Below are 72,089 nucleotides of genomic sequence, written 5' to 3'. Positions count from 1 at the left end.
GTGGGGGGCTGAAGTCCTGCAGTCCTATAGCACAAGCCATCCCTGGTTGTCACATCAACAGTGACCATCATCGTCTGGAGTCAACACTAACACCGTTGAGTAAAAATGCAAATAGCAGCAGCTAAAGTTAGTGGCTGGGAAACCATGAAAGCCAAAATAACTGCAATACTTTCAGCTTTTACATTACCATAATGCAGTAGGAGGTAAACTTTGTGTTTCATTGTATAAATGCTGATTTGGCCAATATTTATTTACTGGTATTAAGATTAGCAAAGGCATTTGCTTCATAAATTTGAGGCTTGAGAAAACTGGCAAGTTTATTCATAAGATGGCAACATTAATAATATAGTTTAGGTATAAGACTAGAGAAGTTACACAAGTGACAGGAAATAGGTTCATAGGTGATACTAAACTAAAACAGCAAGAGCTTTTAAAAGCTTGGCCAATAATACCCAGGATATGACAATATTATATCTTAATTCTCTAAATATGGGATGGGGTAGTATCGGGTAGTGGGTCTTTGGGTGTTGGAGCCTTGACTCATTTTACAAACTGCCTCTGTCCATAAGGGACATGGGGCATACCTCAGGAATGAATTTACAGTTACCCATCCATTTATCCAAATTCTTTTTGAAGAAAGTGATGGATGGGCTTTGTTTCATGAAGATGGGAAGTTTATTCCATCGATATGGAATATGAATCTGTCTCTCCAGAAAGTTCTGTCAGAGTCACAAATAATGTTCAGTTCCATGGAATCCATAACCCTCATATAATTTTTCTTGCAAATATGTAACGTTTTCATCAGGACTAGATCAGGGAATACCTTGTAGGCCAGGCATAAGTCATCTCTCAATAAATGATAAGAGATGGAGTAAACGGATAAGGCCTTTAGTCGGTCCACACAAGATGCATGTCTTACGCTTTGTATTTTTTTAGTGACAAACTTCCTAAGCCACTAAAGTGGGAATACGTGCCTGGTTAAATCCATGCAGAAGAGAGCATTGTAGTTGATTATGGGCTGATGAGGGCTGAGTATAATATCAGTGTGAGTTCCTTTTGACCTTGATACTATGCCTGTACTTACAAGTTGAGCCACACAGAAGGATATCCTCACTATCGTGGCTACCTCATGGTCAAAGTTTAGGTTAGTATCCATTTGTTTTCCTAGGTCTCTCACCGCTGGGTCTACTTTTAGGGGTGTGCTATCAATATAATAATTTGCAGGGATGTCTGTTTGATTATCCCTACTCCAGGCCAGATATCAAGGAGACTCAATCCTCACTTTTTTAATTTCTTCAAAGCTTTTGGGTTTCTAATACCATGACGGGAATGGACCCCATTCCTAAGTCAAAGTATGATTAAAGTTCGTGAAATTAGTATCGTTTCACTCTTTGATGTCAGCCATAAGTGCTCTTTTCAGTACTCACAATGTGCCCAGTATTAACTCCTTCTGCAATTCGTATGGCATTACACGTATTGGTAGCGTATTTAAATAAGATTGTAGACACTTTTTTAAAAGACCCATTGCTCCTACTACTATTGGAAATATCTGGGTATATTTCTTCCACATTGCTCTCATTTCTGCTTGCAAATCCTGATATTTTATGACTTTGTCTCTCTGTACGCAGGACACTGTAGTCACTGGGTGTGGCAATTTCAATGATAAATGCTACTTTTGTCTTCTTTTCCTGAACCACTGTATCTGGTTTTCTAGCATCTATCTTTTGAACTGTTGGTAATGGGTGATCCCATGTGATGTAGACTTCAGCATTTTCTATGATGCTTTGTGGCTCATATTTCCAGTATTTTTCAGCCACTTCAATACCATAATGTTTGCACAATCCCCAGTGCAACAGTCTCAGCACATTACTATGCCTATCAGTATACAGTCCTTCTGCCATTAGTATGTGTCAACCAGCAACAAGGTGTGCAACTGTTTCCACTTCTGTTTTACAAAACCTACATTTGATTGTTTCTCCCACATGTTCAATGGACTTTGTAAACCAGTGTGTATGTAGGCCACTATCTTGTGCTGCCAATGTAAATCTTTCATCTCTTGGTTTAAATTCACCTCTCCTTAACCATTCCTACATTCGTTCCTGATTAACATGAGGTTCTTCCAGAAGTTTTCTATACTTACAACTCTATTTATGCTTTTTCCACATTTCTTGCCTTCTCCTCTGGTCCCTCACCTTATATTATTTCTTTTGTTTTTGGCACATTCAGTCGTTAACTTTTATCTGCTTGTGGTTTAATTCCCATTCCTGCTTGATGCCGATATGCTTCTGCTAGCCTAAGCAGGGAAGTCATCTTAGATTTATTCTCCTCATGTTTCAAAACCTTTACTATGTTTGGGTCTTGTGAGGTCAGCAGATATGTGTGGAGTCCCACGATTGCAGATCATACATGTAATCAATTTCAAGGAGGCACATCCCTCCTTCAGAATGGGTAATATATAATCTTGGTATGCACTGATTTTTATAAATCATTTGGTGAGCATGAAGCATCCTTCGTGTTTTCCTATCTAATCTATCCAGCACATTTTGGGACCAGTCAATTACTCCAAAACTGTAAGTTAGGACAGGAAGAGCAAATTGGTTTATAGCTTGGATTTTGTCCCTAGATCTCAAAGCTGTTTTCAGGATTAATTTAAGTCTTCTGAAGTACTCCTTACTAAGTCTTATTTGCATTTGTTCATGTTTTACTATTGATCCTTCATCATTTCCCAAATATTTATACACTCCCTCCTGCTCAAGTGCTTTTATATCGCATTCTTGTCCCAAACTGATGTATTCCTGGTGTTGCAGTTTTCCTACTTTAAAGGTTGCTGTTGCACATTTATCAAGACCAAAATGACATTCTTATATCATCTGAAAAAGTTTTGACATCTTGGAGTTGTGCTTTCAGTTCTTCATCTGATGAACTAAACAGTTTCAAATCATCGACAAAGAGAAGATGAGAAGTCTTTGCACTTTATTGCTTTCTAGAAGCCAAATTTTAGCCATTACCTAAGCTGTTAAGTAGACAGCTTATTGGATTAAGGACAAGGCAGAATAGCACCGCTGACAGAGAGTCACCCTGGAATATCCTCCTTTGGATTTTTATCACTGGAATAATAAGTTGTCCTTTATCATGGCTTAATTGCAGATTGGTCTGCTACTGTTTCATGGTCACTGTAATGTAATCGATCAATGTAGAGTGTATCTTATAGATTTTTAAACACTCTTTTATCCATGAATGTGGGTTACTATCTAATGCTTTTTTTGTAGTCAGTCCATGCAGCACTTAGATTCTTCCCCTTTTTACACTTCTCCACTATAACTTTATTTAACAACACATGATCCTTTGTTCCATATGTCTTTCTTTTATTGCCTTTTTGTTCTGTTGCCATAATTGAGTTTTCTTCTAAATGACTATAAACTTTGTTGGTATCAATTTCAGTATATAGTTTATACATTGTCGCAAGGCAAGTTATTGGTCTATAATTTTTAGGGTAGCTTGCAGGTTCACTCTTAAGTAGGAGCATTGTTTTTCCTGTTGTTAGGCAGGTTGTTGTCTGTTCGGGATGCACATATAAATAATTCTTACTCATGGCTAAATCTTCATGCAAAGATGTTAATACTTTTAAATAGAAATTAGGTACTGCATCTCGGCCTGGGTTTTTCCATTTAGAGGCTTTTCTTAACTTTGTTTCAATCTTTGGTTGTTACTTCATCCCCTTCCATATCCTGTACCTTTAAACTTCTTCATCTTTCTTTTACTTCTTCTATCCAATTAGCATCTTTGTTATGTTCCACAGGATTTTCATAGATACTTCTCCAAAATGTATCTATTTCTTCTTTTTTGGTGATCTTTCAATTCCTTTTACTTTATTTCCCAGTTCTCTATAAAAGTTTTTTGCGTCATCAATAAATTGCCTATTTTGTACTTTTCCTTTATATTTGTCTATGTTTTTGCCAGGCTGTGGAGTGGTGATTCATCACTGGGACAAAACAGAAATTCCCTAAGATTTCAAGAGCAGAATAAGTTATTTCTTACATTTATTTAATTAAACTGCTTTAATGCGTATAATTGTGTTATACAGCTAATCTACTACATTTTGCATTGTTATAAAGCTTTTTTTTCACAGTTTTGTTGCATTTGTGTACTGTTTTATACAGTTTAGCTATATTTTTTATTGCTGGTGTTTCATTACTGTAATTGCATTTTTACTGAATTACTTATCTGTAAACTGCTTGTTCATACTGAAAGTTGTATTTTCTGTTTGTGAATGCTCTATCTGTCCTTTTCTGTGCATTTTTGTGAGGCTTCTGTGCTCTAGTCAGGTAGCATAGTCTGGATAGAGGCCTGCTGTTAGTTTGTTCTGATTTCCTGCCAAGGAGTGTTTCATATACCTGATTTGTATGCAGTAAAAAGCATTCTCTAGAGTACCCTTTATTTGTTTAAAACTTTCATTTAGTTGCTCACTGCTGTTTTTTTCTGCTGAGATAAATATTTTTGTAGTGTTTTCTGTCTAATAATATAGCAAGTAGCTGTAATAGTGTTCATTACTGTAATTGCATTTTTACTGAATTGCTAAACTGTAAACTGCTTTTTCATACTGAGAGTTGTATTTTCTGTTTGTGAGTGCTCCATCTGTGATTTCTGTGCATTTATTGTGAGATTTATGTGTTCCAGTCAGGTAGCATAGTCTGTATAGTAGCCTGCTGTTATCCAGGCCTGGTCGTTTTGATTGTTGAGTTTCCTGTGTTTCTGGCAATTATCTCCTGCTGATAGTGTCTTGTATTCTCTGTTATTGAGATTAACAGTGTTTCTTGAACTTATCTAGCATGAGTGATTGGTTGAAACAGCAGAGGCTAGCAGGACTGTGTCATAATTCGAGCTTCTAGATTCTTCCATCCTTTCGAGTATTTAAACCCTGTGTCTGCAGGAGGCTGTGATTGTATTTACCAAGCTGTAGAGTGGTGATTCATCACTGGTACAAAGCCAAAATTCCCTAAGACTCCAAGAGCAGAATAAGTTATTTCTTACATTTATTTAATTGAATTGCACTTGTATAATGCTTATAATTGTGCTATCTAGATAATCTACTACATTTTGCACTGTTATAAAGCTTTTTTTTACTGTTTCACTGAATTTGTGTACTGTTTTATACTGGTCTAACTGTATTTTCCATTGCTCAATAAAGTTTCATTACTGTAATTTTTTTTCTAAATTACTTAACTGTAAACTGCTTTTTCTTACTGAGAGTTGTATTTTATGTTTGTGAGTGCTCTGCCTGTGCTTTTCTGTGCATTTCTGTGAGGCTTCTGTGTTCTAGTCAGGTAGCATACTCTGGATAGAGGCTTGCTGTTTGTTCTGATTTCCTGCCAAGGAGTGCATCATATAACTGATTTGTTTGCAGTTAAAAGCATTCTCTAGAGTCTATTTGCTCCTTTATCTGTTTAAAACTTTCATTTAGTGCTCACTGCTATTTTTCTGCTGTGATAAACAATTCTGTAGTGTTTTCTGCCTAATAGTGTAGCTAGTAGCTGTAATAGGTTCCCTCCCCCCTCCCTATTGGTGTCTTGTTCTTATACTTGGTGACTTTGCAGTTGCCCACCCCTACTGTAAATTTGATCAGGGACACTCCTCCCAGTCTAGTGTCATTAGCTAATTCTACATAATACAGAGAGAACATTTTAGAAGGCCAACCCACTTAGGTTCTTAACTTTGAATTATCTTCTGTTCCTGCCTTCTCCCTTTCCACTTCACTAAAAAAAAAAAAAAAAAAAAAAAACTTTGCTAGAATCTCCTTGTGTTCTGACTGAGTGTGCTTCGTGGTTGATGGGTATATTTTCTGGCACTTTTTAAGGGTTCAGAGTTGAATAAAAAAAAAATTGAATTCAGTTCAGAATACAGTTTGAATAAATTGCATTTATTCAAACTGTATTTGCTTTATTATTGCACACACTCGTGTGCTAGCTTGCACTGCACTTAAATTATTTTTAGTGCTGTTTTAGCTGCTTTTCAGTAAAAAAAATTATAAGCTTGTTTCCTGTCTTTCTTGTAACTAGTCTAGTCCAGATACAGGTTTGCTGTATGCAGGACTGTATGTAAGCTTCTGAGCCCCCCAAGGCTTTCTGTGTTGGAGGGAAGCCTTCTAGCTTATCAGTGGGAGTGGTAAGCACTAGGTAGCCTATCTACCACAAGAGGGGTGGTTTCTGGCCCAGAAATTGTAGTTTTTTGGCAGTGTGGACAGTTTTCCCATATTTTTCAAGTTTCTGGTTTAAAAGCCCACATTTGTGCTTGTTTCCCACTTTTCCTATAACTAGTCTAGTCCAGATACAGATTTCCTGTATCCAGGACTGTTTGTAAGCTTCTGAGCAGTGCCAAAGTCTGCTCTTCAAATTTTCCCTTAGAGCTGCTAGTTCTCAACTCTCCTGCACTTTTACTAGCTTATTAGCCTACCCCTTTACCAGACTTCTTGTAGCAATTATTGTAGCACACAAAAGTGGTACCAGCACCAAATGTTCTACAAGGAAACAGCTCCAGTACTTATTATTAATGCCCACCCCTTGCATGTCTAAAGGTCAGTTCCCTGAGCTTTCTCCTATTAACCTGGTGAACTCAGGCATCCTGAGACAATGTAGCAGCTGCCTCATGTAGCCCGACAACCCTCTCCTCTTACCTCCTAACACTCGGACTTGTGAGAGATGCACTTATATATCCAAATGGGAAGCCACGCACTCTCCAGCCAAGACCAGAATAGCTGGTCAAGAGGAGAAGGTAAATACTTGCACCATACCACAGGGAACACATAGCCCTCCAGAACACACACCAGCACTGCCTTCACAGAAAAAACACAAACCACACACCCACCTTCACGGAGGCTGTCAATAAAAATCTACCCAAACAGCAGAGACTTCCAAGGCAGAAACACACTTATGAGATGCACAACTCTCCTAAACAGTGTGCCACTCAACCAAAACCCATAAGACAAAACAGCATGCCCAACACACTAGTCAAAGGTTCCTCAATAATGAGGCATGCTGATGTCCCACTTACTAGGTTGAATAAGGAAAAAGTAACAGTCAGCTGCCTGTCAGGTGCCAGGATCTGCCACATAATGCACGCACTCAGGTCCCTCAACAACAGGTACAAATATGACAACCCTCTCCTCTTACCTCCCAACACTCGGACTTGTGAGAGATGCACTTATATATCCAAATGGGAAGCCATGCACTCTCCAGCCAAGACCAGAATAGCTGGTCAAGAGGAGAAGGTAAATACTTGCACCATACCACAGGGAACACATAGCCCTCCAGAACACACACCAGCACTGCCTTCACAGAAAAAACACAAACCACACACCCACCTTCACGGAGGCTGTCAATAAAAATCTACCCAAACAGCGGAGACTTCCAAGGCAGAAACACACTTATGAGATGCACAACTCTCCTAAACAGTGTGCCACTCAACCAAAACCCATAAGACAAAACAGCATGCCCAACACACTAGTCAAAGGTTACTCAATAATGAGGCATGCTGATGTCCCACTTACTAGGTTGAATAAGGAAAAAGTAACAGTCAGCTGCCTGTCAGGTGCCAGGATCTGCCACATAACGCACGCACTCGGGTCCCTCAACAACAGGTACAAATATGTCTCTGTCATTGTACATGTGGGTGTGAATGTCCTGAGACATACCTCCCTGGACTACATGAAAAGAGACATGGAGGAGCTCTTGGATTATGTAGCCCAGGGGGGTAAGACCCTAGCCCTGAGCAGCATCCTACCATCAGCCAGAATAATACCACAGTACAAGCAGAAAATGATTGATTTTAACAATTGGCTAAGTTTCTGGTGTCATTCTAAGGGGATCCAGCATCTGTCTGCCTGGGATAACATGATTGACAGACCTCGATGCTTTGCCAGAGATGGCCTGCATCTGTCACCCCTTAGCTTCTGGATACTGGCAAGGCTCTTGCCACCCCTATAGACCAAATTCCCATGTAACAGCTGCAAACAAATGCAATATGAGTGTCATGCTGCTCAACGCTAGAAGTCTAAATCTCAAAATGCACTCACTCTAAGCACTCCTTAAAATGGAGAACATCATCATTTGTGCTATAACAGAGACCAGGTTCAAGGCAACAGAAAGCACCCCTACACTATCAGGCTATAACTCATTCCACACCTTTCGTCCCCAGAACTTGGACCGAAGCTACAAAGGTGGTGATGTTTCCATATTCATAAAGGATGTGCACACCTCCAGAATGGTAGCCCAACATAATGCATCAGAGATACTTCAGGTGCAGCGAACATTGGGTAAGACAGCAATTCAGGTTGTAGCCTGCTATAGGTCCCCAACCATACCCCAAGACTCACACTCCATGTTCTTAAGCACCCTGGAATATATTATGGTCCAACCTAACACTCTCATACTGGGCAACTTCAACTACCCCTCCATTAACTGGGAAAACTACTCATGTACCAATACACTTGCCCAATGTTTCCTGGAATTAATTAATTCCAGTGCCCTGGACCAGCTCGTTCCTAGCCCCACTACAGGTAGCAACAACCTTGACCTGGTCATTACTAACATGGGCAACCATTGCTCTATACCAATAGTCAACTCGTCTCTGGTTAGGTCTGACCACAAATTAATCACCTTAGAAATCCAAACCCCCCCCTCACCCTGCAAAGGTAACCACCATGAAAAACTTCTCCAAAGCTAACCTTGGACTCCTAAAAACAGAGGTGGCTTACTTCACTGCAGCCATGCTAATGAAGAATATTTGCATGACTGCCGAATCATACACCAATGCACTGTACAAACACGTATACAAGTGCATGGATCTCACCATATCCAATTGAACCAAGACACTTTCCTCCAAGAAAAGGAAGCAGATCTGGTGGTCACCTGCGATAAACAAACTCTACAACAGAAGGAGGAAACTGATGCGAAATAAGGGGATGTCCCAATACTGGAAAAACTCCCTTATCTGTCTCAACAAAAAGTTGAGATCCCTCATCAAATCCTCTAAAGCTAGCTATGAAAACAGAATTGCAGAAGATAGTAAAGACAACCACAAGGCCTTCTATAGTTATGTAAAGAACCTTCATGGCAATACCCTGATTTGCTCTGAGCTACTGCACAAATAGACCTCCTAAACCGAGCCAACAGAGATGGCCAATATACTGGCCGACAGATTTAGTGCCGATGTTACCCTGCTCTCCAGCATCAAAGAACCAATCACAATACCAGTTGATTGCCAGGTACCCAGTATAACTGCTGCATAGGTTAAAACATCATTGTCCAAGGCCAAGAATACAGTTTCTATGGGATCTGATAATATCCCTGGGTGTGTCCTACATGAACTACAGAGTGAACTGGCACTTCACCTGTGTGCCCTATTATATCACAGCCTCAACTCAGGCTTTGTCCCTACCAATGGTGCACTGCTAAAGTCATCCCTCTCCACAAAGGAGGATTGACTACAGACCTTGGGAACTATCGCCCCATTAGTCTGATGAGTCTGATATGCAAAGCTATGGAACGCATCATCATGGACCTAATAAACAAGGCTATAGGGAATCTCCAAACTCTGGATCTCACAGATAGAACCCACAGTGTGAAAGTAGCTGACTCCAAGTCAGACTGCCGACCAGTCACTTGTGGAGTCCCACAGGGTTTGGTCCTGGATCCTCTCCTGTTTGGTATCTAATTCTCTGAAGTCCAGGCCAACATGAAGGGATTCTGGCTGACAAAGTTCACAGATGATTACAAGTTGGGTGCTATTATTAATTCATCAAGCAATGCTGACATCCTACAGAAAGGCCTCATGAAGACCAAACACTGGTGTCAGAACCATGGCCTTAAGCTCAATGCCAAAAAATATGTTGTCATCTCCTTTGGGAAAAACCTGGTTCCCATGAATTACCACATCAATAGTAGTCCACTGAACACAAAGTGTTATAAGAGATCTGGGAACAGAGGTTGACAGCAACTTCTCTTTTGACCACAACATTGCCACTGTGGTCAGAAGGTCCTCCTATGTGGCACATCTCATTACTAAGGGTTTTGCATCCAGGAAGAAAGAGGTTATTGTCTCCTTCTACTCTTCCCTCATTAAGCCAGTCATCGAGTACAGTGCCTCATTTGGCATGTACCTCATTAGACACCTGCAACAACTGGAAAGGCCACAAATGTATATCACAAAGAGGATCCTAGGCCTTTAAACACTTGTCCTATATGGACAGACTCAAAAAATTCCAACTATTCTCTGTCTCATATCACCTACTTAGAGGTGATCTCTGCTTGGCTTACAAAGTCATGTCTGAACCAGCTCTGTTAGAAATGCTACATTGAAAGAAATCCCAATCCCTCTGCACTATATGCTCCAGAGACCTTAACCTCATTACCACAATCAACAGAATGTGCTGGAGGGACAGGTTCATAACCCAGAGACTGCCCATGCTATGGAATAGACTTACCATGCATGTCAAACAGAGCACCTCACTGGCCCTTTTCAAGAGAAATCTTGATGAGTGGATGGGAAATAGAAAATTCACCCCAGGGATCACTCCAGTGGTTCTACTCAACAGAGACACTCGGAACTAAAGTCAGGTGGCATGATGCCAGGGTAATCCTATGGGCTAGGCTTGTAAAGGCTCCAGGGCCATTAGCCCAATACACACCTATGAACCTGTTTTTCCACCTGTGCTGAGATTTTTAGTTTACTTGTGATAGTGCATAATAGATCCTGATCTATTCTAATACTGCACATTGCTTTTATCAGGTCTATCTTTCTGAGTATTTTTGTTGATCTGTTCCCTCTTCTATACTCTTCTAATAGTGACAATTCTTGTCTTAGTTGCTTTATAGTTTTCTCTACTTGATTCTTCAATGATGGTATTTGATTTCTCCACTTTCTCTCTTTCACTACCCTGTGCTCTTGTGGTAGAGGTTTATCAGTTATTAATTTAGCTGCACAGTAATATATCCTGTTTACTTGTTATATTGCATGAATCTCTATGGGCAGTCCTAATTACTGTGTTTACTTGTTTTATCAAACTTCTAACTTTTTGGGTTTTATTGACCTTCTGCAGTCTATTTCTTTCATTGATCTTGATATGTCAATTTAGCTCTTTTGAGTGTGCACCTTTAACCCCTAGTGGGCATGGCTTAAGCCTTTAAAAGCTAAGTTATCACCTTACAGTTCTAGAAAACTCTCATTGAAAGAGGTCAAATATCAATAGAGTTGTGTTTGCCATCACATATGGTTCAAGACAAAATATCCTGGCACCTTGTAAGTAACATGGTTTTGGAATTATTAATGCAAATATGAACAATCAATATTTGATGCCTAGAGGAGCAGTAGGAGGTAACTGCAGAAGATGCCTGGAGGAGCACTCAGCTGTAATGAGTTAAGTCAATCAACTCTTCTCTTAGCTCGGTTTCTTCTAGACTGAGGGCACAGTTTTTGTTTTCCTTTCCGTGTGGGAATTCTATAGAAAGTTCTATTGCATCTTCCTGTGGCACATTCTCTTCAATTTCATCCTGTGCCATCCGATACTCTGTCATATGAGAACTCACTGACCTATCACTCCTCAACATTAACTGCGTCAGAGTTTCTACAGTTTCCTGGTTTATCCCTTGCTGTCCAGCTTCAAGTGGATGTTTATACTGGTTTTCTGTGGAATATTCAAAAATATCTTCATATGGCACCTGACCAATTGCTTCCCATTCCACTGGTTTCCCCATAATTTGGAGTGCCATTGTTCTGTCCTGTTGTGGTGCTTTCTGAATTAGATGTTCTACACTGAATGCTTCACTTTGGAGGTACTTCATGACCTCAGTTTTTATTTTTTAACTTCTCTATTACTGATCTTCTTTTCTACTTTTCCTCTTTGTCTTTTTATTTTTTGCATTGTAAAGTTTTCCATATCTGGATTCCTTTGCCTGTATTTCTTTTCAAATATCTTTGGTGCTACTCTTTTTGTATTGATTAGTTTTGCTTTCTCCTTTGCATAGATATTACAGCATAATGAATCTTTTTCTTACCCATGTCCATGTTTCTTCTTCAGGTGTCTCCTGATCTTCTTGTTTTTTTCCTTACTTTTGGGACTTATTCCATCCAGCTGTGATGTAACCTGTGTTAGACCTTCTACATCAAATCCTTCACTTTGCAGGCATTTCATAACTTCAACTTTTATTTTTTTAACTTCTACTTTACTAATCTTCGTTTCTACATTCCCTGTTTGTGATACTATTTTATTTACTGTGAAATTTTCCATATGTGGATGCCTTTCTCTGTATTTGTCTTCAAATATTTTTCGTACTGCCTTCTTTATGTTGATTAATTTGGCTTTGATCTTTGTATAAGTATTGCAACATATCAAATCGCTCTTTCTTTCCCATGTCTATATTTCTTTTTTATGCATATCAACAATATCTAGGTTTTGTTGTTTACATTTTTGTACTTCTTCAGATGCTTCTTTTTTCAAACAGATCAAAGTTTCTTGATCTATATACTGTTTTTCAAAAATCTGTTGTATTAATGACCCCATATTTTTATTTGAAGCTTCTGACAGTTATTTTTGCGGATGTATTTTTCTTTTTTCTAACTTCTCTCTTAATTTTTTTGTATATTTTGTGTCTGGAAATTCTGGGCTTTTGCATAATAGTAAAAATATGCAATTTCTTTCTTATCCTCAATAGTCCACTCTATCATCTTAATGGCTCTTCTTTAGTGATTTCTGTTGACTGCTACTTCTTTCTACAATAGGGGGGTGGCCATCCTGCCCCTGGGCCTGGCCCTATGTTTCTGTATTTTGAAGATTTTACACTGTCATTTTTTTCCAGTCCTGGCACCAATGCACCTACCAGGATAGGGCAATTTTTTTATCCTGTGTCTAGTGCACCCAGCTATCTTTTTTTAGCTTCTGATGTACTTCTGTCCATGATATATGGTATACAAAAACAGTCTATATCTCAGTGTCGCCTTGGTGAGATTTTGTGAAAAACAGGATTCATTTTGTGAAGGTACTCACATTGACTTGAGGATGAATTCCATTTCAGTACTACTACTCTCCTTTGCTTGCTGACATTTCATCTCTCCATTCAGATCCTCAATCTGCACTGGCGAGGGATGGCCACTAGGAACAAAAATGATACACACAATATTTTCAGATGAGCTCTCTACACCAAGCACAGTTTCCCTTGACAGCACACAGGGACCACACTCCAGACCTTGGGCTGGACTCTCTCTCTCTCTCTCGCTCTCTCCATGCCCCAAACAAGATTCCACACTGACCACTTTGGAGCATTGTGTCAATGTTCCAAGTTGCTGACACACACACTTGGCTATTTGATTTTTACACACACACATATGCACACACACGCACATGCACACACACACACACACACACACACACACACACACACACACACACACACACACACACACACACACCCTGGGAAAGGCTGGCACAGATTTACCAGCTGTGCCCACTCTGCCCAGACTATAAGGTAATTATGTTGCCACCAATCAGCTGCTCTTAAGCTCTTTGAGTAAAATTAATACAAATACAAATTGTACAGTTTGACCAATGCAGTAAGGCTTTCAGGAGTGGCCACAGTGTCACTAAAATAAACATAAATACTCTTAAGATGTTAAAAAGTATTCTATAAATGAACAGCCACAAGAAAAGGTATAACATATTTAATAATAAATAATAAAATAGAAAACATACGAATACTGAATATCTAGTTACAATAAACACCAGAGTTTCAAATTACCGGAGGTATAAAAAATAACAGGGTTGAATAGATTCACACAGATGCAAAAAAAAAAAAACAATACTCAACTAATCTCACTATATTTTCTTGACTGACTAAAAATGACTGTCCCCTAGTTAAGTTACTTACTACAGCAAGGCAAGATAGTGTACTACAGCAAGGCAAGATGGTGAGTGTTGAGTTGCTTAACACAGAAAGGCAAGATGATGTGTGAGGTTGCGTGAGATATCTGTGAGATATCTTTCCTGTCTGGTTCCAGAAAACAAAGTTCTGCTCTAAAAGTTCCATCATATCTCTCACTAATATCTAAAGAATCATTTCAGTACTTATTATAGAAGGACATCACATCTGGTCACCTGACTATGGTACAATATACACCCGGAGCTTTGCTAAGATCTGTTGCAGAATCTGCAAGCTATAAAACAATTTCAAAAACTTCTATGCTTCCACAGTAGCAACTAGTTCACCACTAAGGACAATACAGTAAGATTCATTGTCCAGATTTTCCCAGATATTTTTGTAACTGGCTGCAATCAGACCTGTAAGATAAAATCTTTATGGCCTGAACCAACCCATTTAATTTTCAACCTATTTTTCAAATGTAGGTGGACTAAGATTAACCTCTTCCTTTCTAGAATTCTCTGTTAAAACATATAAATTTAATCAGTTATAATAATACTGTCAGACATGTATGTATATCACTTTTCTGTCCAGCAGGATATATTGTTGATGCATTTTTAACCAGTAAGCACTTCTGATATAACTGCACAGTATCCAGTGTAGAGTCAATAAGTCTATCAACAACATCAGCCGGAAAATGACAATACAGCTACTTCTGTTGTTCAGTCCCTATTCACTCTGATACCAAACTGAGATGGGGTGCAGTTGGTGTCTGATTACTTGAAGGACAAATCTGGATTAGATAGTGATGCAGTGGATCTGTTGGCTTTGTTTTTGGAAGTTGTTTTTGGAAGTTGTGTTAGAGAACAACATCTTTGTTTTGGCTCTCGGTGCTATTTACAGATGGATGGCATGGCTATGGGCACTTTTTGTGCCAATAACTATGCCACCCTCTTTATGGCTGCATGGGAGACCAAGTCCTTGTTTGCTATAGGTGATTTTTCGAGGAACGTGATGTTTTATAGGCGTTTTGTAGATTATGTGTTTTTCCTTTGGAAGGGCATGAAAGATGAGTTATCTCTCTTCTTGAAGAGAGTTACTGGTTTAACACAGTATCTGAAATTTACCCATGAGGTTTCTGAGAATTGGATTTCCTTTTAGGATGTTTATGTTCAGAGATTGGAACATGGCCTATTGAATACAGGAGTGTATAGAAAAGAGTGTCAACACAATTCCTATCTCCATAGACACAGCATGCATCCAGGTTACATCTTTGGTAATATTGTGAGGGGGTCAGGTATATAGGACGTCACGGTATAATCCCAGTCAGGATGGTTTTGAGGCAGATGTTAGGGATTTATGTGAGAGGTTTAAGAGCAGGGAATATCAGCCATCTGATATGGAGAGAGGATTGGCAGACCTCATTAATTTGAGGGAATAAGCTGCTGCACTCTTTTTCTCTGAGACTGTAGCGAACCATGATGGCCCCTCCCAGGGTGTTCTGGCAGGGAGTAGAAATCATGGTTTCAGAGTGCCCTTATATCATACTAAGGATCTAGGTAGGTTGAAGGACGTGATTAGATCACACTGGGGTGTGTGTTAACACTGGACCCAAATGTGAGGAAAATTGGGGCTGCTGCCCCAGGTTTTGTCTATAAGAATGGATTGAATTTAAATAAATTGCTTTGTTATCCTGTTATGGATGGCGGAGGTGATAGGGTTGCTGATAATGTACCCTGTGGTAGTTGTAACTATTGTTGCTCCATAGACACTGATGTCCATTTCTATCACCCTGTTTATGGTGCTAACCATGAAGTTAGAGTTCATGCAAACTGTGTATCTACACATGTTGTCTATTTGGCCTCCTGTGGAGCCTGTGCTGCATTTTATGTAGGCAAGATGAACAGGAAGCTGAGGGACAGAATAAGGGAACATCTCTACCAGATCAGGATTCATTCCACTGTCAATGCTCTGTCCAAACATGTCTTGTGTAATGATTCCACACATCTTTTTCATTTTTAAGTATTAGATCTTACACACACTAGTTTTAGGGGGGGGGGTGAGGGGTAGAACAGAGAGTATTGAATCTAAATGGATTGTTAGACTTAGAGCAGATGTTTTCCTGGACTGAATGAGAAAGTACCATTGAGACCTTTCCTGAAGTCCAGGAGATTGAAGTGATATGTATGACTGTGCTTTTTACTTATATTATGAGAGCATTTTTATGAGAGGATTTATTGTTAGTGTTGTGCAATTAATATGAATTTTTGCAGTTTTTTTGTTTTTATACATCTCTATTCATGTTTTATGAGTGGTATAGGTGTTTTTATTTTACTATGGTTAATGTATTTTAGAGTAAGCACTTTATTTATGTTATGCACCATGATAGTTGTACTGTGCCTTTAATGGTTTATTTGTTTTTGGCGCCTTTTTTGCCATATAAGGGTGTACAAGAGGGGGGATTCTATTGGTCTGAAGAAGCCTATCCAGGTGAAAGCACTTACCACGTCTCCTGTTTGTATCACAATAAATCCGAATTTTAAAGTTTATGAAGCAGCAGTTTTTTCAGCTTTGTTTCCTGCATTTTGGTTAGTGCTGTGTTTACTGCCTGCATCGCTACTGTGCCTTTTATGTCAGTTTATGTGCTTGGACTGAGTTTGGCACAGGAAGCGTTAGTCCTGTGGGGAGTGATATTTCTTGGACTTAACTTTACAAATACTTTTTAAAACAAGTATCTGTACAAATCAGTGTGATAGTCAAATGACATAAAATTCTTTACAAAACTCCAGCTACCTATACTGGCATATGTTACACATGCACTGCCCCACTCTCCCTGGCACAGAAGGCACTACCTCATATCATCAGAGTCTGATTTACAAATAGTACGATTATGCATTTTTCAGCATATGGTCTCAAACCATAATTTTGGCACTAGTAGTTTGTCATTTTAGGCCTGTTTTATGATATCACCATCTTTTGGGGATCTGATGATTGTTCCCAGCTTACAAACATCATTGAACTTTGTGAGCCAGTGTCCCCCAACATTGGTCTTCACTTCAGAGAAGTATATGCTAAACAGGAGTGGTCCCAACACTGAAACACTACTAGTAACAGGTTTCTTTCTTTTTCTTAACAAGAAGCATCTTTATTAAATTATCACATATGACATAGGCAATCATACATTTATATAAATGCAAACAAACCATATTGCCACAGTTCCAGTTGCAAGTATGTTACATCACAGACCATATAGACACAATTTTAGTTGCAAACATTATACATGACTTATAATCTACCCAGTCATTGTCAGTCAAACATTACATAGCTCTTTCAAATCCTGCCTTTTTAATAACAGGTTTCTTATTGGAAGTGGATTTGCCTACCGGGAAAATATTTATCCTGTCAGTGATCCAGTTTGCTACCCACCTGTTGATGTAGGGGTTTATGTCTAATGCAATAACTGTATCTATGATTCCCAACTGAAGGATTGTGGGTTGAAATGTTTGGCCAGGTCTAGATAAGTGGTTTGTACTTTTTCACCCTCATCCATAGCCCTGGTGACTTTCCTAAAGAATTCTACCAGATTGACCAGGGAAGACCTCCCTTTGATAAAGCTAAATTGGGTCTGGTCCAGAGTTTGGACATTTCCTCTGTCATTATTGATCTGGTCCAAGATAATTCTCTCCATAGCCTTGCAGACAAGACTGGTCAAGCTTACAAGTTTATACTTTTTTTTTTTTTTTTTTGTGGTCATATCCTACCAGGGAGGAGTTAATTCATGGCAGGGAGCAGCATCCCCCCATGATCATGATTTCCAGGTCTAGGATATTTGTATCTCTGGTCAGGGAGGTAACTAGTTGCTCCAAGGTGCTTGTATTGATGAAGCCCAAAAACCTCTGAGCAAGTGAAGTATGGGTCATTTAAGCCTCCCAGTTTCTGAAGGGGTAGTTGATGTCTCCCATAAGTATGGTGTTAAGCTGAATGTTAAGATATCCAGTAGGTTTAGATAGGGAGGTGTGGTTTTCCAGTCTAATGTTAGGGGAAAAGTAGCTAGCAAGGATCTGCTAGGAGGTCACTCCTGTGGTTAGTTGAGGATGGAGCAGCTCAAGCTCCTCATGTTGTTGCACCAGTCTTGTGTACCTGTCCTTTGTGGACACTGAGACACTGCTTCCATTTGTATTATCCTGAGGAGAGAGGGGTCAACATGTATGAAAGGCACTGTAGCCTTCGATAGCTAGGGTGCCCTCCATGGTTCTGTGGCTACACATATGTCTGCATTCTACAGGATGAAGAGTGCCTCCAGGGAGTGCAGTGTTTTATTTAATCTTCTAGCACTGAACAGCAGTACTTTTAAGTTGTTATGACTGATTTTTGTTATGTTGGCATGGCTAAAAAAGGCACTATGGGTATAGATAGCATTTTGCCAGTATCCAGGAGCCAAGTGTTGATAAGTGCAAACCAGCCCTGGCAAAACATTGTGGTTTGTAAATCATGTCCCCCCAGGCTGACAGATACTGGATCCCCTTGTTGTGACACCAGAAACTAAGCCAGTTGTTGAAGATGATAATTTTTTGCTGGTACTATAACATCATCAGTGATGAAGGTAGGATGCTACTCAAGGCTAGATTAATACCCAGCAGTGACACATATTCAGATAGCTCCATCATGTCTCTCTTTATATAGTCCAGTGAGGTACGTCTTAGGTTCTTTATGCCCACATGGACTATGACCATGTTGTACTGGTACTTGTGATTTAAAGATCTAAGTGCATGTGTGATCTGGTGGATCCTGGCTCCAGACAGATCACTGTGATCACAGTGATCTTTTCCTTGTTTAGTTTGGAAGAGAAGCTATTACGATTTTCAGAGTTATGTGTTGTGTGAGGTGCTATCTTTTCTGAGTGTGCATGGGTCCACTGAGAGATGCTTTTAGGAGGTCTTGGATGTTTGGCTAGATTATATGTGAGTATCACCATCTACATTGTTCTATGTGGTTGTTCCTTAGTGTTGGTAGTGAGTGTTTTGAGTGTAAGACTGACAATCTGGTTTGCATTTTTCATGTGTGCATATGAGACTTTTGCCTCTACTGATGTATATCTACATCTCTCATATACAGTGTTTGTCTCTCCTAAAATTAAGGGGTTGTCAGAGAACATGAGGCAGTTACTACACTGCCTCAGGATGCCCATATCTAGCAGGTAAAAAACAGAGATAACAAGGAAATACATATCCATTATACTAGATCCTTAATAGATGGGAAGAAGTAGGGGAGAGTCACTTAAAGGTCTAAGTGACAGTGTTTAGTAGCATGCTATTAGATGACATTCATGGTGCTGCCTTCTGCAGCTCTTCCAGCAGATAGGAGCAGTGAGTGATTATGGAGACCATTTCCTATGCTGTATTTTAAACTGGAGAGGTTTGTGTATATATAAGGCATTGGTAACCATGTCTGCATGATGTACAAATGCAAGGCTTTCATACCAGTAGGATGAAAAATCTTTACACAGTTAAGCCCTCAGGCCAGTCAGATAAATGCACAATAAGTCTCCCAGCAGCAGTCCCCAACTTGGATGCATTGAATCAGCCCTCTGCTCTAACCAGAGTGTAGAATAAAACTTTTTAAATGTAAAATGAACTACTTCTAAGCTCAAGCATAGTAATGAATGCTTTATAGCAAAAGGCAGATCTCCTGCAGTATTAAGAATCCTTAGAAATAAGTTTACAACTCCTGAAAATTTTCCCAAATACAGAAAACTGTGTGCAAATGTAGGAAAAGTTCTGCAATTGCAGAATAATTTTGTAAAACTTAAAAATATGTTGGCAAATGCAGAACTTTGATAAACTCAAAACAGCTTTTGCAGTATCAGTGGACGATAAGCAGTACATTAATAACAGATGATGTTTCTTTAACAAGTGCAGACTGAAAAGCAGTGATAAATTCAAACAAATCAATAAATACAGTGCAGAACTGTAAAATAGCACTGAGATAGAACAAGTGAAAAAAAATACTTATCAGCTTTGTAGGTCCACAGGATAGTTTTAGATGCAACCCAAGGGTCTTCTAGTCTCAGAAGTCCAAGTAAGGCACAGAGAAGCTTTAAATAAATGCTCTAAAGAAAAATATCTCAAGCATCCAAAGTGTCACTAGATATAGGTAGATGGATCACTAAACTTGTGGTCCATAAAGATTTTTATCAGTTGTATAAATTGCCTATTTCAAAGACAGTTTTGTTGCATAGAGAAATATCCCATTATCAGCTCATTACCATACCTCTAAATTGTCTTTGTTTAACAATAGTTCTGTCAAATTTGTGAAAGCAATATTGTTTGCCCTGGATGCAAATGCACTGCATTGGTAAACACAACCCCCTTACACACATATTGAGACACCGATTCATGCTTGCACATACAAACGCAAACACACACAATCACATCCACATACCTCCTGACAATCCTTGCACTTACACTCATACACCAAAAATCAAACAAGACCAAGATGGCCCACAGTAATTCAGACCTAAAAATATACTCACCCATTTGCCCATATGCATACTGCAGCACACACACACATACACACACACACACACACACACACACACACACACACACACACACACACACACACACACACACACACACACACAGGCTCTAGATTCACTTCCTATCCCTCTTAACATGACCAACCAGGAAGTCATATACTCAAACACATGCACAAATTCATATGGCATCAGTGATGGCTCTACATACACACTCAAGCACACACACACACACACACACACACACACACACACACACACACACACACACACACACACACACACACACACACACACACACACACACACACACACACCAACAAACACACCCTACTCCTACATCTTCTCTGAACTTGCATACACAGCAACTGCTTCCATTGAAGTGAATGGATGTCTATTGTCCTTTGACAGTGTTCATTTTTTCTCCAATAGTGGAAATTTGTCAATCAAATAAATCACTAGGCAGCTTAAATCAGGGGTTGCTGCCAATCCCAGGAGAGAACAAATGTTTAATTACCATAAATTATTCCTCTGGATTGCCTTATCACATAGCTTCAACAGCAGGACTCCCTTCTGTGTTGAAGCTTGTGCTAGTGGGAAACCTTAGAGATAAGGCAGTCTATGAACTGGAAAGGCAAAGACTTCCCACTTATAATAGCCCTTTCTAAACTTAGGCTACATTTTTATAATGTAATTCCTTTCCTCTACTTATCACTAGCAACATTTTAGCATGCACACATTTATGAGCATGTATGCAGTATTGTATAATAATGCCAGACAGCATTTTATGCCTTGCTTGTTTCAAAAGTGTTTACATTTTCATGTTAACACATTCATAAGACGATCAATCTGCAGACTATTACAAACTTAGCAATAATCCAGCCAATAACCTATATTCAAAAGTTCCCTCCAGCCTCAAGTAGGGCAACACATGATAGACCATGGCGAATTTAAGGCCGCCCTGATGATTATTTAAGTTTACCTTGAAGGTGGTAAGGGTGTTTCTCTGCATGACATGCAATAAGGTTTGCTCCATAGGTGTGGGATGCAACTCTATCACACTGGCTTGTCTTATTTATTTGTTTTTTGAAGATTAAGTTCCTCTGTCCTGGTGTTTGACTTTCCTTTTGTTTTGTGAAGCAATAGAGGGTCAAAGAAGGTTAGATCTTTAATGGCTCGAATATCTGGGCAAAGAAGCTGAGTATAGATACAGAGAACCAGTCTGTCATGAAATTACCCAGGCTGTGCCTGCAAATGGTCCTCTGAGATCAGTCTACTATCCTGGTAAACAAATATAAATAAATAAATAAATAAATAATAACAAATAAATAAAGAAGTTAAGATTTTGAGAACACTGATCTTTTTTATTTAAGAGCCTCTGCAACTTCTCTGGTTGAATGATATATTTAGACAAGTACATGCCAAAAGGGGCATTATATTTAGTTGTGTCTTCTGTGATATCAGTAAAGGAGATTTAATGCTTTTCTTGATCTAGAATAGATGCCTTTGGAAATGAAATGAACCATTTAGAAGATTTTTGAAACTATTCTTGAAATCTTGAGATATGATGGTTCAAAAGATAAGGGATTATCAACAAGAGCACCTAGATCTCTTACAAGAGCGTCCGATGGGCATATGTGTGCCATGTATATGGTATGGCAGAATGCTGTGTTTACCAAAATTAACTATACTACATTTTCACATTTAGGTTGAGGCTCTTGTCCTTGCATTAAGATTATCAAACATAGTTGCTTTGTAAAGTGTTAAATAGCAGTTAAGTGTAAAGTAGAATAAGGAACAAATTGACACACTCAATCTTCACAATCAGCGAAACTAATGTTAATATCAATTTAGGTTTCTTTCATTTTCAAGTTATAAGTAGCTGTCAAGTTTAAAATCTGCATTACATACATGGCATCACGTCTTATATTAACATTGATTTAACTTGATTTTCCAAATGTGGAGGTTGGATTGCTACTTTATAAGAATAAAAAATGAACTAATAGCTGTGGCAATTTGTACGTGAATATATGTGTGTGTGTTTGTGTGAGTATGAGCTATAATCTCATAATTCTTTTATTCAAAGTTAGGACTACTTACTTACTTACTCAAAGTTAGGACTACTTTTTTTAACTCTGAGGACTTTAGAAATATTCTGTTTAATTTCTGGAAATAGTGCTGCTTTATATAAATGAATAAGACTTTTTTTCCAGAAAATGCTCTTAGATGTAACTTATTCCATATAGTCAGATATATATATTCAAATATATATATATATATATATATATAGAGAGAGAGAGAGATCTAGTGTATTTCTTTCCACTTCTTTCTTATACAAATCACAGAACTTTAAAAATTAAGGAAGGTATTCTGGCAAGTAGGTTTTACCTTTTGTAACTCATCTGCAGAATAGTAAATTATTGTAAGATAAATACTTTTCATTTTCATGGGGATTATTTGTGGATGACTTATTGAGAGAACACAGGTAACTATAGTAATATCTCAGAGAATGAATTTGTCTAATAATTTTAGTCTGCCATTCTTTAATTGAAACAAAATAGGTAGTGTTGGAGTTTGTCCAAGGTTCCTTTGTCAGACATGAGTATTTGTCCTTCTCTGATGCATTCAGATTTAGCAGAACTCATTTTCCTGTTAAAATGTGAATGGAGTAAATTGCAATCCAATTTGTTATACATTGTCTTGATTTTTTCTTTTCTGTTTAGCCTATTTTGGACTCATTTATATTGTCCTGCATTGTTACTTGTTTTAGCAAAGACATCTTTTTAACAGGATTGAAAATGAATGCAATTTAGTTCATTTTCAAAACAAAAATGTTCATGGAAGCTAAAACTATACTGCTGTAGACAGGCCTTCAAAACAGAAAAAGCATTTAATTTTGTTCAAAGTAATGTGTAATCTCATAGTATTTGTATGTTCTAACAGTTTAATGGCTTGGAAAGTAATTTAATTTAAATAGCATAATTGAAATGAAAATTTCACCAATGGTGTTCTTAAATGTCAGTAATTGTCTTTTATTTTGTACTGAAGCATATGAAGCAGAATGCTTTTTACAGTGTTTTTCAAAATAAAAGAACAAAACAGAGTTGTCTGCTTTCATAATGTAAAAGAACTGCCAGCTGCTTATAAACTTCTATTTAGCTGTTTTAGAATAAAGAGACAATCTTCTGATAAATTAACAACATATATTTCATAGTGAAACAAATAAATTATCTAAGTAGAAAATAAAACTCATCATCCCAATGATAAAAGTTTGCTAAATAGTATTTAGCAGTAGTAAGTCTGACTGAAGTGATGTTTGTATTTTTATCCAGTTTGTTGAAAGTATATTTCTTAAACAAGTGCCTCTGGAAAGCTGGGTGTTGGGTGGACCATCTTCTAATCCTCAAAACACTGGCTTCCCAAATTAAATTGAATTAATATGCTTTGGGAAAGTGACCTACTATGTGTCTTTGTACTTGAATGAGTTAATTTAGACTACTTTTTCAATAAACTACAAAACTACGTGAAAGATACATTTCACTTTCATTTTCTGTTTTCATGTCATATCCAGATTTTTTGATAATTTAACATACAACAGACAATGAAATATTAATATGATTTAAAAGCTTATTAAGTAAAAGGTAAAAAATGGGTATATTTAAAAATAAGTGACAATTTTGGGAGTATTACTAGCATATGGAGTAAATACTGCTGATAAAGTAAACTATAATGCACTTTTTAACTGTATATTTATAAGTAAACAGAATATTTGTAAAGTAGTGCTTTAGATAAACATTGCACAGGTACAGTTATTTGTTTTCATTGTAACAGTACTTGGCCTTCTAGATAATTATTTTAAGTGCAATTTTTAAAACTACAATATAATGCAAGAAGGTTATCTCATAAGTGTAACTTTGTATTGAGAACTCATAAAATAACTTCCATAATATCTACTTTGTATAGCTCTGTTTACAAAAGTGCAATATTATGCTGAGACAGTCTTCTGTCTTTATACCTGATGATGCATTTGCTTTAGGACATAGAATAACTAGAACCAATATTTGCAGAATTGCAGTTAAAGGTGCCTCATTCTAGTATAAACCCAAAGTCTATGTGGTCATGACAAATCAATTCATGGCAAGCAGCTGATAGCAGATTTCTTTCCTTTGCTCTATTACGTTTTCTGCAGAAGTGTCAGTTAAAACTACTGTCCTCGATTACATATGAAAGAGTAGCAACTTTTTTGTATTGTGTCCAAATGTATACCTTTCACTGGCATTTACTTAAGTATTCCACGATGATCAAACAGTACCAAATCACCAGTTTTGTTCCTTTCTTTAAGGAGTATGATACCACTTCACTGAAAACTACTGCAGTTTTCCATGAAACATGTGATATTCATCTAATACAAAATTGCCCTGCTGGATTAATTGCTGAATGCATTCCATTTCTGCCAATTGACATTGGTCACGTGATAAATTATTTGCTATAATCACTCATTGCATATTGGGTGATAGTACGTAGGTGATATTTAGTAAGACTAATTATCTGCTGGATCTGTTAAATAAATACACTTATGAGTGCAACGCATATTGATGTTTACTGCATCAGGAAACAAACCGAAAAATATACTTCTTTCAGGATGCCATCATGCTCAGTACCTGTTTGGACAACATTTGTATTGAACACATATTTAAGTTAGTTTAGCCCTTTCTTTTCTTCTGGTGAGTAATTAGGTTTTCAAAGTATATTATGTATCCTGCATGCCCCTTCAAAAAGGTTGCTCACAGTTTTCAAGATTTTTGCATCATCCCAGCATGGGTTACCTTTTACAACATGGGTGCAGAGATTCAAAACAAGTGTTGTAGGTCTGGCCTCCCAAGATTTCCTGATAGCATTGTTAGTTTCTATGAATTATCCAATTTATTTCTTATCTCACCCTGAGAGGAAGCTCTTAAGTGAAATAAAGATTTTACTGGAATGGTTTTGGCCTCATTGTAGTGAATGATATCAGCATAAACTAGTTTAGCTAATAATCTGTACTGCGTAAAACAGTAAGTAGCAGTTTTACATGTTTGCATAAGATAGATTTCATTAAAATGAAGCATGTTTCTTCCATATGTTGCAACATTACAAGAGGACATTTTATGCCTTAGGAAAAGTACAGAGTTACATTAGTAGTAGTGGGCAATATACATATGCTGGCATCACTGTAATAGCTGAGACATCTATACATATCTAAAATGGGACACTGGCATATGTAATATAGTGATATTCTAAATAGGTGTGAAAAAAGCATAACTCACTGCCAGTACTTTATATAGCAGAATGGAGGGCGGCATGGACAATACATTAAAGAAACATGGCAGGACCTATGGCAAATAATAATAAAATGCAGTTCAAAATGCTCTTCATATTCTTGTGACCAGCGATTCTTTTGGATAGGAACCTTTATGCCTTTTTATTTTTGACATGTGTCCAGTAAGGCTAATGTTAAAGGATGCATTCTATTTTATAATGGGTCTGACTAGGGCACAATATAAGGGAATTGTCACTTCTATGGATTTCGCAACTTGTTTAAAAAAATATAGATGAGTTCCTGACTACAGTATAGACACGTTAATCAAAGGATAGGGAACAATTTAACCAGGTGGCCAGATGTCTAATCATTATTCCTCAGTAATAGAGTGCTGTCAAACCTGTAAGCATTTGCTTTTTCCAAAAGCAGATAATACTACATTTCATGACACTTAGTTTCAGACCTTTGTGTGTTTCCCAAGATGCTTAATGATGTTAGTCCATTTTGAAGGGTATATGTATCTTCAGCTAGGCCCTGCTTGGAATCATCATTAACACTGGTTAACCAAACATCATTGTTGTCAGTGCTGAGGACAGAGAAAAAAATATGGAACAGAACAGGACCAAGCATAGATCCCAGAGGAAAAATACTATTCACCCTCTGTCTTTTAAAGGAAGCATCTGCTACATAGTCAATTTACACTTTGCCCATAATTCAGCTGTTTACCCCATTTTAACACATGGGGCTCAATGTTTAAGGCTGATCATTTATTCACAATCCATTCAAGCAATATGGAGTGAAATACCTTGGTCAGATCAAGTTAGGCAGCATGAACAGTTTGACCACAGGCTACGGCTTGAATGCCCTTATCTATAAAGTTGACAGGATTTGGCAGGTATGATCTTCTGCTTATAATGTCAAATTATTGTGGTTCAAGTCTATGAGATTTTAGTAACATAAAGCCAATAGACCTTTAGTTTCCAGGGACAGTGGTGGGTCCACACTTATGCAGGGGCATCAGTACATCAGTGTGGCAAGTTTAGGGAATGTAACCCATATATAGGCTTAGGTTAAACAGTTTAATGCATGGATTCTGCTTGTTCATATTGTTCACTGTTCATTAGACAACTCAGTATATTATCAGGATCTACAGAGGAAGTTCTTTTCATCTATGAAAGTATCTTAAGGACATGTTCCTTTGTGATGGTGTGGGAGTGATTCAGGGCTGATTGGTGTTGATTGGGATGGGAGTTTCACAGAAGAAAGTAGAAGAACATTTGTTTGCTAATATATTTGCAATGTCACCTGAGTTTGAGTGGCGGACCCCTTATGGAAAAATTCAGAACAATGTTGCAAATTATTTCTTGAGTTTCTAATGTATCTGAATGACTTGCAGTTACTCTTTGCCTGTTATGCAACTCTCAGTTCAGGGGATGCTTTACTGACCTTTATAGTAACTTTCAATTTCTCATTGATTTTTTTATATTATCATCATGCTGGTATTCCTATCCATACTTGATTTTATGAAGCCTTTTTCCTTTCATTAGAACGTTTGATTATGTCAGTTGACCACTAGGGTGGTTTATTTTTGAATTTAACAGTGTGCTTGATTCTAGCTGGACTTGTCTGATGGCTGTATCTAAATGGGTATTAACAATCTGTAGTGCTGCTGGCTGCATACATAAGGTCAGCTAAGGCAATGTCATCATAAATTTAGAGATTTGATCATATAATTCATAAAGTTTCACCCTCCCAAAGTTTCTAAAGAGGCCAGTGCTTGTTCTTGGAGGAATGTAAATTCTGAGAATACAGGTCACAAGTTAGTTGTCTGAATTCAATGGCAAGAGGCAGACATAGGGAATAGATTAGACAATGCCTGTGTTAGTGATCACCAGACCAAGAATACTTCTGTTCCTTTTGGACTTGAGGACAATTTGATTGGGTAAGTTTTTGTTTATACAATCCAAAAATCATTTTTCATACCATACCATATACTGGAGCTACTGGTGCTTCACAATATCGAGGGGTGGTTGAAGTCACCAATGATTACTGAGTTTTTGCATACAGGGGTATTATGAATGAATGGCAGGAACTGCCCATGATCATCTGAGGTCAATAGGTTATATCTTAGTGGTAAAGTAAGCTGGACTTCTAAAAACTCACTTTTATGGCTTCTGCTTATCAGCCTTGAATGGATACAGTCAATGGCAAACACTCAGACTCAAAAGCAGTTTTCAGCTGGCCTAAAGGTATGGTAGGCATACAGATGAGGGACTGAATGAGTGCATTTACTACATTTGAACCACGTCTCAGTAACTACACAGCTGGAGATTCTTTGCAAATGCAAAGTGCATTGAGATCAGTCTGCTTGTTAAGGCTGCAGGCACTGAGAAGAACAACCATGATGTTGTCCAGTTTTCTTAAGCTGTGATGTAGATTAGATGAATTTGGCCTCAAGTAGACAACGTGGGAACAGGAAAGGTTTTAGCCAGTAAGCAGAAACCCTTAAATGTGAGATGTAGGCAGTCCTTTGTAAAGGAAGTTGGGACGTTGATCATCTCACCCCAGGTCAATACTTTCAGGTCCCCTTCCCTACAATGACACCAACTACTTAGCCAGCTGATTGAGCTGATTATCTTTTCCTTATATATACGCATAATTTTCAGTGAAAGGAGCAGTCATCTCACAAGCAGAGTCTTACCCTTATCTGTCACTTGCATAACATGGTCCAGCATTACACGTCAAACAGATAGATGCTACTAGGTGGATCAGGAGTTCATTTTCAGAAAGCATGAAGCAGATTCTACTCTATAAAATGGCTGGCTATGGAAGGGGAACTGGTTTACTGACCCTCCGTAATGTCCAGTGCTTTTGAGAGATAAACCTTAAATTGGGAATTAAGGAAGAAGTGAGGGCATGTTAACACAATAGAAAAGGTTGGAAAAGGAGTAGTATTGCTAGTGGTTACCTTCCTACAAAGGGTGAAGACTGGAATCTCTTTACAGGAGTAGCATCACGCAGTCCAGTGCAGTCAGCTGCAGGTTTTATTTTATTTATATTTGTTTACTGTAGTAGTGCACTGATTAATATTGACCAGTTTCTGGCTCAGCCCGGGTGAAATACAAAACATTTCACAACATAAAAATATAGAAATGTAATCAATAACAGACGAGTTCAGACTAATTACACAGAAAAACTGTATATACATTGTAGTGAGCAAGCACAGTGCAATGTACAATATCTGTTTTAGTTTTTAAAGTGGATCAATCTTTAGTAAATCATGAGACAGAAGAAAAGACAGGAAAGCGATAAGTTAGGTGACATGTCCTCTGTTGAAGCAGGAGCATTTGACTAGGATGCAGAAATGCTTTTTTGACTTGCATTCAGAATTTGGAATAAGTGTTGATAATAAAGAGTAGGGTCCTGAGAGGAAAAAGCATGTTCAGTAGTGTGGAGTTGGGTTCTAAGTCTAATGAGCATTGATGTGGCTTGTAAGTATTCTAGGTTTGTATAAGGGTTTTTTTTTTTATGAAGTCTAACTACAGAGGGTACTTAACATTTGTTAAGATTGGGTCTTGTGCCACTCTACTGCTTAACTGATTTGTCTTTTTTTTAATATTAGACTCTAATTACTCCTTCCATGCATTACAAAATTGTTAAATTTACCTCCAGTCTACCTAATAATCCTCATCACTACAGAGCACTTCAACAAACTGTAAAGGTACAACTCCAAGACTATCTGAATTATGTTCAGCTGAAAACCACATATAACATCCTATATAATCCAAGTGACTGCCATGCTACTGGTAAAATCATTAGTAAATATACTGCCTAGGGAGACAGAATTCACATTATAAGGGTCTACATCAAACATCTATCACTGAATCCAAAAGTCACAATAGTGACTCACTATAAGCACTGCAGACTGGAAAACTACATATCTATCTCAAAGGAACTTAGATCTGATTCCAACTTCAAACTTTTTAAAACAATAAGTAAGAAGGTCACTGAAAAATCAATCAGTAAAAACAAAATGAAAACTCCAGCAAAGCTAGAACTTCCACTGAGTGACCTCCCAAACCTCTTGTATCAGAGGCACATAGGATATATGCAAATGATACTTATGAACAGGTGTTTCAGCTAATTGGCAATTTTGAATGTCCATGACTTGTTTCGTCATTTTATTGGACAATTTCAGGCCAATAAAGCCAAACCTCACTAGTTGTGGATATGCATATTTTGGCCTTGTTATGACCTCATCAGCACAGCACAAGCAAAGTGTTTGACTAAACATTAGAAACACAGGGCTGTTATACCCAGCTGATGTCCATTATCATTAGGATCACTGCAAAAATATCCCAAACAACAAACTAAAACAATAAGTAAGAAGGTCACTGAAAAACCAATAAGTAAAAACAAAAGGAAAACTCCAGCAAAGCTAGAACGTCCACTGAGTGACCTCCCAAATGTCTTGTATCAGACAAAAACTTTAAAACAACATAGTCATTACTCTGGCCCTTTGCTGCTCTATGGCGTGACCAAAAACAAGTGTATTCTAATCTAATACACTTATTCTTATTATAAATTCACCAATTACAGATACATACCATCTAACAGTATGGTTACCTTTCTTTTATGCATGCATGCTTTTCATCTAAATATACAAAACAGTTCATCTGCCCATAGATATTAGAATCTGTATACTTTGATTATAAGTATAGTTACCTAAGCTGGTTGTTGCATTTATACTAATGAGCTTTTCTCCACTGGCCTTTGCTGAAAAAGGTCTATTCACCAAGACACTCTATATCAGTTAGCAAATGAAAGTATATAAACAGAAATGAGCAAAATAATAAAAGTCGTCCTTCCATCATCTGACTTTCTATGGTCACACCATCAAAAACACTACTTTTTTGGGGCCAGATAGCATATCAGCATGCCCACTGGACAGCCTGGAACAGTACCTATCAGCCTCTATAGTGAGTATATTCAATATCATCCTCCAAGCAGGCTTTGTGCCAAATAAACGGAGGACAGCAATAGTCATTCCTCTGCACAAAGGTGGGGTGTCAGTGGACCCAGGTAATTATAGACCCATACGTTTGACTAGCATCATCTATAGGCTATGGAATTAATCATCATGGAATTAGTAAATAAGGACATGGGCAACCTATAAACTGATGACCAAAGCCTGTTCAGTTTTCTCAAAGGCATATCCTGCCTACTTAACCTGTTTGACTTCTTTGAGAGGGTTACAGAATCAATGGATGAAGATAAATGTATACACAATCATAGCTGGACATCACAAAGACATTCAGCACCACACAACACACAGATATAGATGACATTCAGCACCACACAACACACAGATATAGATGACATTCAGCACCACACAACACACAGATATAGATGACATTCAGCACCACACAACACACAGATATAGATGACATTCAGCACCACACAACACACAGATATAGATGACATTCAGCACCACACAACACACAGATATAGATTACATTCAGCACCACACAGCACACAGATATAGATGACATTCAGCACCACACAGCACACAGATATAGCTAGTCGAGCTAAAGGTAAATCCCTAAGCACCTCATTGGATAGCAAACTGCCTTAGTAATTGTACCCTGGAAATTAGAGTGGGTGGGTCTACCTCCTCTAAAAGACCTGTAACTAATGGTGCACCCTAGGTTTTAGCCCCTGGGCCACTCATCTTTGGAATTTACTGCTTGGAGGTCAAAGCTAATGTAAAGAATGTATAGCCAACAAAGTTGCAAATGATTGTAAATTTAGTGTCATCATAAACTCTCCAAAAGACACCAAAATCCTCTAAGAGGACCTTTCCCACTCAGATAGCTGGAGTCAAAACCATGGCCTAAAACTAAATGTCAAAAATGTATAATCACGTCATTCAGCAGACATGATGTCCCCTGTAATTACTTCTTCAACAAGACACCCTTGACAATTGACCCAGTAGTTATGGACCTGGGAACATATGAAAACATTGTGCTGCTCTCTTATCATCATGTGTCCACTATTCTAAGAAAGTCCTTTTCAATGGGTATATTGACATCTATATGAAGGGATGTCATTATTCCACTGTATTTGGCACATATTAGCTTGATCATTGAATATAATGCTGCCTTTAATAAGTACCTGGCCATGTCCTAACACTTGACACAACTTGAATGACCACAGCACTTTCTCACCAAGAAAATCAGGGATGTAAATCATAAAGGCTACACTAACTGATCCAAAGCCCTTTCCCTCTTCTCAGTATCTTCCAGGCTATCTGACATTCTTACAGAACCTCAGTTGACCCATCATTTTGGACGTACAGCACATCTGCAAGTCAAATAGTAGCAGAAATCCCTGCTCAAGAGATCTTAATCTCTTCTGCAACATAAACAGAACATGCTGGAGGGATTGATATGTCGCACAGAGAATTCCACTTTTCTAGAATTACATTCCTCTTCACATAAAGCAAAGTGCATCTTTTATACTATCCAAGTGTAATCCGGTCATATTAATGAGAAACTACAAGTTCAACTCTGATTAGGCACCTTTGTTCCTTATGGATAGAGGTGACACGTAAATCTTTGCCCAGTTCTGGACTAGTCATACTTAAAATAGAGGGGCCCTAGATTATTTTATACTTAAAATAAAGTACTAAAATATTCCTGAAAATGCATTTCTAGGCTTCTAAGGATCTTCACGGAGTAAACATCTAATTAGTACCTATGAACCCACAAAGCTATGTGGACCACCTTTTGGTTCGGATACCGGATGGTTCTGAAAAAGAGTGAGGAAAGAAAAATAACTTAGCAAAGTGTGATTTGTAAATTAAGAATGAAACATACATTCTGAAGTTGTACATGAGCCAGATCAGAAAAGAAAAAAGCTCATGTTATATAAAGAAAGACTGTTTTGTAAGATACATAGTACAGGGATTTCTTATCTTGAACAATGCAAGAATAGTTCAGAATGGTCTTAATAAGAGATAAAGAAAGTTTATGTTTTCTTGGCAGAAGTTAATAGTTAAATCTCAATACTAAAATTAGAGAACCAGCATGCGAATCAACAAGCAAGGTATTGGCTGGTGAAAAAATAATAAAGGAGTTTGTGATGTAAAAAGATGCAGTGGAAAAAGGAGAGGGTATGCTTACTGACTGGAAGCCGGTTTTCCTGAGAGTTGCTGGATCTCTCAGGAAATCATAGAACAAAGATGCATATTTTATGGGTGGCAGGCAAAGCATTTAAAGAACAAAATATACACCATTCTTTACCTGTTTGTTTAGGCAGACGGACGTATAGCTAGAGTGTGGTGAAGGGACTACTGTTGTGGTTGCTGAGAACACTTGCTTTTTGCTCCTGAACTTAGTATTGAGGAGTGCCAAATTAGGGTAGTGGGACTGAGTGTCAGATGAACCCACTACATCTCTGTGCACAGAGATAATAATAGGAGCAACATACCTTTCGTTTTTACCGAAGAGGCTATCTAAACTTTTTGTCATGCTGAAACACCATGGGGGGCTTTAACCTCCCGCCGCACCTTTTCACTTATACATACTAACTTCACAGTCATGCAACTGCAAAGATAAATTAAATCTCTGACATTTTTAATCACTGCCAGCACTCTCTCCATAATTATACATGGAAAACAGTGACCAAAGAATTGCTGATTGAGAAAATGCACTCATTTATTTTACACTAGGTTAGGATCAGGGAAGCCTTTCACAAGTATGTGTTTTATTTTCTAGTCATACTTTGATTGGTTCATTGGTATAAAACTGAGTGGGCAATAACTAAAGCACATAAAGTCGCACTACAAAAGATGGGAGAATGGCACTGTTGGATGAAATAAGCCACTTCCGTGTGTTTACATAGCTTCCTGATATTATCAAAATAATTAAAGGAACTGAAAAAGTAAAACTCATTTATAAATGACAACATTCCAAGTTTATTTCTTGAATCTCTACATTTGGATATTTGTAAAGAAATGTTCAGAAAACAAATAATTTAAATGCATCACTCCTATAGATTATGTTCGATTTCATTCCCTGAGACTACATATTGCGGTCTCAGCTTTCATTCTGCACTGAACAGTTAAAATCATATCGTTATTCTTTTAGGTTTTGAGAATTCAGAATTTTAAGGGACTGTTCATTTTTCTGATTAATTTAAACAGTTTAGCCATGCTCCTACAATCAATCTACGTTGTGGCTGAATGTCCTTTTTCATATTACCTGGTGTCCCATGTGCCCCATTTAAGAAAGGGTAATATCTTACACTGTCCATAAAAAAGAAGCATGTAGAGGAAAGTCACATTTATTTAGAACGGTCTATTACCTGAAGACATTATACAGACAAAAGACTTATAGCAGTTGTCAAAATGTGATTTTTCTGTTTCTGGAAAATTCTGAGTTACCTTAGATATTTTTCTAGGTATCTTAGGTAGTCTTACTGTATGCTAGGAAATAAATGGCAACTAAATATGAAAATGTTAAGCCACTTAAAAAGTTACATCATTAATCCATAAACAGCCTGTTGTACATCTAGCATTTACCTTCTTTCTTGTGAGCAAAGTAATAAATCTAAGTCAGAAATTCATTTTATGAGATTTGTGTATCATAATTCTATGAGACTGACAATGTTGCAAAATTACTCATTATATATATATTTTTCACATACCCAAGTTTTCCATATTTACATAAGTACACTATAGCAATGTCATCCTTGAATAAAAATTAATGTAGGTGAGGCAATGAAAACAGGAACATAGTGAAACTGCTTCCATATATTCCTAGAGATTTTCTCAGAAACAAATATTGTGACATCTTTGCAACATTTTTATAGACTGAATAGAAACATTGTTGTGATATTTTAAAATACTGAATAGAAACATTACTTTCACTATGTAGAATTCCATAAACATCATCATTTCTGTGTAGTTTTGTTACTGTGTGTTATCCACCCTCCTAGCCATCATTTTTCATGTCTTTCTGTTTAATGTTACTTTAAGTGGTTGGTGAAATGCAGTTTGTTGTGAATAAAATATATATTTTTAGTACAGTTGTAATTTTGGATCTTGATCTTAGCTTTGCTGCTAAAGTACGATTGTTTATTCATGCATGTCAGGGTAAAATACCAACATACTGATTCAGTCCTAGGAAGGGAAACTTTTAAATTCAGATTATCTTTGACTCGGTGACTTGATATTAATCATATTGATCTGTGTGATGCTTTGTACTTGTTTTGTTGCAGTTTTGCAAATGCACTTTTCCAATGTTCATAAAAAAAAAATGTGTGGGCAGTGTACTCAGAACGCTTTGTTGACTTCTCAATAAAAACAATATGAGAGATGAATTAAAATGAAATATGTTCTGATGTTTTTTTATGCATTATTTATTTTTAGTATAACAAGTTAATAAAAAAAGTAGGTGGTGGGCACATAACTGAAGGAGACTGTGGTGAGAATGGTCAATGTGAAAAACAGAGTTAGAAATCCCTACAGGTATTAATATTTTTCTTGGCCTACAGGCTGAAGAAGAATTTGCTTATTTTCAAAATGCATTTAAAGAGACATGACAGTACATGCCTATGGTGGAGAAGCCTGAATAAGTATAGACAACTAAAAGGAAGGGAGTTACACAGTAAAACATTACAGCTTGAAGTTTTTGTAAATCAGGGATTGGATGTGACAAGTAGAACTGAAGAAAATAAATCATTCTTTCAGAGGATGTATTCCAGGACAATGAGATTATAAAGTAAGGAAAATAAAAATCCTGGCAGAATTCCAAATGTTCATTCAAACTAAAACAGCAACCCTAGAAATGGAGAATTCTAGGAATCATGTGAGTGCAGAGAAGGAGAAACTTAAGAATAAGAAAATCTTCATTTCTGTAATAACAGAAGAAGAAATAAATTGCATGGTCAGCGGTCTAAACCCATTTCTGTCAGTCTGCTACAAAAAAAACTCATGTAAGAGAAAACTATAGGAAACAAGTATTTGTAAGTAAGTAAAAAAAAACAACTAAAGGTAATTTTTGCTGTTGGGTAGCTGCGGTGGTGCAGCGGTTAGCATTGCCGCCTCACAGCAAGAGGTTCTTTGTTTCAATCTCGGCTGGGGTTCCTTCTGTGCAGAGTCTGCATGTCCTCCCTGTGGTCATGTGGGTTTCCTCCGGGTGCTCTGGTTTCCTCCCACATCCCAAAGACATACTGTAGGTGGATTGGATACTAAACTGGCCCTAGGCATGAGTGCGTGTATGTGTGTGCCTTCTGTAGAAGGGCACCGGACTGGCAACTCGACACCATAAAACTCCACTGCCAATCATGAGTGGAAGGTGATCCGCTGTGGTGACCCCTAGCCGGGAAAAGATGAAAGAAGAACAAAGGTAATTTTTGCTGTTAAACAACATTTGCAGTGAGACAGCAACCTAGAAAAAAAAGTGAAATGATAAAAAGACAAAAAATGTGAAAAGAAGGAAAAAAGAAAAGCGAAGGTAATATATACTGACATATGAGATAAATCCAATGAAAGAGGAATCTTAATCAAAAGAAAACAGGTTATGTACATCAGGTTTCTAATGGAAAAGGAACAACAGAAAGTCAGTACAGTAGAAATATCAAGTGAGACACTAAGTCATACTGGCATGTATGGCCTTTTATAGGATAGGACTAAGAAAATGATATCCCACTGCCTCTATTGATACAAAATGAGACAGTGCCTTCTACCTCATGGCAGACTGAGCCTGAGGAAATTCCCAAGTTGTATGACCTTCATGTAAGTCCGATAAACCTTCAAAGACACAACGGGAAGATGATATTTTGAGCACAGCAAAGGAAAACTTAAGCTAGACTTGTAGTTGAAGAAAATGAATAAACTGCTTCCATTTCCAACTAGTACCTAGTTACAAATGATGTATTTTACAGAGTAAAAATCTGGACAAAGCCCCCAAAATTGAGACAATTATATATATTGCTCTAATATACTTAAAAAGTTGCTACAATAAAAACTGAAACTCAAATATATTTTATTATTTTGTAAATTTGCCATAAAAATCACAAATTTTATGAGGAACAGACCAAAATATTATTAAAACATTGGGACATTCTGCAAAAATCTGGACAGTTGAGAGGTATGCAAAACCTCAGAGAAGTAAGCAGTATCATAAAAGCCATGCATAGTGGTGAAACCATCCGTTGTCATCCACATATAGAAACCTTATGCCAATGAACTTGCTCAGTGTTTTATATCTAGAGGATTTACAAATCCTAACCTGCTCCCTGATATTCTCTGAAAAAACATGGAGCTAGGATGAAAGCACTATACATACTTTGGTCTCCATGTGAAAATGAAAACCATGTATTCCTGTAGATTCCCTGTATGAAAAATACATATAAACTAATGTGTGTTCAATTTTCTGCTTTATATATAGTTCTTCAATAATTTCCTGGTCAGTAACACGATGGGATGTTACCCACTACTGGCAATGTTTTCACTGGTGCTGGACAGCTCTCTGCATATACAGGCAAGAAGTGATAGTACTGAGAGCTACTTAATTCTACTGTGTGACTGTGATCCAGAGCATGTTTATTATCTACTGCACTGATATTTTCAGCATGATTTGCAATTTTATACTTTAAGCACTTTGCTGTTAAGTTCTCATCCTTAGAACTATGAATCTCAACTATGCTCATCTTGTATACACATTTGCATGTTATTTTGGCCTTGTTTGCCACCCACCCTCAGTTGCATGTAATTACGCTCTTATTTGTGTATATTCTCTGTGTCATGGTTCTTCTTGCTCCATCATAGTGCAACTTAGGATTATAAATCTGAACCAGCCAGCATGTAGCAATTACCTGTGCAACTGCACACTACATATTGTGCATTTTCTCCACCTCCATCTCCACCTATATTTTGTACAATATGCAAAACAAATTATGTGGTATGTATTTTCAAATGCTATACTTAACTTTCTCTCAAAAGTTATTATATGGTTGTTATTAACATACACAATATTCTAATTAGGCTCTGACAGATACATGTTACTTTATCTGTCTTTCTTTCATTTTACTCATAAAACTCAGGTCTTACACACACAGAGCCAAATCATATAACAATAACTTACTGGCAACTTATTGATAATAATGCTACTTTTAGTAGTAATAATAATAATAACTTATAATTTGTTGATAAATTACTGTTACCAATTTTCTATTCATCTAAGTTGTGGGAAACTAAACCATATTCATATTCTCCAGCTGAAACAATGATCTGTTGTAATAATCTCTTCCAGTTCTTCAATGATTTTAACAATTTCCTGTAATTCACTTTTTCTTGTAATCTGTTCTTATAACATTTTCTTTGTTATAAATCAAAAGCATAAAAATTGGCAGAAACACCACAGCTTCACACAGTAAGAGTATTTATTTGTAAAAATGGACCAGATAAGGGCTTTCACGTTGTAAAACCAATGCTTCTTCAGATCACAAAAACACAAAGTCACAACTCAGTTTAAAAACAGTTAGATGTTCAATCAGCTATGTTAATTCTTCACTTCATTAAACCCGTTTCCTCCCTTTCAATACAGGTTTTAAAGAAACACAAGCATTCATATCAGAATGTTTATCAGAATATAGCCTCAAGATCCATTTAAGTTCTACTGTTTCAGTATAGTTAGTGAAATCCCCCCCCCCCCCAGTGACCCACATGAACTATTTGTAGTACTCTAAAAATAAACTCATGTCCAGCATTTTCTTTAATATGTTTAGCTAGTGCATTGTTCATATTGCAAGCCCTAATCTCATAAGAATGACTAAAAATTCTGTCTTTTAATCTCTTATTGGTTTTACCAACATAGAATCCTGTACAGGACTTGCATGTAGCTAAATAAATCACATTTGCTGTACTACAATCTGCATAGAATCTGGGACTAAAAATATATTTCATCCGTGGATGTTTCAACACTTGTTCCTGTGAAATATTTGTACAGGCTCTGCAATGCTTGCAACTGGATGTACCAAGTCTGTCAGATAGCAAGTTACTTGACTTAGTATTACAATTCCCTGTGCACAGTTGTCTTTTCAAGTTTAAACATTTTTTGTACATAAAGGAGGGATTGTTCCCAATTATTTCAGCTGTCTTATTATCACTTGTGAGTATTTCCCATTTTTTGTATACTGTTACAAACAGAGCCTACATCATTTGTATACTTCAGACCAAATCTGAGTTTACTGACAAAGCTCCTATCCTTATGGGCACTATTAGCACATCTGGAGAAGTATGGGGCAGCAATAGTTTTCTATCCTTGACCACCCTCTCTTTATGCTGTAACAGAAGTCCTTCTTATAGCCCCTTTTCAAAAAATATTGACTCAATGCATCAATGTTTTCATGAAATGCTTCCTCTTGTGTGCATAGCCTAGAGGCTGTCATGTATTGGCCTCTTACTACATTAGGATATATATGCCTGGGGTGCATACTATCAAAGGACAAGTAACTATTTTTCCAACATCCCTTTCAGAATAAATTGCTATCTATCTGACCCATTTGGTTAACCATTAATCGTACGTCCAAGAAATCTATCTTTTTCTGTGACATGGACATAGTAAACTTCAAAAATTCAGTAGTATGGTTAATATAGTGAAAAAAAACATACAGTTCTTCTTGGCCCCCTCCCCACAAGATAAAAACATTGCCCAGAAAATGACAGTAAATTCTAATGTGTGGTCTGTATATATTGTTATTGTGAAGCACAAACTGTTCCTCCGATGAGTTCATTACTGCATTTGCATATGAATTTGCACAGGGGGTGCCCATGGCCACCCCCCATTTTTGTGCATATAAGCAGTCACCATACAAAAAAAATTATTGTTTAGAACCAAATCCAGTAAGCAGCAAACCATATCAACATGACTGTTGTCAAAATTCCCTCTGTGTGTCAGCAGTTCTGTAATGGTATCAAGGCCATGCTCATTCAGGATGCACGTAAATAAATTCACTACAATAAGGGTCACACAAAACCCTGTTATATCACCACAACTCTCCAAAAACATGAAGAGGTCAGTTAACAATTGCTCAGTGTCCCTGAGTACAACAGACACTGAAGCCAGCATTGCCGTAAACTTACTTTCCACATATAAAGGACATAAATATAAAGGACATGTTTGTGTGACCGATCCTTCCCCTGACACAATCAAACCTAGGGGTGGTTTAGTCAAAGATTTATGAGCCTTGGGAATGCCCCTTATCAATGGTATCTTAGATTCAGTCACATACAAAAAAAATCAAACAAGTCACAGTCAATGGAAGTTTCCATAAATAATTCATATAAAGCACTATGTATATAATCCATAATAGCTCTTACCCTCTCCATGCTGATGTGTACATATGTTGTATCCTCATTCAGCATGACAAGCATACTCTAATTATAATCTTTGTGATTCATGACTACTATAGACCTTCCTTTATCAAAGGGTCTGAAGCTTATAGCCTGATTATTCTTTAAATCATTTAGGGCTCTGTGCTGTGATGCTGTTAAATTGCAATAACCCTTAGCCCTTTCTCCATGCATATTTATACTCACATAACTCAATTTCACATATTTTTATAAAAAGCTGTACATGTGGCCTCATTTGCCACCCACCCTCAGTCGCATGTAATTACGCTATTTGTGTATATTCTAGGTGTCATGGTTCTTCGTGTTCCATCATAGTGCAACTTAGTATTATAAATCTGAACCAGCCAGCATGTAGCAATTACCTGTGCAACTGCACACTGCATATTATGCATCTTCACTATAAATCTCCACCTAGATCTTGTACAATATGCAAAACAAATTATGTGGTATGTATTTTCTAATGCTATACTTATCTTTCTCTGAAAAGTTATTATATGGTTACTCTTAACATACACAATATTCTAATTAGGCTCTGACAGATACATGTTACTTTAGTTGCCTTTCTTTCATTTTACTCCTAAAACTCAGGTCTCACACACACAGAGCAAACCATGTAACAATAACTTACTGGCAACTTATTGATAATAATGCTACTATTAGTAATAATAATAATAATAATAACTTATAATTTGTTGATAAATTACTGTTACCCATTTTCTATTCATCTAAGTTGTTGGAAACTAAACCATATTCATATTCTCTAGCTGAAACAATGATCTGTTGTAATAATCTCTTCCAGTTCTTTAATGATTTTAACAATTTCCTGTAATTCACTGTTTCTGTAATCTGTTCTTATAATATTTTCTTCGTTATAAATCAGTTATCTTCCTTATCCTCAGTATCTGTAATGTCATTTGAATATTATTATCTACATTCTAGGATGGTAGGCACAGAATCTTATTTTTATAACATACTTTGCTGTATAATTAGGCTCAGTAATTTGTCTTTTTTATATAGCAGCAATATTGAGTTGCATAAAAACCGTATACTACAAATGTCATCAATCTGGTATTATATAAAAAACCCTTCATAATACATGTGACTGTTTAAATGAATTTGCTCTTACATTCATGCTTCATTCATTGCCTTCCATTTTATTTCAGATTTTATGGAAGAATTAAAATTATGAGCATGCTCCTTTGCAAAAACCTAAATGAAGTACTTCCTAAAAATTGTTTGATAGTGTGGTGGGGAAGGAGAAAGTGCTGACTACAACCTAAGTGACTTACGTAAACCAGGTTCTATTAGAGGCTGGGACACCTGGCAGAGCTGCAGAGGAGGCTGGGCCACTGCTTGGTGATACCATCTACTCAGGTATGCAGTACCATGCACCTGTGTGGTGAAGGCACTGCAGGCCTACACAATGACTAGGGCCCCCCCCCAACATTCAGGGATACAGTCAGACCATACCGATATTTTAATTTATGTGATATCAGCAAAGTTGTAACTTTCTGATAAGTTACTGTTATCCATTTTTTATTCATCTGATGGTGCCTTCTGGAGAGCACTCAATCTGATATATTTTAATACACAAACTTGAAAATGACCTTCCTTTTCTTGTTATGACAGAATACAGACTGCAGAGAATAAAATCTGCAGATTTATTCTGTTAGCAGAGCCGCAGATGCCGCTTTCAATTTGCTAAGAAAATTTCAAATGGCTTTCATTGCCTCATTGAGCAACTTTTGTTCTAAGTGCTTTAATTTAAATCTGCTAAAACACTGTCACAGACCCCCATATAACAGTGAAATTACCTTTCCAAGACAACGCTTATGTACTCAGTATGCAGGACAACAATTTCTATCTAGTACACCCTCTGTGCTGTAGTTGCGGCAGCTTTCTCTACACTGGGACCATGAACCAGCTACCGACAGACATCAAAAATGTAGAAACCATTAAAAGATTTAAAAATGCACTTAAAGAGCATCTCTTTACTGAATCTACCATAACTGCCACCACAACAATGGTTAGGTAGCTTACCATTCCATATCTATAAAATAATTAAAAATTAAATTAATTTTATTTAATAAACTATTCATCCACTTAAATTGTCATCTTATATGCAAATATTTCACATGCACATAGGAGTTTATGAATTATATGTATGATTGTGCTGTATTTTATGCATATCTTAGATGTTGTATATATGTATATATGTGGATATTTATACATATATATATATATATATATATATATATATATATATATATATTTTTTTTTTCTTTCTCATTGCATTCTGGATCTTTTTTTATTTTTTGTCTGCATTCATTTTATTTTCTACATTTTGCCATGCACTCATTTCTTATATAAAATTGTCAATTGAAAGACCATGATGTGTTTTTTGTTCTTTGAGCCATCAAGTCATTGCTGAAAAAGGTCAATAGACCAATACACTTACCCTCTAAACAAATAGTCAATAAAATAAGTAAAAGCTAGGAAAATAAAAGTGATATGTTCATTTTGGGGGAGGCTTAATAGCTGACATACAGGCAACACATAAAAATAAAATGCTTTTACAATCAACAGTGTCCCTCAGAGAGTGAAACAACATTTGCCTTAATAATGTGGTTAAGGTGCCATTAATTTAGTTGCTCTTTGATATGCATTCATGAATCCATACTGCATTTTCTTGCTTCATGTCTTGATCTGTACAACATGTATGACAAATATTAGAGGATCAGAAGGAGATGGTTTGAAATAAGTGTACAAATGTTAGGCATTCATTCATAATTAGCTTGCTATGTTTAGGCTCTTAAAATATGTTAAGAATATTACATCACTGACCAGAATGTTCAGTGTGTAACTTTGCCTTCTGTACCTGCCACTCCATTAATATAGCAGTCATATAGGTTCATAGTTGTGTACTAGGCTAATGGCCCTGGAGCCTTTACAAGCCTAGCGCATAGGATTACCCTGGCATCATGCCACCCGACCTTAGTTCCCAGTGCCTCTGTCAAGTAGAGCTGCTGGAGTGATCGCCAGGGTGAATTTTCTATTTCCCATCAACTCATCAAGATTTCTCTTGAAGAGGGCCAGCGAGGTGCTCTGTTTGACATGTATGGGAAGTCTATTCCAGAGCACGGGCAGTCTCTGGGATATGAACCTGCCCCTCCAGCACTTCTGTTTATTGTGGTAATGAGGTTGAGGTCTCTGGAGCATATGGTGTGGAGTGATTGGGATTTCTTTAGCTGTAGCATTTCTAACAGAGCTGGGTCAGACATGGCTTTGTAAGTCAAGCAGAGAACGCCTCTAAGAAGGTGATATGAGACAGAGAATAGTTGGAGTTTTTTGAGTCTGTCCATATAGGACAAGTGTTTAAGGCCTAGACTCCTCTTTGTGAGATACATTTGTGGCCTCTCCAGTTGTTTTAGGTGTTTAGTGAGGTACATGCCAAATGGGGCATTGTACTCAATGATTGGCCTAATGAGGGAAGAGTAGAGGGAGACAAGGACCTCTTTCTTTCTGGATGCAAAATCATTAGTGATTAGATGTGCCACATAGAAGGATTTTCTGACCACAGTGGCAATGTGGTGGTTGAAAGAGAAGTTGCTGTCAACCTGTGTTCCCAGATCTCTTCTAATGCCTTCTGTGTTCTACCATCAATGTGGTAATTCATGGGAATCAGGTTTTTCCTAAAGGGGATGACGACACATTTTTTGCCATTGAGCTTAAGGCCATGGTTCTGACACCAGTCATTGGTTTCAGTGAGGCCTTTCTGTAGGATGTCAACATTACTTGGGGAATTAATAATAGCTCCCAGCTTGCAAGTGTCTGCAAACCTTGCCAGCCAGAGTCCCTTCATGTTGGCCTGGACTTCAGAGAAGTATATATCAAACAGGAGAGGACCCAGGACTGAACCCTGCGGGACTCCACTTGTGACTGGTCAGCAGTCTGACTTGCAGTCAGCTACTTTCACACTGTGGCTTCTATCTGTGAGCCAATTTGCAACCCACCTAGTGATATAGGGGTGGATGCCTAGCTTACTGAGTTTTTCTATAATTCCTGAGTGGGGAATGATATCAAAGGCCTTGGCCAGATCAAAGTAGGCTGTGTGAACCACCTTGCCTTCACCCACCGCTGTGGTGACTGACTCAAAGAAGTCGACCAAGTTGAGCAGGCATGATCTACCCTTCACAAAACCAAACTGTGTGGGATCCAGAGTTTGAAGATTCCCTATATCCTTATTTATTAGGTCCATGATGATGCATTCTATAGCTTTGTGTATCAGACTCATCAAGCTAATGGGGCGATAGTTCCAGGGTCTGTAGTCACTCCTCCTTTGTGAAGAGGGATGACTGTTGCACTGCGCTATTCAGTAGGCACAAAGCCTGAAGTGAGGCTGTGATTGAACAGAGCACACAGGTGAGGTGCCAGTTCACTCTGTAGTTCATGCAGAACACAGCCAGGGATATTGTCAGGTCCCATAGAAGCTATATTCCTGGCTTTGGACAGCGCTGTTTTAACCTGTGCAGCAGTAATACTGCGTGTCTGACAATTTATTGTTAATGTTATAGGTCCTTTGGGAGGGATGAGAGGGGTAAAGTTGGCACTGAATCTGTCATCCAGTATATTGGCAATATCTGTTGGCTCGGTATAGGAAGTACCATTGTGCAGTAGCTCAGAGCAAATATGGGTATTGCCATGGAGATTCTTTACATAACTATAGAAGGCCTTGTGGTTGTCTTTACAATCTGCTACAATTCTGTTTTCATAGCTAGCTTTAGAGGATTTGATGAGGGATCTCAGCTATTTGTTGACGCTGATAAGGGAGTTTTTCCAGTCTTGGGACTTCACCTTCTTCTGCATCAGTTTCTTCCTTCTGTTGTAGAGTTTGTTTATGGTAGGGGACTTTCTATTTTTGGAGGAGAGCGTCTTGGTTCGATTGGGTATGGTGAGATCCATGCATTTGTGTACGTGTTCATACAGTGCATTGGTGTATGATTCGGTGGTCATGCAACTATTCTCCATTTGCATGGGTGCCAGGAAGTTAGCCACCTCTGTTTTTAGGAGCCCAAAGTTAGCTTTGGAGAAGTTTTTCATGGTAGTTACCTTTGCGGGGGGGGGGGGGGGTGGATTTCCAAGGTGATTAGTTTGTGGTCAGATCTAATCAAGCAACTGTCAACCATGTTAGTAATGACCAGGTCAATGATGTTTTCACCTCTAGTGGGGGTAAGAACAAGCTGGTCCAGGGCATTGGAATTAATGAATTCCAGGAAACATTGGGCAAGTGTATTGGTACATGAGTAGTTTTCTCAGTTAATGGAGAGGTAGTTGAAGTTGCCCCTGTGTTAGGTTGGGCCTTAATATTCCCCAGGGTCTTGGGACATGGTTGGGAACCTATAGCAGGTTATGACCTGAATTGCTGTCTTACCCAATGTTAGCTGCACCTGAAGTATATCTCATGCATTATGTTGGGCTACCAGTCTGGAAGTGTGCGCATCCTTTATGAATATGGAAACACCACCACCTTTGGAGCTTCTGTCCAAGTTCTGGAGCTGAAAGGTGTGGAATGAGTTATAGCCTTGTAGTGCAGGGGTGCTTTCTGCTGCCTTGAACCAGGTCTCTGTTACAGCACAAATGTCGATGTTCTCCATTTTAAGGAGTGCTTCGAGCGAGTGCATTTTGAAATTTAAACTTCTAGCATTGAGCAGCATGACCCTCAGATCACATTTGTTTGTAGCTGTTACAGTGGTAATTTGGTCTTTTAAACACCACCTAAAAAGGCACTATAGTAGTGGCAAGAGCCTTGGCCAGTATACGGAAGCCCAGGGATGACAAATGCAGGCCATCTCTGACAAAGCATCGAGGTCTGTCAATCAAATCATCCCGGGCATACAGATAATGGATCCCCTTATGTCACCAGAAACTTAACCAACTGTTGAAATCAATCATTTTCTGCTTGTACTGTGGTATCATTCTGGGTGATGGTAGGATGTTGCTCAGGGCTAGGGTCATACCCGCCTGGGCAACATAATCCGAGAGCTCCTCCATGTCTCTTTTCATGTAGTCCAGGGAGGTATGTCTCATGTTATTCACACCCACATGTACAATGACAGAGTCATATCTGTACTTGTTGTTGAGGGACCTGAGTGCATGCATTATGTGGTGGATCCTGGCACCTGGCAGGCAGCTGACTGTTACTTTCTCCTTATTCAGCCTAGTGAGTGGGACATCAGTGTGCCTCACTATCGAGTCACCTATGACTAGCATGTTGGGCATGCTGTTTTGCCTTAGGGGCTTTGGTTGAGTGGCACACTGTTTAGGAGAGTTATGTGTCTCATGATTAGTGTTGTGTTGTGGTGGTCGAGTGTGTTTTTGCCTTGGAGGTCCCTGCTGTTTGGATACATTTTTATTAAGACCCTCCAAGAAGGTGGGTGTGTGGTTTGTGTTTTTATGTGAAGGAAGTGCTGGTGTTTGTTCTAGAGGGCTATGTGTTCCATGTGGTGCGGTGCAATTATTGACCTTCTCCTCTTGACCAGCTATTACGGTCTTGGCTGGAGAGTGCGTGGCTTTCAGTTTGGATATATAAGTGCATCTCTCACAAATCTGAGTGTTGGGAGATAAGAGGAGAGGGTTGTCTGTGTACATCAGGCAGTTGCTACATTGCCTCAGGATGCCCAAGTTCACCAGGTTAATAGGAGAAAGCACAGGGAACTGACCTTCAGACATGCCTGAATGGGTGGGCATTAATAATAAGTACTGGAGGTGTTTCCTTGTAGAATGTTTAGTGCTGGTAGCACTTTTGCATATTACAATAATTGTTACAAGAAGTCTGGTAAAGTGCTGGACTAATAAGCTAGTAAAACTTCAGTAGAGGAGAGAACTATCAGATCTAATGGAAAAGTTGAAGAGCAGACTTTGTCACCACTTAGTAGCTTACAAACAGTCCTGGATACAGCAAATCTGTATCTGGACAAAACTATAGCTATACAGGAAAGGTGGGAAACAAGTGCATACATGGGCTTTTAAACCAGAAAGTTGAAAGAGTTGGAAAGACTGCCCAAACAGCCAATAAACTACAATTTCTGGCCCAGAAACCACTACTTTTGGGGTAGATAGGCTACCTAGTGCTTAACACTCCCATTGACAAGCTAGAAGGTTTCCCTCTGACACAGAAAGGCTTGGGGGCTCAGAAGCTGACAAACACTCCTGGATACAGCAAATCTGTATCTGGACTAGATAAGTTATAGGAAAGGTGGGAAACAAGGTGAAATGCAGGATTTTAAATCAGAAAGTTGAAATAAATGGAAAAAAAACTGCCCAAACGGCCAATGAACTACAATTTCTGGGCCAGAACCACTCCTCTTGTGGTAGATAGGCTACTTAGTGCTTACCACTCCTACTGATAAGCTAGAAAGCTTCCCTCTGACACAAAAAGGCTTGGGGGGCTCAGAAGCTTACAAACACTCCTGAATGCAGCAAATCTGTATCTGGACTAAACTAGTTATAGGAATGGTGAGAAACAAGTGCAAATGTGGGTTTTAAATCAGAAAGTTGAAATAGATGGAAAAAACTGCCCAAATGACCAATGAACTACAATTTCTGGGCCAGAAACCACACTTGTGGTAGATAGGCTGCCTAGTGCTTACCACTCCCAATGATAAGCTAGAAGGCTTCCCTCCAACACAGAAAGGCTTGGTGGGCTAAGAAGCTTACAAATAGTCCTGGATACAGCAGTTCTGTATCTGGACTAGACTAGTTACAGAAAAGGCAGGAAACAAGTGGAAACATGGGCTTTTAAACCAGAAAGTTGAAAGAGATGGAAAAACTGCCCAAACAGCCAATAAACTACACTTTCTGGGCCAGAAACCACTCTTGTGGTAGATAGGCTACCTAGTGCTTACTACTCCCCTGATAAGCTAGAAGGCTTCCTTCTAACACAGAAAAGCTTGGGGGGCTCAGAAGCTTACAAACAGTCCTGGATATAGCAAATCTGTATCAGGACTAGACTAGTTAAAGGAAAGGCAGAAAACAAGCTTAGATTTTTTATTTTTTTTTTGTTTTGTAAAGTGGAAAGGGAGAAAGGAGAAACAGAAGATAATTCAAAGTTAAGGACCAAAGTGGCTTGCCCTTCTCAAATGTTCTGTCTGTATTAGGTAGAATTAGCTAGTGACACTAGACTGGGATAGAGCTAGGATACAGCTGAACAGATGGAACTGGTAGGAGTCTCTGAAGTCAAAATATGATCAATTCCTAGTAATATAGCAGTCATATTATGAACTCCTAGTGAGGCTGCTGCTGCATGTATTGGGTAACTATGGGAAGCTTTCATAGGTTCATAGGTAGGTACTAGGGTATCTGCCCAAAGGCATTTATAAGCCTAGCCAGAATGCATTGGCTTTTGCTGCCCTTTTAGATTAGTTCCCTGTGCCTCTGTCCAGCAGAGCCACTGATGTGATCCCCGGGGTAAACTTCCTGTTTCCCATCCACTCGTCAAGGTTTCTCTTGAAGAGTGTTAGTGAGGAGCTCTGCCTAATGTAGATTGGATTCTTGTTCCATAGCATGGGAAGTCTCCGGGACAGGAATCTATCCCTCCAGCATGTCCTATTATTGTTGTGGTGAGGTTTAGATCCCTAGAGCGTGTGGCTCGAGGGGATATGGTTTTCTTTAGGTGGAGCATGTCCATCAATTCTGGGTTGGACATGGCCTTGTATGTCAGGCAGAGATCACCTCTGAGTAGGTGGTATGCAGCCGAGTACAGTAGGCAGTAATGCAAAAACAAGGCTGTACACAAGTTCCTCAAAACAAACTGTTTCCATTTGGAAATGATTAAAGCTGCAGATAAAGTTACAAAATAAATGTAGCCTGATAAGAATGTGTGTACTTGTGTGCATGTGTGATTGTGTGTGTGTGTGTGTGTGTGTGTGTGTGTGTGTGTGTGTGTGTGTGTGTGTGTGTGTGTGTGTGTGTGTGTGTGTGTGTGTGTGTGTGTGTGTGAATGAGTGTGTGCATGTACAAGAATGCAGATATTGCAGGTGTAAGTATGTATGTGTGTCTCCCTCATGTGTGTATGTGTGTAGCAGTTATTACATTAATGTTTCACACTGTGTGAACCATCAACATCTGCTCTCATCCACTATTTTTTCTAGAAGTCTTTTTGCATGTACTTGACAAGTTTTTTCTTAAAATGTCACATTTTTTTGTTTTTATTTTTAGCCCTGATGTGAGCATTGTTTATTTTCTGTTTGTGGTATTTTTTTTTTAAGAAAGAAATCTTATTCACTTCAGTTACCACAATGCATGTCTAAAGACATGAATAAATGCATGTCTGAATCAGTGGATTAATGTCTGAGTCTACATAAAAAAAAGAAAGATTACATATCTGCTGAATGATTTATCACTTTCATACCCCATCCATCTCAAAGGGAATCTTCAGTGTCTAACAGGTCATGAGAGGTGTGATTTTATAAGTTGCTTTATACAGCCATGTAAAGACCAATCAAATATGGCCTGAGGCGATGCTTACAGAAATGTGAGCAGTAGCTAGAAAACACGAATACAAATTATATAAAATGAATCCTAACATCAAGAAAGCTGTACAATTTAGGCACCCTCTTTTTTGAAATAACTTTAAGGTGTGTTAGTATAAGTGAACCTACAAATGTAGTTAAAAGCTTTAACTGAAATAGTAATATATTGTACTCATATTTTTGTGTCTGGCCCTCACACCAGCTCATGCTTTGACACATGACAGGTAGCTGCAGTTTATAGGTAACACAACTTACAGCATAAGCACAAATCACCTTTAATAATAAGGTTCTTTTTAATAGCAACATTATAAGCATCATAGCTCCAGCCAGAATCAAGACAACATTAAATGAAACTCGGGTCACTGAATGCCCAGTGCTAGCTCCTTACTGTCAGACTTGTGCTCATCTTTTATAACCTAGCATCAAAATAAATAATATTTGGCTGTGCAGACCTCAGGTAAAGGCAATCTGTACTATTTAGAAATATTCTAACATACTGGGTTTGACATAATGGCTAAGGTGTTTACCTCACAAAGACAGTTTTTTTTTTTAATTTATTACATTAAGGTAACTACAGAACCATCCTTTATAGGCTGCTGACCCCTGAGTTTCGTTGGCTGCTGTCTTTGCCACATTTACCTACTTACCATGCCTAAAGTATTGAAACATCTTCCCTGCACTAGACTAGAAGATTGACATGAACTAAAGAAAATAATATAGTACATTTCAATGAGATAACAGGTGCACAGACTTAATCACAGGCTATTTCAAATTTTCTGACAAATAAGCCATTTATTACTACTGAAATTATCATTGCACAATTCAGCATTAAAAGATGATTTCACACAGTAATTGCAAATATTACTTTCAGATAAAACTGCTGGTTGATATCTTAATAGGTTCATAGATTTATACTAGGCTAATGACCACCAGGGTCTTTATTACCCTGGCTGTGCAACCCAGTCCAGTTTTGTCTCCTGTATTGTAAAGTGTGTTAATGAGGAGGTAGCTAAGGGTCATGTGGGGGTATGTTAGTTGGGGATTAATTTACTTACTGTTAACCTCTTCCCATCAGAGATACGGAGGCCAGACAAGGGGTGAATTTGAGATTTTCCATCCAGTGTTCAAGGTTTTGTTTGAATAGAGTCAGGGATGAACTTTACTTCACATGGATGAGGAACTTATTCCATAGAATGGAGATCCTATGAGACACATAAGGGTCTCTCTAGTATGTTCTGTTTATAGAATAAATTAAGGGTAAGGCCAATGGAAAGACCTTGAATGTTTACCCTAAACTACTGACAAATAAAAGACTTATGAATTTGTAAATATTTAACAAATGCATATTTCTAATTGTGCTGATTTTCAACATTTTATAGTGAAAGGTTTCTTATGTATCAACCCCTGTACTGATGTTTACCACTTCCACCCTAAAATAAGATTCTGTGCTCTGTTCACTCAATCACTTCACAATATTGTCAGCATAATTCAATAAATGTGCTAACAGATGTGCTGTCTATTATTTTTTCTGGATTTGCATGTCCTGCATAATGCAAAGCTTGAAGTATGTGGTTAAAATTTAGGTTTGTAAAGAAGAGACTAAGATTGGATGGTTGTAGTATGTCCCTTTTGGTGTGAAATAGATTAGGAAAGTGGTGAAGAATGCATCATAGCTTATACTTAAGACATGGACAATGCAACACTGCTTTAGGGCTGACATAGCGACAGAAAGCAACTTATGGAAGTGAAAGTTATGAAGTTCTTCAACAGATGCTTTAACTAGATTAACCAACTGGTCACTCATCAAATTTCAAGATGAATGGAAAACAGTCATTATCTGGCACTAGACACTGTACTTGAAGTATTGCAAAATGTTCCATTACGTCTCATTGATTCACTTGAGTATAATCACAAAATCTTAACAAAGAAACCTCATATTGCAAAAACAGACTCAGAATATATGTGCTCAGGTTTACAAAAATACTAGCCAATGCAGCATAAAGTAATAAGCATTTTTTTTGCAGGAGGAAAACCTCATCTGTATACATGTGCATCCCCACAACCTTTTCTTTATTATTCTGACAAGGTCATCCCACTTTAAAGGAAGAGCAATCACCATCTGGCAGTCTGTCTTAAATTTTTTTCAGGAATCTGAAAAATTAGAAAACCTACTGAATAGGCACATTCAATCAGTAAGAAATCACTTGTATATGTTTCCTGGAAAAATGATATGAGCAACTGATAAGTCAAACTGTTAAGCTTGATATATTGTGATACAACCTCAGGCAATATGAATAACATGAGCATGTCACTATTGCATCTTTGATTAATGATAACATTCTTGAACCCTGTTGAGATAGGACTTTTTTAGAAACTGAGCAAAGTGATACTGGAATACCCATGCAAGAAGACCATTATTCATGGGCAAGTGATTCATAGGTGGTTATCACTATGCATCAAGACTCTCTTAGTGCAACACAGCCCAGAGCTACACAGATATATTGTACTCTGAGCAGATGAGTGCATAGTTAATTAATGGAACTGTGTTACAGGGACCAGTACTGATAGACAGGATCATTGGAGGATTTTCTACAACAATATGCACATGAACAGAACTTCTGACATCACGGGAAAGGCAGACACAATATCCTTTGTGTGCCTGAGGCTATGTGCACTTCAGTGCAATGAAGTCCCATATCATTGCCATAAGCACAGTGTCAGACAGCCCAAGGAGGCCTACCATAGGAAAGTGTCAGTCCAATACTTTACATAAATTGAGATGAAATGGTGAGATAGCAAAGCCAGAAAAGGAAAATAGCAGACAGAAGAAAGTACATAAATGTAACCAAAGGAAAATATGTGAGTGGAGAAGGGTATATTCTTTTTGTGAGAAAGACACCCATTTTTCAAGTAAGATAAGTAAGTGTAGCTATGGAAAGTAAAGATAATGTTTGTAGGAAGGAGTGAGAGGGGGGAGAACTGAAAGATAAGAAACAGCTAATCAAACATAAACTGCAAAGGCAGAACGAGGGGACTGGTAATGTCACTAAAGCTGGGGACTACAGTGTATGAACACAGATGGAGAGAGGGTAGCCACTCAGTGATGAGGAGGGGTGAATAACAAACAAGGTACAGGGAATGGCACAAAAGGCATGTGTAACACATAGATGAGGGAGTACAGCTGGGTAAATGTTGGATGCTGAATGCACCCATAGGCCAATCAACACAGAAGTTCATTACCTCCATGGCAGATGCGATGTGTAGGCTCCACTTCTGGTGCATTGATGGCTGTGCCCTTCCAGTTATGTGACTCCACTAACTCTGCATTGATGCACTCCAGTATGATGAGGCAGACATGCAGCTATTGCATACTACAGGCAACTCTAGTCTATGCAGCTGTCACTGCAATATCACAGAGGACCTGTTCAATCAGTACCAGATGTGCACTCTCAACTTCTGTCTGAGTAGTTGTCAACAGTGATCCCTCCACTTCACTTTCAGGTTGCCCTCGATACATCTGCTAATAACTGAGCCTGGAGAACACTGCTGATTCAGCACAAGAGATGCCATCCAGCTTGTGCTGAAATGAGCGCTGCCGCTGTCACATGTGGACCTGCAGAAGGAAGAGAATACAAAGAGATCACGTTAAGCACACACATATGTTACATGCAATATCAAAATTGTATGGTGCGGTAGTGATGGCACATGTAATCAGCTGCTGGGACAGGAGCTCCTGCCTTTTGTGATATGCATCTGTGTTCACTTGTTACTTCTCAGCTGCTGTAGGATAAACAAGGAAGAACATAGTAAAATAGTGGACTTGTAAAATACAAAAGAGAATTATAGTACAAGGACCCTTGGTCTCTGTCACTGATCTCTTCTACTGAATAAGCAAACCTCTTTCCCATGCACTTCTGAAACTATCTGCACAACAAGGTAAATAGGTGTCCATATAGTGCTCACAGGCTTGCCATCTGTTAGGATTCCAGTGATGAGGGGGGTCACATTTATTTCATTACTGTCATAAATATCTGGTTTTATACCTTTTAAGGTTCTATTGGAGGAGGGTCCAGCACAGTGGATGGCATATGCCTAATGTCAAACTATCATTAGTTGCTGCTGCTGATGACGATGACATTGTTTACATGACACAGTCAGAGGACAGAGTGCCACTGCCAACAGCACTAACACTGTAAGGTAAATATCTCCCGCCTAACAGGAACATGTGGAGGAACAGTTTAGTGTATGTACTGTAACTCTGTGCTCTACCCATCCTACACATGATTCCTTACCCATATAGCATCTGTGCATGCCCCTTGTAATGCATGTGTACCATACTGGGGGAAAGTGTTGGGATACAGCCCTGCCAGGATTCTAGGTCTATTCCTTACCTGGTGCAACACCTGTCTTTAATCAGTGGATATGCAGGTCAGTTATTCAGACAGAGACTGCTGCAACCCATACCCTTGTGGAGTTAGTGAATATGCTGCATGTGAAATATAGTTTAGGCCAAGGGGGTAGACGGTGCTGTACATTTCACAGGCAGTTAACAACACATTCATTGTTGTCCCTGAGGCTCCAGATTGTAACTGTCCTTTGGTCTGCCTCTTTATCCCCTCTTGGCCACACCCATAAAAGTCTGCATGTGAGATGGCTGGTCAGGGGCCAGGTATACCTAGGATCACTATCAGCTAAAGGCACAGAAACCATTCCTGTGTACTAGGCTGCCATCACCAAGGAACCACCCTGGAACAGTACACCAAACTGGGCAGCCTCAGTTCCATAGCTCTAAACCACCAATAACCCCTGTGGGCAGGCAAAGCACCACACCTATCTAGAAATGTTAAGCAGTGGACCAAGGACACAAACAACACACCACACCTACTTGTGGCCATAATTTATTTCATAGACACCACACAATTGTTCCTTCCTGACATTAGGTATCCTGTCAGGGGGCACAAACATGCTATTATTGTCCTATATTAATCCAACCAAGGACCATATCAAGGCAAAAGTCTGCAGGCCACCATAGTACAGATCACTAATGGCTATAATTTAGCAACTGGCCAAGCAGTGGAGGATATAGCCTATAATTCCTCATACACTACCCTCTATGAGACTTCATGACTACTACAACCACCTCCCATAACCCTGTTCTATGTCATAGCTTTGCTATTACCTGTCATTTTATAACCCACCTGCACCTGTGAAAATTATGAGGTTTTGCCCTACTCACCCTTTAAACTGTTTGGGTAAGGTAGTCTTGGATGTAAAACATGGACAGTGTATGCACTGTCTTGCAAAGACTGAGTGTCATAATGCACACATTTTATTCTATCTTATCTTGTCTTGGTCCTTTGTTGTAGATAAGGTGCCACCTCTTTTCCAGTGCCATGATATAGTCCACCTACCTGATTCTTTTCCTGCTCTGATGGGCTCCCCTTGTCCTTATCCTCTGCACTAGTAGGTATGATGGAACCACCTGTGCTGTCTACATTCTGCTGTAGCTATTGCTGCATGACCATGTTATGCAACATGGGGGCACCCTATAAATGTTTGGTTGCATGTTTCAGATGAATACTGCAGTATAGCAAGGCAGGATAAGCACACCTGAAGTGCCTGTGTAATGTATCAAGTCATAATTATCAAAGAACACACCCTGCCATATTCTTTTGTTTCTGCATGTGTAGTATTATATGCCATCTCTACCGTGGTGTGGCAGAGAGAGAAGGGCAGATGGGGTCATTAGCTATGGCTCCAATGCATAAATAGCATCCCTTGCAGCACAAAGCAGTGACAATATTATATTGACACACATATATGCCTGGTTGCATTGCAAATGTACATACTCATCTTTGTGCCTGCCAACAATAAATGCCCCTGTGGAAAGTCAGCCTGCAGGAAAGGTTGATACAGGTGAGACATTGCCAGATATGAGACTAATGGGAACTGCCTGGATGAATAAAGATCAAATTTTGGATGATTCCCTGAGCATTACTTATATCCATTTATTTATGCATTTGTTTGTTTACTTAGTATTTGGAAACCAGGTTGAAAACCTGGTTGAAAGGCCCTTTTCTGTTGCAACCCAAGTTCTAAGGGACACATATTATACTAACAATATATACAAAATGCATTTGATAAAGCTTTAGCAGTGGAATTCACACACAGGAAAACATAAGCAATATAAATAAGTGAAAAAATAGTTACCAACACAGCTGTGAAAATGAATCTGTGGACATTAAGTCAGATGCAATTATGGTATTGTAAGTAGTAAAGGAATTGACAGCTAATATTTATAACATAAGGAAAGCAATTATTTGCAACTTAAATGTCAGTGGATGTGTTAGAAATGCTTTAGGTACAGAAAGGTAAAGGGGTACATTACATTTTGTGATACATTGCAGTCCCTTCTGGATTTATTGCTAACATTTTACTAAGGTATTTATAAAGCAATAGATGCATCTCAACAACAATAAAATATTGTGGACGATGGCAGTTTTAACTTAAGAACAAAGTAGTCCAACTGCAAAAACTAAGAATGCTGAAGTTAACAACTACTTTTCTATCACTTACTGCAGAACAAATAAGTCAAGCAATAGTAATAAGCACTGAAAATAAAAATAACAAATAGGAAATGGGCAAATAATGGCAGTTTTGTCCAACTGGGTTGAATAATGTAAGGTACAGGTATTCTTTGTAGATAGAGCATCCATGAAACATTTTTTGTTAAATTTCTTGAAAAAGATTATCCTTAACTTATTTTTGAAGGTTCCCATTCTTGACAAATTGCACATCTAAGATTTGGAAGCTGATTCAATGAAGCAGAGCTAGTGTTTGAAAAGGATATCTCACTTGTTAGCATGTAAAATGGTGTTCTGTTTACTCTGTTTACGTCATCATTGCTGCTTCTCAAGCAGTATTTTGGGTGTTTTTTTCTTGAAATCCTAGAACACAATGTGGACAGTACTGGAGTTTAATGATTATAAATAGGATCGTGCTTAACATTATTAAGGCTGTGAAAATTGTATTAACCAAGTTTTGAAGATCAGCTGTATTAGTGAACAAGTGCAAAGCAACTGATAAGCAAGTTGTATTCTAACATAGGAGACTAGTGGAAGTCATAAAGTCCAGGAAGTATATACATATAGCAGCCGCAGTGGTGCCTTTTAAGAAGAATTGCCACCTCACAACAAAAGATTCACTTTTTATTTTGGATGCGCCTTCTGCACAGAGTCTGCAGGTCTGCTCTTTGTTTCTCTGGGTTTACTCCAAGTATTCTGGTTTCCTCCCATATCCAAAGACGTGCCTTTGGAAGATGGATTTTGCTAAATCATCCATAGCTCTTCATATGGACAGTGTGTGATATGGAAGAAACACTTGGCAAACTAGTACTGCTCCCCACTTGCTTATTAATCTCTGCAGATGTAGGTGGGTGTTTAGGAGGGTAGAGGGGTTGGAAATTACTTATTACTTAACAGTTTTGACTGATAAAGTTGGTAAAGAATGATTCATTTATGAATGAGTTTGCTTTTATTTTTAACATAAAGATGATGCTATAATGATCTTTGTCAACAACAAAGGAACTGTCGTGTTTGGAAAGCACAGAAGTTGTTTGCTTCATACCTAAATTAAGACATCATGATCTTTCATCTGTTATGGATGATGTAGTCATCACAACCACCCAATGTTTGTTAGTATGCTAGCAAAGATGATAGTATCGCAAACCTTGTCAACTACTGAGAGTACAGTCAGAAGTGAGAAACTGAATGATGTTTAGTTATGATATCTAAGAAATTACAATCCCTAGTCAGATCTTGGGCTGCCACCCTTAAATGTAACATAGTAGTGATCACAATCACTAGTGTGCAGTTGTGGCATTTTAATTTTAAAACTCACAATTGCTGTATCTTGGGGGTAGCTCTCTTCCGTGAGCTACAACGATTTCACAGATGATATATAAAAACAGAAGTAATAAAACTGACACAGTGTCCCCAACATTACATGACTACAGGGGTATGCCTTCAAAAATGTAATGTTTTACTAATTTCATGACATTCTAACCTCCCCTGTCAAAATGCACTGGTTTGGATTTGCAGTTATGATTTTCAGGCGTAAAACACATCTACTTTATAAGTAAGCCTTGATTCTGTACTATAGCTTCCCAAACTGTTGACTGATATTTGTGTGTACTTTTTTCCTAGTTTTGTAGGTAGTTACTAGGCATGCAGTCCTGGAGATTATTGAGGAACCTAGCCCAGTTTCACATTTGCCCCCAAAGAACTGTCTGGTTAAGTGATTTGTTCAAGGTCTCACAGTAGGTAAGTAAAGGCTGGAGAAAGCAAACCCATTCCCTCAGAAAGCACTCCATTAACAACTCATTGTCTCAATCCTTTGTTCTAACTGCTAGTTAATGTTGCATAATATAACTACAAACATAAAAAATATCTATGCAGTTGAATTCCCTATAAGGATTACATTTTCAGAGAATTTTATTTGGTAGCGTTATTTAGAAAATCTTTGTGCTCTTTTTGTGACATAATCTATGATAATTTGGTATAACATTATGTTCAGCATGTCTTATATTATTTACTATACTGGCAAATTCTGATCCTTAGACTTTTGATTTCGGGAATCTTCTACAAATATAGAGGCACAACTGTCTTTTGCACCAGCTCTGCATCAGTGATGAAAGCATATACCCCTGAGTTATTGCTAACCATTTTAGATCCTTAAACTTTTTAAGCATACTCCTGAGTTTGTATTATGCATTTTGAATCTTTAAACTGTTTCATCAATAATACAGATACCAATATCTTCCAAGCAGATAAAAGATTCCAAACCAACAAATTTAATATTGTAAGTAATGTAATTTGGCAAAGAAACCTTCAGCTCCGATTTTTTTCTTACTATTTTATCAATTTTATGGCTGAGGAGAATTTGAAGATTTCTAAAAAAAATAACACCGTAAATATGAAAAATTTGAAGTTCATTGCTGTTGCTCCTCTAGTATACAAATGATTCCTTGTGAGCAAAGCATTACAGATGATTACACGTCTCACCTCTAGCTACACTACAATGAATCTCCCGTCTCTGGCACCTTGCCTTGGGTACTGATCCATGCCATTTTTTTTTTTTTAAATAGCCACATGTCATATGAGGTGAAATAGGCATTTTGCTACACAGAATGGTTTTCCCAGTCTGGTAGGTTGTCTAACAATGTTACTATATCCCCTTCCATCACTAAGAAGAACAGCATTCTTCACGTCATTAAGAACAGTGACTGCATCACATTTACCCTTAGATCTTTTTATGTTTATTGATGTGGTACTAACTTTGAAAACAGGCAGGCAATGCAGTTTAAAAAATCTTTCTGTTGAGGTGCATATATACTTTAACATGGTAGAATCACAGCTATTGCAGCTTATAGGGATAACAGATTATGAGTTTTAAACCATGGTCTTACTTCATTTCCAAGTTGAGTTTGTGTAATATGTTACTTTTATGATGTGCTGTCTTTGTTGAGCTCACGGGTTATTGAGGTGTATGTTTCAGAACCATTGTGTATGTCATGATAGGTGTGTGTGTGTGTGTGTGTGTGTGTGTGTGTGTGTGTGTGTGTGTGTGTGTGTGTGTGTGTGTGTGCGTGTGTGTGTGTGTGTGTGTGTGTGTGTGTGTGTGTGTGTGCATGTGTGTGTGCATGTGTGTGTGTGTGTGTGTGTGTGTGTGTGTGTGTGTGTGTGTGTGTGTGTGTGTGCGTGTGTGTGTGTGTGAGTGTGTGTGTGTGAGCTAAACATGTAGCAACTGTTGAGAGCTTAATATTAATACCAATGCTACTTAAGGTCATTACAAAACCAGTTATATTTCCTCTGAGCATGACTCAGAGCTTACACTACCTGAGATAAATTTAATTTGTTAAGCCATTGAAGGCTATCTCATGCACTACCTTTATAATCAGCCTGAAGTTCAATTCATCCATCTGTCCATCCATCACCCCTTTTTGCCATTTTTTTCACAATGGGTTGGGGTGGGATTTCAACAGTGACAAACAGAGGCAATGTTCACACTAACTGATGGCTGACTGCTTAAAAAAATACAACTGTATTGCTGTAAAAGGATTGAGAAGTTTTCTTTTTAAAACAATTTTTTCGCATTTTGTTTATTCACAACTTGCTTACAGGACAGTAGTAAGTACTGACATAAAATGGAAATTTTAAGTCATTCCCTGCCATGAGGTTCTTGAAGTTAGCATTTTAACTTCATATAGTTGCATCCTGAGATATTTAACAAAATCTGTTTATATCCTCACAGGTCAAATAAACAGTCATATCTGTACAACTATAACTGCTACTAAAGAATCATAAATGGCAAAATGTTCAGCACAAATTAATCTTTGCAATTGTCAGATTCATTAGATTCCAGGTCTTAAACTGAATTTTATGTCACAAATACATTAAAAATTCATTTTTGTAATGTTTCGTAAACAATTTGTTGCTACAGTAAAATGCATTCTGTTCATCCTGATAGCAGCTCTCAAAACAGTCTAACCTTTTCTGTCAGTTTCTCTTTATTTTGAGATATTTAGAAAATATGAAAATGATGACAATGTAAACAGTATATAAACAGCATTCAGTATTTCAAGTGTAGTAAACGTTTGTCAAACACCAGTATAGTTGTGTTCCTTATCATGTAAGCTTTATGATGAGGTATTTGAGTAGCTCGGATGTACCATGGTTTTGAAATTTCTAACATAAATGTGAGCATGTTATATTAGATCCCTAGAGGTGTAACTAGGACGGTCAAAAAGAAACACTTGGGGGGTATCATTATTTATTTATCATTATTTATTTATTTACATTTGTTGACCAGGAATGTCCGACTGGACGCAGGTCCATTTTCAGCAGTGGCCCAGGGAGAAAAGCTCCACAAAATAAAATATTACAGAAATAGTAACAGATGAAGAATCCTAGCAATTAAAATATTACAAACATAGTTACAGATGAAGAACATAGTACATTCAGTAGATAACTAGCATCTGTTCTATCCACAAAAGTAATAGCAGATATTAACAATTGTTACAATAAGAAGTTACTGCCATATAATAAGTAGATAGGCATGGAAGTATCAGAGCTTGCTGTAATCAAAGGTTCAAACCCCTCTGCCATTCACCCACTTATAAAACCTCCAAACTCACTCTTAATAGCTCATCTTAACACTCAGAGCATTAATAATAAAATAACACTCTCTTGGAACTCTACTCATTTGATATTATATGTCTAACAGAAACTTGGTAAAAACCAGTAACAAAAGACAATGAAATTTTATCACTTGGTTATAACATCATACGTCTTGACCGTGTAACCAAGAAAGGTGGTAGAGTAGCTGTTCTATTCAAATCTGATCTTCAAATAACCATCTTTAACCAAAAACCTTCTCAAGATTCAAATGCTGAAATACTTATTACCAAGTTTCAGCTAAACCCAGTTAAATCTATCTATATTATTTGCATCTATGTTCCTCCAGGTAATAACATCACTACCATTGAAAACATACTTTGTTGGTTATCTCTAAACCTTCCCCAAGAAACCGTAATCCTAGGTGATTTTAACATAGATTGGAATTCTTGCAATAACAACTGCCCCACTAGCCATATTAATCTCTATGGGTTCACCCAAACTATTACCTCCCCTACTAGAATAAACAAAAATAGCAAGAAAGAAAGCACCTTAAATTGGATACTTATTAATAATGAACCTCAGACTTATGAAGCCGGAACCCTCCCTGATGACATAAGCGACCACTCATTAACCTACATTATCAAACTCAAAACCAATCCACCCTTTCAACCCATATATAGGGCAATTAGAACCAAGAAAAAACTCAACTAGGATATATTCCTTAGTGAACTTAAAGCAAGCAATTTGGTCCCCCTTAAAATACCTTTCTTTTGATGAAGCTATTGATTACTTTAATACTAATTTCCTGAACATACTCAACTGTCATGCTCCTACCCGCTCTATCAGGATAAGAACTAAATCTGCTCCATGGCTTACTAGGGAAACCAAACAAAAAATCCATCTCAGAAATAAATACTGGAATAAATCATGCTTAACTAAAAACCATACTGACATCCAAAACTACAAACAACTGAGAAATGAAACAAAAAAAGCCATAGTGTTTGATAAAAAAAACTATTATTTACAATTTCAGCAGACCCACCATAATAAACCCCAAAAGTTTTGCTCAAGTATTAATCAGTTATTACATCCAAGTCAATCTATCACACCTAATCCACAAGGCACTGACAAAGACAATCCTAAACAAACTGCAAACACCTTTAACACCTTCTTTATCAAAGCAATTCAAGCTCTTGCCTCTCAGCTCTCTCCTCAAGACATAACAACATCTAATTCTGACTCTAACCCACCTCCCCCTTTTCTCTTCCAACCTGTCCCCACAGCATTTATTCTTACCCTTATCCAAAAACTGAAACCATGTACTCCTTCTGCTGACCAACTACCCTCAGAATACCTACAGATAGCAGCCATATCTATTGCTTACCCCATCTCCATCCTCATCAATAGAACCATCACTGAAGGATATATCCCCAAACTCTGGAAAGTCTCTCATATTATTCCCCTTCACAAAGGAGGAGACTCCACTGAACTCTCCAACTATCAACCCATAGCCCTACTTTCTCCTCTATCTAAGATCATGGAAAGATGTATCCATAGGCAATTGCTAGACCACCTTCTCCATAATAACCTGCTTTCCAACACCCAACATGGGTTCTGACCTTCCCATAGCACAACTACTGCCCTCCTTTCCTTTATTGACACTATCAATAACAACCGAAACCTTAACATGCTCTCCTCTGCACTTTTCATAGACCTGTCCAAGGCTTTCGACATGGTAAATCACACTATACTCATAAACATTCTCAAATCTCTGTCTCTCGATACACTAGCTATAAAATGGTTCCATTCCTACTTAGATAACAGACATCAAGCTGTACTCTGGAACAACGTTCTTTCTACACAACTACCTGTTAATATTGGAGTTCCTCAAGGCTCCATACTGGGCCCTCTCCTGTTCTCTATATTCATCAATGACCTTCACCAAGTAGTTCCACAAGCTACATGCATCCAATATGAATAAACGAAAAAAGTAGGTACCAACTGCAGACCAGATAAACGTTTTAAAAAAACCTTTACTTAATACAGTAAGCGCTTTCATGCAGACAATCTCCGCACTTCTTCAGACAAGGTTACAAACATGTGACATGCATTATATATACTTTACCTAAATTGTTAGTTAATTAAACAATTAAAACAATTAATCTTATAACAATCAAAGTTCCCTTACTTTCATATAAAAAATTACTAAAACCAAGTTTAAAATAAACTATACTGTTAAACAGAAAAAAGAATAATATTAATAATAATAATAATAATAATGATAATGCCAACAATAAATCCAACACCTACTCCTATATGGAATATTCATATATTATTCCATTTATTACTATTATTTCAAAAAAAGGAATTTTTTACCAGATATTTCCAAATAATTCTCTGACTTATAATTAGTTAATTATTTTACCTAACGTTTAGAACAACTAAATAAATATTTTATCTCAGAAGAGCTCTAAGTTTTAAAAGACATTTAATCGAGCAAGTTTCATTGAGGCCTGGGAAAACGTGTGCATTTGTCCTGAGTTGCCATAGCAACTCTTGTTCTTCCAGTAACAAATTCCAAGGACCACCTCTCAGATCCTTTTTGACTTGCTGAACCACTAAAAATAGAAATTTATGATCTCCATTATCTAAGATGTGTTTCGCTAAAGCATTAATAATATTATTTTTGGCAATAGCGTATAAATGTTCATATATACGTTGCCTGAGTGGGCGTTCAGTTTTGCCAAAATAAAAGACGTTACATAATTGGCAAATTGCCACATATACTACCCCATCTGTTTGACAGTTATATTTCTCATTAATATAAAATTTTTCTCCTTTAATATAAAATGTGGAACCAGTTTGAATGTGTTTGCAATAGTTGCAATGTCCACATTTGAACATCCCTTTATTCGTTTTGTGTTGCTGGAAAGGACGTTCTAATAGTATTTTAAGAGATGGTGTTCTTTTAAAGACCACTAGAGGTTTTGGACCTAAGATTTCACTACATTGGGAATCTTGCAAAATTAGTGGCCAATTGATGTTCAAAATATTTCTAAATTCTAGTATGTGTTCGTTATATTGAGTAGATAGACAGGATTTGTAGTTAGTAGAATTATTAACTTCCAAATCGAGTCTGTCATTAGACAACACCGTACTTGGATCGTGCACTTGCGTGACAGTGTTGTGATGTAATAAAAGTGGTGCTAGAGAGCCATTGTGACGTTTATGTTGTACTTCCTTCGTCACATTATCTAATAATCTACTAGGGTACCCTCTATTAAGAAACATCTGTTTGAGAAGTGAACATTCCTCATCAAACAAATAATCCTCTGAACACATACGTGAGGCACGGACTAGTTGTCCCTTTACAATGCCTCTTTTTTGGAAATAAGGATGGTTGCTGGTAAAATGTAAAAGTGAATTACTGTACAGTTCCTTTCTATAAATATTGGTGACAAAGCGTTTCCTAGGTAGATCTTTACTAATCAAAATATCTAGAAAATTAATAGATTGCTCTTCCAGTACAAAAGAAAAATCCAAAAAGGCAGTAAAAGTGTTCATGCTTTGCATTAAATTGTTTATCTGATCATCACTACCTTTAACGATCATAAAAATGTCGTCTTGGTATCTTGTGTACCAAACGACTATTTGTTTGAACAAAGTATGCTTAAACAGATACGTACGTTCCCAGAACGCCATGACTGAGTTTGCGAATGTGCCACCACATGGGGAGCCCATCGCTACCCCGGTCTTTTGCAAGTAAATTTTGTTTTTAAACAGAAAATAATTATTGTTCAATACTAATTCCAACAATATGATGATTAAATCAATATCTTTACCATCAATATGCTTAAACAAGAGAAATTCTCTGACCCATTCAAGGCCTGTATCCTGTGGAATAACAGTATACAGATTCATAACATCCGCAGTAATAAACCTATAATCTTCTTGAAAGGGAATAGTATTAAGATTTTTTAATACATGCCACGAATCGACACATATTTGTGGCTCTGTCTTCAGAATTCCTTTCAATTTATTGTCTACCCATTTTGCGCAGGCATACGTAATCGATTGCCTGCCGTCAATAATGGGTCTAAAGGCTAAATTATTCAGTCCTTTATGGAGTTTAGGAACTCTGAACATAACCGGAGTACGGGGGGCTACCTTGTCTAAATAATGGTATAAATCTGAAGTGAGACTTCCTTCTATAAATAAATCATTTAAGCTGTTCTTGATTTTCAACAAAGCTTGATTAAGTTCATTTCTGGAAATTTCTTCATAGTTGTCCGAAGACAACATGGATTCCATATGTTTGTTATAATCCTCCTCATACATCAGAACTGCCCCCCCCCCGCCTTTATCGGGTTTCATGACCCTTATCTGATGACTTTTGACTGATTTAATCATGTCTTTAACTGTAGTATCCCTTTCATGAGTGTATCTAAGTTTATTGTATAGGCTCCTCAAGTGTATTTCAGAGACTTTCTCAAATGCTGCTAGATGATTATTAAGTGGTGGATTGTATACACTAGGTACCCTTTCATCATTTAAAATAATGTTACTTCCCCTAAACAACACATTTAGGTTCAACTTTCTTGTATATAATTTAAGATCACATAACACCCGCCCTATGTTTAAGCTGCTAGGTAGTGCAAAATTAAAACCCTTTGCTAGAATTTCAATAAACGCAGCTTCAGGTATAAATAAAGTATAATTATATACTTTAAAGTCCTTGCTGGTGTTATGAACAATTATAGGCATACCGTGCACATAGTCCGTTGTTATTTCTTGCGACGATTGTAAAATTTCCTGTTCTGTGTTCTCTTGTTGTTCCTGTTCGTGTTGGATTTCGAAGAGTTCCGATGTGGTTGAAAACCCGAAGAAGAAGAAGAGTTTTGGCCATTAGCGTCATTTTTTGATTGCTGTTGTTGTTGATATATCCTTTCACTTCTTCTGACTCCTAAAGGTGTATCCCCATTTTCCTGTTGAGAATCCAATAACAGTTGGGGAAATTCATCGAAATCAGCATCAGAAACTTGGTCGCCATCGTTGCCGGTGTTATGATTTTGACGTAGAACACGTTGAGACTGAACCAAAGTGTTATTCAAAAGGGGTGGGTCAGGGTATGCTGTGTTCTTATTGTAAGCTAATTTATCTCTGTGGAATTTCCGCTTCTTGGTCTCATTGATTTTATTCAATAGAGAATTTATACTAATAAAGATACGACCATAGTCGTACTCGTAACTATGAAAGTCTTTATCATCTTTTATCTCTTTCTCGAGTATCTCTAGTTCAGTCTTTAAGTCCACCATTTGATTATTATAGGCGCTAATAAGCAATTCCAAAAAATTCAATCCTTGCTGGTTAAAAAACTGGATTAATTGTTTATGGAAGACTGAATCCTTTATAACACCAGATGGGTACTTCCATTGTCTTAACCCTTTGGGTACGATACTGTGCTTAACACACTCGCGGAAGTACACAGTTTCCGCTTGTAACTTTTTATATTTCAATAGAGCCCCATCGAATTGTTTCAATTTAGAAACAATGCTGTTGTTATTGGTGTACCTGTCATTTTCAGAATTTCCTAGTTGCGAGTTGTTGTAAAACATATTGTCAGAAGATTGAATAAATTCATGCAACAAAGGAAGCCCGTTGCTGGGCAAATGCATATTACTAGTACGTAACTGGTTTGTATTAAAGTTTTGATCAGTTCTTAACCTTGATGAAATACCACCGTTATTTGCACTTAGATCTTGCCTTATCGGTTGTGCATTGGGGATATTATCCATTGTGTTAAAAGTTGTATTTCGTTGTTCTAAAGCATTTTCATCTTGTGCAGACCTCGAGGTTTGCGAGATCTGCTGAAAGATAACTCCTGTTCTCGGACGAACCGCAGGCGTTGAGTCAGGAAACCGGCTGTTGAATTGTGTGGCCAAATCGTCTACCCGTTGTGTAAGATGTTGTATGAGAGCCGTTAAATTCCCAACGGAGCTGTTGTCATCGTTGACAGCCGTACCAGGATCGGTGTTGGATAAAAACGTCTCCGAGGACTGCGATAGTTGGATACCATTATTATCAGCCATAAACCACAAAACTCAAAAACAAACTGAATAAATGAAAAAAGTAGGTACCAACTGCAGACCAGATAAACATTTTACAAAAAACCTTTACTTAATACAGTAAGCGCTTTCATGCAGACAATCTCCGCACTTCTTCAGACAAGGTTACAAACATGTGACATGCATTATATATACTTTACCTAAATTGTTAGTTAATTAAACAATTAAAACAATTAATCTTATAACAATCAAAGTTCCCTTACTTTCATATAAAAAAATTACTAAAACCAAGTTTAAAATAAACTATACTGTTAAACAGAAAAAAGAATAATATTAATAATAATAATAATAATAATAATGATAATGCCAACAATAAATAGTAATAAATGGAATAATATATGAATATTCCATATAGGAGTAGGTGTTGGATTTATTGTTGGCATTATCATTATTATTATTATTATTATTATTAATATTATTCTTTTTTCTGTTTAACAGTATAGTTTATTTTAAACTTGGTTTTAGTAATTTTTTATATGAAAGTAAGGGAACTTTGATTGTTATAAGATTAATTGTTTTAATTGTTTAATTAACTAACAATTTAGGTAAAGTATATATAATGCATGTCACATGTTTGTAACCTTGTCTGAAGAAGTGCGGAGATTGTCTGCATGAAAGCGCTTACTGTATTAAGTAAAGGTTTTTTGTAAAACGTTTATCTGGTCTGCAGTTGGTACCTACTTTTTTCGTTTATCTAGTTTGTTTCTGAGTTTTGTGGTTTATGGCTGACAATAATGGTATCCAACTATCGCAGTCCTCGGAGACGTTTTTATCCAACACCGATCCTGGTACGGCTGTTAACGATGACAACAGTTCCGTTGGGAATTTAACGGCTCTCATACAACGTCTTACACAACGGGTAGACGATTTGGCCACACAATTCAACAGCCGGTTTCCTGACTCAACGCCTGCGGTTCGTCCGAGAACAGGAGTTATCTTTCAGCAGATCTCGCAAACCTCGAGGTCTGCACAAGATGAAAATGCTTTAGAACAACGAAATACAACTTTTAACACAATGGATAATATCCCCAATGCACAACCGATAAGGCAAGATCTAAGTGCAAATAATGGTGGTATTCCATCAAGGTTAAGAACTGATCAAAACTTTAATACAAACCAGTTACGTACTAGTAATATGCATTTGCCCAGCAACGGGCTTCCTTTGTTGCATGAATTTATTCAAGCTTCTGACAATATGTTTTACAACAACTCGCAACTAGGAAATTCTGAAAATGACAGGTACACCAATAACAACAGCATTGTTTCTAAATTGAAACAATTCGATGGGGCTCTATTGAAATATAAAAAGTTACAAGCGGAAACTGTGTACTTCCGCGAGTGTGTTAAGCATCGCATCTAAAGGGTTAAGACAATGGAAGTACCCATCTGGTGTTATAAAGGATTCAGTCTTCCATAAACAATTAATCCAGTTTTTTAACCAGCAAGGATTGAATTTTTTGGAATTGCTTATTAGCCTACAATAATCAAATGGTGGACTTAAAGACTGAACTAGAGATACTCGAGAAAGAGATAAAAGATGATAAAGACTTTCATAGTTACGAGTACGACTATGGTCGTATCTTTATTAGTATAAATTCTCTATCGAATAAAATCAATGAGACCAAGAAGCGGAAATTCCACAGAGATAAATTAGCTTACAATAAGAACACAGCATACCCTGACCCACCCCTTTTGAATAACACTTTGGTTCAGTCTCAACGTGTTCTACGTCAAAATCATAACAACGCAACGATGGCGACCAAGTTTCTGATGCTGATTTCGATGAATTTCCCCAACTGTTATTGGATTCTCAACAGGAAAATGGGGATACACCTTTAGGAGTCAGAAGAAGTGAAAGGATATATCAACAACAACAGCAATCAAAAAATGACGCTAATGGCCAAAACTCTTCTTCTTCTTTGGGTTTTCAACCACATCGGAACTCTTCGAAATCCAACACGAACAGGAACAACAAGAGAACACAGAACAGGAAATTTTACAATCGTCGCAAGAAATAACAACGGACTATGTGCACGGTATGCCTATAATTGTTCATAACACCAGCAAGGACTTTAAAGTATATAACTATACTTTATTTACACCTGAAGCTGCGTTTATTGAAATTCTAGCAAAGGGTTTTAATTTTGCATTACCCAGCAGCTTAAATATAGGGTGAGTGTTATGTGATCTTAAATTATATACAAGAAAGTTGAACCTAAATGTGTTGTTTAGGGGAAGTAACATTATTTTAAATGATGAAAGGGTACCTAGTGTATACAATCCACCGCTTAATAATCATCTAGCAGCATTTGAGAAAGTCTCTGAAATACACTTGAGGAGCCTATACAATAAACTTAGATACACTCATGAAAGGGATACTACAGTTAAAGACATGATTAAATCAGTCAAAAGTCATCAGATAAGGGTCATGAAACCCGATAAAGGCGGGGGGGCAGTTCTGATGTATGAGGAGGATTATAACAAACATATGGAATCCATGTTGTCTTCGGACAACTATGAAGAAATTTCCAGAAATGAACTTAATCAAGCTTTGTTGAAAATCAAGAACAGCTTAAATGATTTATTTATAGAAGGAAGTCTCACTTCAGATTTATACCATTATTTAGACATGGTAGACCCCGTACTCCGGTTATGTTCGGAGTTCCTAAACTCCATAAAGGACTGAATAATTTAGCCTTTAGACCCATTATTGATGGCAGGCAATCGATTACGTATGCCTGCGCAAAATGGGTAGACAATAAATTGAAAGGAATTCTGAAGACAGAGCCACAAATATGTGTCGATTCGTGGCATGTATTAAAAAATCTTAATACTATTCCCTTTCAAGAAGATTATAGGTTTATTACTGCGGATGTTATGAATCTGTATACTGTTATTCCACAGGATACAGGCCTTGAATGGGTCAGAGAATTTCTCTTGTTTAAGCATATTGATGGTAAAGATATTGATTTAATCATCATATTGTTGGAATTAGTATTGAACAATAATTATTTTCTGTTTAAAAACAAAATTTACTTGCAAAAGACCGGGGTAGCGATGGGCTCCTCATGTGGTGGCACATTCGCAAACTCAGTCATGGCGTTCTGGGAATGTACGTATCTGTTTAAGCATACTTTGTTCAAACAAATAGTCATTTGGTATACAAGATACCAAGACGACATTTTTATGATCGTTAAAGGTAGTGATGATCAGATAAATAATTTAATGCAAAGCATGAACACTTTTACCGCCATTTTGGATTTTTCTTTTGTATTGGAAGAGCAATCTATTAATTTTTTAGATATTTTGATTAGTAAAGATCTACCTAGGAAATGCTTTGTCACCAATATTTATAGAAAGGAACTGTATAGTAATTCACTTTTACATTTTACCAGCAACCATCCTTATTTCCAAAAAAGAGGCATCGTAAAGGGACAATTAGTCCGTGCCTCACGTATGTGTTCAGAGGATTATTTGTTTGATGAGGAAGGTTTACTTCTCAAACAGATGTTTCTTAATAGAGGGTACCCTAGTAGATTATTAGATAATGTGACGAAGGAAGTACAGCATAAATGTCACAATGGCTCTCTAGCACCACTTTTATTATATCACAACACTGTCACGCAAGTGCACGATCCAAGTACGGTGTTGTCTAATAACAGACTCGATTTGGAAGTTAATAATTCTACTAACTACAAATCCTGTCTATCTACTCAATATAACGAACACATACTAGAATTTAGAAATATTTTGAACATCAATTAGCAACTAATTTTGCAAGATTCCCAATGTAGTGAAATCTTAGGTCCAAAACCTCTAGTGGTCTTTAAAAGAACACCATCTCTTAAAATACTATTAGAACGTCCTTTCCAGCAACACAAAACGAATAAAGGGATGTTCAAATGTGGACATTGCAACTATTGCAAACACATTCAAACTGGTTCCACATTTTATATTAAAGGAGAAAAATGTTATATTAATGAGAAATATAACTGTCAAACAGATGGGGTAGTATATGTGGCAATTTGCCAATTATGTAACGTCTTTTATTTTGGCAAAACTGAACGCCCACTCAGGCAACGTATATATGAACATTTATACGCTATTGCCAAAAATAATGTTATTAATGCTTTAGCGAAACACATCTTAGATAATGGAGATCATAAATTTCTATTTTTAGTGGTTCAGCAAGTCAAAAAGGATCTGAGAGGTGGTCCTTGGAATTTGTTACTGGAAGAACAAGAGTTGCTATGGCAACTCAGGACAAATGCACACGTTTTCCCAGGCCTCAATGAAACTTGCTCGATTAAATGTCTTTTAAAACTTAGAGCTCTTCTGAGATAAAATATTTATTTAGTTGTTCTAAACGTTAGGTAAAATAATTAACTAATTATAAGTCAGAGAATTATTTGGAAATATCTGGTAAAAAATTCCTTTTTTTGAAATAATAGTAATAAATGGAATAATATATTAATATTCCATATAGGAGTAGGTGTTGGATTTATTGTTGGCATTATCATTATTATTATTATTATTATTAATATTATTCTTTTTTCTGTTTAACAGTATAGTTTATTTTAAACTTGGTTTTAGTAATTTTTTATATGAAAGTAAGGGAACTTTGATTGTTATAAGATTAATTGTTTTAATTGTTTAATTAACTAACAATTTAGGTAAAGTATATATAATGCATGTCACATGTTTGTAACCTTGTCTGAAGAAGTGCGGAGATTGTCTGCATGAAAGCGCTTACTGTATTAAGTAAAGGTTTTTTGTAAAACGTTTATCTGGTCTGCAGTTGGTACCTACTTTTTTCGTTTATTCAGTTTGTTTTTGAGTTTTGTGGTTTACATGCATCCAATATGCAGATGACTCTACACTTATATGCTCTGCCTCATCTGTATCAGAACTTCACTCCCTATCTCAAGATACATTTAACTCTGTAGAACTATGGTTTACAAAACGCTGTCTCTTATTAAACCCTAAAAAAACTAAACTTCTCCTTTTTACACCTACCAGTAAATCTCCACCAATAGACTTCACTATATCATCCCATGACGGTACACTTATATCCCAAGATCTAACTACCAAACTGCT

Source organism: Protopterus annectens, chromosome 10.part0 (assembly GCF_019279795.1).
Source record: "Protopterus annectens isolate FY-2018-M chromosome 10.part0, PAN1.0, whole genome shotgun sequence".
Taxonomy (NCBI): domain Eukaryota; kingdom Metazoa; phylum Chordata; order Ceratodontiformes; family Protopteridae; genus Protopterus; species Protopterus annectens.
This window is presented reverse-complemented; position numbering follows the sequence as displayed.